Source organism: Ptychodera flava, chromosome 9 (assembly GCF_041260155.1).
Source record: "Ptychodera flava strain L36383 chromosome 9, AS_Pfla_20210202, whole genome shotgun sequence".
NCBI classification, from domain to species: Eukaryota; Metazoa; Hemichordata; class Enteropneusta; family Ptychoderidae; genus Ptychodera; species Ptychodera flava.
In genome coordinates, this window is record NC_091936.1 from 12,628,519 (window position 1) to 12,700,607 (window position 72,089).

Genomic DNA, 72,089 nt, shown 5'->3' on the forward strand with positions numbered 1-72,089 from the left:
TGACCGTAGTTTTGTGAGCCAACAGACGGTAATTGAATTCCAGATTCGTCCATAAACTTTACAGTGTATGGATTACATTGATTACAGCGAGCGGAGGGGTAAGTCCAGTTAAGGACTTGGTTAATGGCTGTATGCTGCTCGTTCCTGTTCCCAGAGTGTCACCTAAACTCTGGTGTTGCTGCTCTAGCCTTGCCAGACTGTCTTAACAGAAAGACAGTTCGTTCCAGTACTCCGTTGCTGTCTAGTTCCAGTGGGCATACTTGGCATTCCAGACATTCATTCCTGCTGAGTGGAGCTACGTACGATCCTGAGTAAAGTAAGCAGAGAGTTTAGACAGAGAATTTAGCAGTAAAGCTGTTGCTTTAGTTCCAGTAAGCTGTTGCTGTAGTTCCTGTTGAATGCTGTATTTAATCATTAAAGAATATAAGCCGAATGGTAGAGAGCTGTAATACACGACTCCCAGTGTTTTATTGGCCTGGGTTGGGCGTTAACCCCAGCAGAACTTCCATTAAGTCAGAACCCTTACAGGGCCTCTAAGGGGAACACCATTTGATTTCTGGGGGGGGGGGGTATGGAGGATTTTGAGAAAAAAAAATTGTCGCCAGGTGAGATAGAAGAAAAAAAATTGATCCTGCCATGACCTGAGAAAAAAAATTGTCATAACAGACAGAAGTGAAAAAAAAATTGTCACAATGCACCAGAAATTAGCAAAATTTGGAAACCCTATTCTCATGTATTCTTTGCCGGCGCGCCGCCATAGGCGGCGCAAATGTTTTTACCACAAGCAATTCTTATGTTTTTTCCCAGCACTTATGATATAAGCATGCACTACATAGGTCTACTTACACCTCAGTGCACTCAATGTTTTCCTTCCCTTTTCTGACCCAAGAAATCATATTTCAGGATTTCTGTTGCAATATCTCAATGGCATAGGCACTATCTAAAGGGGACTTTTTGACTTCTGTAAATTGTGAAAATTTTAAAACACAAGACAGGAGTCAATAAACTAGTGTTAAAATCAATATATTATTCTCTCAATATAAATATATTAGGAAGATGTACAAGTTGACAATGAAAAATTGAGGAACAACAAATGTAATGAAATACAAGGGAGAGGGTCACTAAAAAAATTGAAAACTTCAGGGGACGTTACTCAAAATGTGGAGAGGAAGAAGGGGGACGGGGCTACACAATTTTTTTGGCGAAATAAATTGAAACACATCTCAGATTGCACCATTGCACACATCCATTTCTCAAAATTTTCAATGCGAGAGGGGGGCACCCCCTCTGGTGCTCTCCCCCTTGGGTCTTCTAACAGTGTTACTGGTAAAAGACAAATTTAAAATACCAACTGGATTGCACTACACTGCACCGTGGCGCACATCAATTTCTCAGAATTTTCACAGGATCTAGGACAAAACTGAACTGTTGTGAATTCATCCTTTATTATCACAGAAACATGTTTTAATTTACCTCAGTTCAATGACCATTTTGACAGTTAAACATATCATATTCATGCTTTTCATTAGAAGCTGGCAGCTGGAGAAATGACACAAGAAGGTCACAGATTTTCCGTTCCTGCTGTACATTTATTTATCTTCAGTCTCTGGCAAACAGAACTGTTTTTCACAAATTGTATTGTCATTGTTTGGTTGTTGAATATTGTGACACAAACACTGATCATGCATAAAATGTAAAAAAATATTGCAGTGTTCAATGTCATTTTCAAACAGTTTTACCAAATGCAAAATAACCTGAAATTCCTCTCAGATTGCACCATTAAACACATCAATTACCCAAAAATTTCCAATACGAGAGGGGTAAACCCCCTCTCGTGCTCTCCCCTTGGGGTGTTCTAACAGTTTCACTTAGTAAAAAAAATTAAAAAACACCTCTCAGATCACACCAGACTGCACCATTGCACACATCAATATCTTAAACTTTCCATGCAAGATAGGGGAAAGCCCCTGTGACACTTTCCCCCTAAGCCTCTCACGTGTTCTCCCCCTGTACTTTCAAATTCTGCCCGGTCAGATATCCTAGTGAAAACCCTGTCATAATACCCATCCAAATTAAACAATATACTGTATGGTTAGATACGCGTGAGCTTTTATATCTTTATTTTATTGTGACTTGCAATTTCATTTTGATGGGTTCACCTTTTTGAACCATCATGAGATAACTGATGATAGTCTAGCAGAGTACATCAGGATTTCAAGGTTTCAAAGGTCTTTACTGTTGCTGTATTTTGTAAATTTTACAAATACATGTATTTGTATTTAACTTTTCTGAGTGGGGGATCAGTCAAAATTTCAGAGTTAGAGAGGGGAGTTACTCAAATTCATCATGGTTGACCGGGGGGGTGTCACTTGAAATTTCTGAGTTTCAGGCCCTAAATAATGACGGCTCCCTTATATACAACGCATCACAAACTTGATGACAAAGAAAAAAAATTTGCATTGCTACTCCATTTGGAAAAAAAAAATTGATGCAGCTCTGATAGTAGCAAAAAAAAATTGCTGTCACTGTGACAGGAAAAAAAAAATTGCTCCCATACCCATTTCCTCCATACCCCCCAAAAATCAAATGGTTCTCCCCTAAGCAGTGTAGTATTACTCAGGCCGGCTACCACTTTCCTGTTAAGATATACTCACTGTGTAAAGCCCTGTACGAACCCGACTCACGAAACAAAGGCCAGAAAGAGAAAAAGTGTCGCACATCTTTGTCATCGTCACTAGCCTTCGACGCCGCGAGGTACGTAGAGTCCGAGTTAGGAGTGGGCTCCCCGGTGTGGCACGATGTAGTGTGTGGCCTGTAGATCGTCGCGTCAGTGTGTGTATCTCAGAGAGAGTAGCAGTGTGTGTGTGTTGTGTTTGTTGTGCGTGTGTGTGTGTGTGTGCGCGAGTGGATATACGCATGCGTACTTCGTTCCCCCTCATGTAAACTTTTCAGAGCAGTGTGTGTGTGTATGCGAGTAGATATACGCATGCGTATTTCGTTCCCCCCTCATGTAAACTTTTCCGAGTAGCAGTGTGTGTGTGTGTGTGTGTGTGTGTGTGTGTGTGTGTGTGTGTGTGTGTGTGCGAGTGGATATACGCATGCGGACTTCGTTCCCCTCATGTAAACTTTTCGATCCTGTATGTGTGTATATGTATGTATGTATGTATGTATGTATGTATGTATGTATGTATGTATGTGTATGAGTGTGTGGTGTGTGTGTATGTGCGTGCGTGCGTGCATGAGTGCATATGGGCTTGTGTATGTATGTATGTATGTATGTATGTATGTATGTATGTATGTATGTATGTATGTATGTTGTATGTAAGTATGTGTGTATGTATGTATGTGCGTGCGTGAGTGAGTGCATGTATGTATGTATGTATGTATGTATGTATGTATGTATGTATGTATGTATGTATGTATGTATGTATGTATGTATGTATGTATGTATGTATGTATGTATGTATGTATGCAGTATGTATGTATGTATGTATGTATGTATGCACGTACGTATGCACGTATGTATGTGCGTGCGTGAGTGCATGTATGTATGTATGTATGTATGTATGTATGTATGTATGTATGTATGTTTGTATGTATGTATGTATGTATTGTATGTATGTATGTATTGTAGTATGTATGTATGTATGTATGTATTAGTATGTATGTATGTATGTATGTATGCACATACGTATGTATGCACGTACATATGCATGTACGTATGTATGTGTCTGTCTTCATATGTCTTGTGTGAATTGGTTCACATATATGTATGTTTTTTCACTCATATATGTATTTACTTATGTCGTATTGATTTATTTATACTTATGCTATAGTAGTTTATTTTTATTGATAAATGCATGCAAATACACCCTTTTCGTATGAATATGTTCTTCTAATGTGTAAAATAATTATTTTACATTTGGCACCTGGTACTAGTTCACTAAAGAGTTTTACGGCTATGAATGAGACGTCGATGAAATAATCTGAGAGGTGTATGACAAAATTCGCTAGCAAATTCTTTGGTCGATTGGGGTGTGCTTAGGGGTCGTATAGAGATCTGGAAACTATTACCCAAACACAGCAGCATGATCAAGATCAGCACTTTGTTCATGCTCAGAGTCCAAGAGATTCTGTGCTATTTTCATCAATCTACTAGCACGTCTAAGTTTATCAGCTGAACTGCTTCACCCGCCTGGCGTCACCATGCTGTACAGTCTTGTATCTGTTGTATCCCACGTGGTCAGAGTTTGACCTTCAGGTTTACTAGTCTCCCTAGCATATTACGAGAAATTTGATGGAAATTTCAGTGACGTCATATGACGTAGGCATGATGCGTTGTGACGTAGCCACAACGCTTGCAAGCCGAGCTGTAAAAACTCTTTAGTGAACTACGGCGTCTATATAGAAATCTAAGTTGGTAGTGGCGAAATGGTTTTGCGGTAGCTCTGCATGGCAGGGCTGTGTGTTACTGGCGTTATACGGCCTCCCACCACAGCCCTGCAGACTGCTATAGGCAAAAACGCTGGTGGCTCCTCAAAAATACGGCGCGCAGTTTCTCCGCCTGAAAACAGCCGATTTTGAGTCCAAAACTTGCATTGATCTTCGTTTTCGAGCACACCCATCTCGCCTAGGTACACGATGTGCTCAGCCGCGCTTGTTAACTTACGCAAAGCCTACTTCTCTCTCTCTATGCGAGGGGAAGCGTTCGTATCCACCGCCATTTTTAAACTCATTCAACCATGAGCACTCGGGCGAAAAAATTAGTGGTATTGAAAAGTGGATGAGTGGTATCGAAAAGTGAATGAGTGGTATTGGAAAGTGAATGAATGGTATCGAAAAGTGAATGGGTAGCTTCGAAAACTGGTTGAGTAGTGTCAAAATCTGAATGAGTGGTATCGAAAAGTGAATGAATGGTATCGAAAAGTGAATGAGTGGTATCGAAAGTGGGATGCTAATTTTGGCTAGAAGTACACTCCATAGATTATCACTGTCAGATTCTCTCCACTGAAGTTCTCTAATAGTCTGTGGGACGACCCGGGCTATGGTTTCAAAAAGTTCTCTGAACTCTTAAGTTTAATCCCAGTCAGCCAAAATGTCGAGTTCCCACCATAAAGAATTAGAAAATCGATATTTTTACTAAGTTTGTCCGGTTTCGTGAATTTAAGCGGAAAAGTTAAAAATATGTAATATATGCTAATAAGTGTCAAAGGTCATCATCGATGTTAAAGCTTGTGAGCAACAAGCGTTTTCATTGGCGGATTTGTCAATAAGCCAATCACGTAGTCCGATACATACAAATCCAAATGGCTACCTCCACAAGCAGGGAGTGTGTGTGTTACGTCAGTGACATACAAGACAAGCCGATCAAGGCTTTTACTGGACTGCTCTTGGGCAACATTAATGGAATGCGCGGACTTACATCTATCCACACTAAGAAAGATGTTACCGTGGTACTTTGCGTATGGTAGAGTTAACTATTCACGCTATCTTCCAGTTTATCTACAAGAAATGTCAGCCTTGCCTCAAACACACCCAAATGTATATGAGAAATTTTGTGAAGGTGAGTTTGCTGTGCAGCGATCTGATGACCATCCATTCTCAATGACGCCATGTGATCAAATTATTGAGCAAACATTCAATCGTGAGTCAAAGACAAAGGGTGGCCTGGTTGGTTTCACACGAAACAAGGGTGCACTCCACCGATGGATTCTCAGTCATCCAGCACGTTCAGCTATTGCAGCAGGTTGCTTCACCCAAGCTGGTAAGACAGACAAGCAGTCAGATCACAAAGACCTGACACAGTCTAGAATGAAGAGAGATGAGTCTGATGTACAAGAGGTGATATCAACATTGCTGTCGATGGGGTCACCATTTACTGGTGATAGTGATGACCTGCTTGTTCATCTTACAGCTGGTACATTGGCTGGTGAAGAAATCACAACAGATCTCACCACTGCATATTTCAAAGGTGAAGAGGCTTACCAACAATTTAATAAGGAGCGTTTAATACATGGATCAAAGGATTTGTTTGAAAAAATGTCAGTCCTGAGGGGTAAGACATTCGCTGATCTTGCCAAGAAAGCAAAGTCCAAAGTTACCATGAGTTCGCTATTTCTGAAAGAAAACCGTAATCTTCTTGGGAGGATGCTGGTCATTGCACAGGTGCGACACCTTGATCTTCGTGAGGTCATGACCTATCCCATTGGCCATGTACCAGCAATGTTAGCCAACTTTGATGAAACAATGACGAAGACAAACAAGGCTGTCCTGACTCATCATCTTCAATCCACCTTTCCAGATGCAGTTGTGGACCATAATCTCGAAGAAAAATGTGCTGTTCTAGTCGATGCCATGGCCTTAATACAGATGCAAAGTAAAGTGCAAGCTACTTTTGGAGAATTCGCAGCCAGCATATTTTACCAGTTGAGAGCAATCGCGTCAAAGTATGGCGCCACAAGAATAGACTTCGTCATTGATCAATACACAGAACCATCCATAAAGAATGCAGAAAGAAAACGTCGAGCCACCACTGGTACCTTCAATGAGATTCGTATCACACGTCCATCCCTGAACATGCCAAGGCAATTAAAAAAGTTCCTTGCCTCTGGTAAGAATAAGGAATCTCTGCTACTCTTTCTGTTTGAATCATGGAAAGAATATGAATCAGCTCGAGTGCCTTCAGGGTATCAGCATGTATGTTACCAAGGGTGAGCTTTGCTACAGATTGTGTTCAGCAAATGGTGTCATGGATGTAACTGAAATACCAGAATTGCAGTGTGACCATGAAGAGGCTGACACAAGACTACTACTTCATGCTGAACATGCATCACACTCTGGGGAGGTAGACAACATTGTCATTCACAGTCCTGACACAGATGTCTTCATGTTAGCTGTGAGTTGTGCTCATCAATTACAGAGCCAGCTGATATTACATCAAACCAGCAAAAATGGTCAGATAATACACATCAACAAGGTACTAGAGGCATTGGGAGATGAACTGCAGAAGCTGTGGTTGGTCTTCATGTGTTCTCAGGTTGTGACAGTGTAAGTGCTTTCAAAGGCAAGGGCAAGAAGAAGATGGCAAATATGTTGCTGGCTAATGATAACTATACAAGTACATTCCAACAACTTGGGGCAGCATGGATACTTTCTGATGAACTGTTCACACAAATAGAATCATTTGTGTGTGATGTGTATGGCCAAATTAGGTGCAGTGATGTAAATGAAGCAAGATACAATTGCTTTCGTCTTGGTTCACAAAATGATGGTGCCCTCCCTCCTAACAGAGATAGTCTGAAATTGCATACACAGCGTGCAAACTACCAAACAGCAATCTACAGGCGATGTTTGCAAGCCAAAATGGATGCACCAAGCCCACATGGACATGGATGGATAGTGCAAGACTCAGATGTATCAATCCAGTGGATGACACTTCCCACTGCACCAGATTCTGTTATCAACTTTGTGAGCTGTAAATGCAAGAAGTCCGGATGCTCGTCAAGATGTTCTTGTAGAGAAGTGGACCTGCTATGCACAGAGTTATGTCAATGTGTTTCATGTTCAAACTCACAGAACGATGAGGAAAATGGACAAGGAGATGACAGCGCTTCAGACATTGACAGTGACAGTGAATGAACTGACAGATTGCGTTTGAAAGATGAAACCACATTCAATATTAATTTTACCGTCTTTGATGATCTTCAATTAATGTAAACTAGTAAAATTCTACGGTCATTATCTGGCAAGTGAAGAGGAAATAAATCTTCATAAGAGAAAGCAATGAAAATTTCATATATTTTGCACAGTAAAAAACTTATTGTTAATTTTGTATACCGGGTATGGGCAAATCCTTCAATAAGCATCACCATAGAATGCATTGGCATGATCATGTAAATTTTTCTAATTGTGCAAGAAAAATCAATTTTTGGTCAAAAATACATGTTCATACATACTGTTCTGAAAAGAAAATTACCTACTGACAACTTTGAATAGACCATTCAAATATATCTTTCAATTACATAGTACACAATGCATTGGCACATGTATCTTAATTTTGGGGTAAAAACCTAGAAATAAATAGTTTTTAGTACAAAATGATAAACTGTGTCATCAAGATTATATTGCCAGTAAGTAAAGTAGATATTGCAGTAAAAAATATTGGTGATTGAGTTAAAGAAAATGCACCTGTGCTGATATCTACACTTTGGGGAAAAAATTCAAAATTTCAAGTTTTTGGTAAAAAATTAGTTTTTTTGTCAATATTTCACATTTCAAAGAATTATTTGTTGATATCTAGAAAACAAATATGCAGAAAAAAATTCATTACATATCAAAGATCACACACTCGAATGGATTTCCCTCCTTTCAGGAAAAACATGGAAAAAGCATACTTTTTGGTCAAAAATCTCACTTGTAACCGCATATTTTTGGGAATTTTTTTTTTCGTATACACACACTGTTAACAAATATTTGAAGCTCATACCAAGTATTTCAAAGACCATAAACAACTCAATGCTATTTCTAGAGCCTTTTTCAAGGTTTGGCCCACAGACTATAACGTGAAAGTCAGCGAGTCTGTCTACCACAGTACGCTCGTTCCGATGCAAAGGTCGACGATAAGTGAACAAATTTGTGAATGTAACTGGTGGACTGTCAAGCGATGCGTATGCATAAATTTTCATCTTCGAGGGTAAGTTCAACGGGCGCACGGGCCAATTGACGAACTTGAATAGTCACCGCCATGGCTGCTGTGACGCCGTGATGTCGAAATCAATGTGGTCCACTGAGACTCTAAAAGATACTTCTTAACGAAGAGAAACAGATTGATTGAGCTTGACAACCGTTTACAGTTACGGTAACAAGCTGAGACTCTAATTTAAGAAAAAACAGATAAGCCGTGGCAGTGTTTGTTATGTAAATAAACCACCCTCATTACTCGTACATCTCAACAGTTTGTGTGTGTTTCTCCCGATTTTCTCGCCATTTATGATCTTCGGAAGGGTATTTGATGTAAAATACAAAACATCTAGTCTCCTGCTTGATGCAAGTTCGCGAACATGAATAAAAATCGCCCTGAAAGTCATATCAACGATCCATTTTGTAGTATAGGGGTGTTTACAGAAATTTTGATTGTCTCTCTTCCGATTTTGGCCTGACAAACGTAACTTTAAAAGAAATTAGGTTGGACTAGGGTGCACAGATGGGTCTGATTTTTTACCAGGTCACAGGAGCAATACATACCTGTAAAACGGTGTCTCAGATTTTCGATAAAATCGATAGAACAAGAGAAATTCTGGCTAAAGTGAACGAAAACTGGTAATTTATTCAAAAACCTAGAGTTGTTACTTTCACACCTTATTGTGCTGAAACAAAAGGGAATAGAAAAAATCTGGCACACCGTTTTTTTTCCCAGACTACTCAATTGTTGATTTCTGTTCAAAGATTTCAAGTCGCCATAGTCCTTTAACACCTAATTTGTTATAGGTAAAAAAACTCAGAAAAGCACATTTTTGAGAGAAATGGTCACAGACACAGTGATTTCGGAAATAAACATATATTTCATAATGTTGAGATATAGGGTTAACAGAAAATATATAATGTATAGGGTCCGAAAGTGAAATTTAGTGAGAAAAAGTGAGTTTAAAATAAATATCCTCTAACGTGTGTCTCTACTTTAAGACAGGGTTCGGAGAGGTGAAAATAGACATTGCCCATGCCACCAATTTGTTCTTGGCCATCCCTGAAATACTTTCTTTTAGTCCAGCCAACAATAACACGATTTCTAGGGGCTGATGGTTTCAAAATAAAGGAAAATGAGTGCAACTTCACAATTACTGATGGAAATTATAAAAAGTCACAGAGGTCTAAATCTGTACGAAATTACCACCTGCTGCTAGTAATAATGTTTGTTCCAGTTTATAGTAGGCTAAAAGCACGTCATGGCATATGGACATTGAAAGATACTATAAAATTGGTGAGCCCAAGGCATGCCAAAAATTACAAATATTATAAAATTGGGTGCCAAGAGGCTTTGCCAAATATTTTAAGCAGAGAATGAGACTTAAAGTAACTGTATGTGCACAATTCTATTTATATTTTCTTCCATTCTTGACAGAATTTTTTTTTCAAAGGCACCGTCTTGAACATTTTGCCCCAAATCTTTCAAGCCGTCCCCAAGATATCAAATGGTCTACCCCTAAAAAAGATACCACACACATACACGCACACAGAACTTTTCAGAGGGAGAACCATGTGATTTGTGGAAGGGTAGGAGGAAATTATGTGAACAATTTTTTCCCAATCATTTGACTTTGTGTTTCCAAAGTCTGAGTCAGCCTGGTTTCGTAAGGTAAAATTCAAGTGCTGGAGCTTTCAGGTTTAAAATATGCAACATTAATAAATTTTTGCTCTTCGAGTGATTAAAACATTGTCTTTCTCCAATTCCCATCTCCAAATCAATTGTGTCTACCTAACAGTGCGAATGACAACTCTGCCCTTAGAAAGCTGTCAACATGAATTAAATGTAAATGCTGATCAAGCAATAGCTTTGCAACAACAACATCTACTTTTCAAAAATTTACAAATTTGGGAGAAGCCCCCTTTTTCCATTTAACACCTGTACTGGAAATTCCAATTTGGAATTTCCAATTTGGAATCATTCCAATTTGGAATCATTCAAATTTGGAACATTCCACTCCAATTTGGAACCATTCCAAAATGGAATGGAACGAATCCATTCTATGTCATATGCCCTTTCTTATTGCATCAGGTATGTGTTTAATTATAGTTGCCGGGTGGTTAGAGTGTTTATGGACATACATTGTTTGGTCGTTTGGTTTACAGTACGGTCGAAGAATTGAGACCCTTTGAGGTTGCTATGTTAAATATGGTGAAACATATTAAATTCCGGAAAGTGTATGACACTTTTCCAAGGAAAGCTCAAATCAGACATCAGTGAAATCAAGAAATCGGGAAAGATTTTCGTCCCTGCTGACCAAGACACGTAATTTCTACAAGGTTAGTGGTGATTGTTATCAGAAGCTGTTACGGGAAAACATTACAAAATCATACAAGTTAGCGAACGACAGCGTCCTCAACGAAATTAATAGGGAGGCGAAGGATATAGCAAATTAACTCAATAGTGCAGAAAGGATGGACACACTTGCTAAGGGGAGAACCATTAGATTTCTTGGGGGTATGGAGGAAGTGGCTATGGGAGCAATTTTTTTTCCTGTCAGAGTGACAGCAATGTTTCTTCTACTGTCAGACCTGCATCAATTTTTTTTTCAAATGAAGTAGCAGTGCAAATTTTTTTTGGTCATCAAGTTTTGAATGCGTGTATATAAGGGAGCCATCATTACTTACGGCCTAAAACTCCGAAATTTCGAGTGACCCCTTTCGCCAACCATGATGAATTTGAGTATCCTCTCTCCCTAACTCTGAAATTTTGACTGATTCCCCTCCACTTAGAAAAGTTAAATACCAATACATGTAATTGTAAAATTTACAAAATACAGCAACAGTAAAGACCTTTCAAATCCTGATGTATCCTGCTAGACTATCATCAGTTATCTCATGATGTTCAAAAAAGGTGAACCCATCGAAACGAATTCTGAGTCACAATAAAATAAAGATATAAAAGCTCACACAATATGTAACCATATAGTAAATTGTTTAATTTGGATTGGTATTACGACAGGGTTTTCACTAGGATATCTGATCGCGCAGAATTTGAAAGTACAGGGGGAGAACACGCGAGAGGCTTAGGGGGAAAGTGTCACAGGGGCTTTCCCCTTTCTTGCATGGAAATTTTTAAGATATTGATGTGTGCAATGGTGCAGTCTAGTGCAATCTGAGAGGTGTTTTAAAATTTTACTAAATGAAACTGTTAGAATACCCCAAGGTGGAGAGCACGAGAGGGGGATTCCCCCTCTGGTATTAGAAATTTTGAGAAATTGATGTGTTTAATGGTACAATCTTAGAGGAGTTTCAGTTTATTTTGCACTCGGAAAAACTGTTTGAAAATGACATGAACACTGATATTTTGACATTTTTTGCATGATCACTGTTCGAGTCACAATATTCAACAACCAAACAATGACAATACAATTGTGAAAAACAGTTCTGTTCGCCAGAGACTGAATATACAGGAACGGAAAATCTGTGACCTTCTATTGTCATTTCTCCAGCGGCCAGCGTCTAATGAAAGGCCTGAATATGGTATGTGTTTAACTGTCAAAATGGTCATTGAACTGAAGTAAATTAAACATGTTTCTGTGATAATAAAGGATGAATTCACAACAGCTCAATTTGTCCTAGATCCTGTGAAAAGTTTGAGAAATTGATGTGTGCCACGGTGCAGTGTAGTGCAATCCGAGGGGTATTTTTAATTTGTCTGTTACCAGGAAAACTGTTAGAAGACAAAAGGGGGAGAGCACACGAGAGGGGGTGCCCCCGTTCACATTGTAAATGCTGAGAAATGGATGTGTGAAATGGTGCAATCTGAGATGTGTTTCAATTTATTTTGCACAAAAAAATTGAGTACCCCACCCCCTCTTCCTCTCCACATTTTGAGTAACGCCCCCTGAAGTTTTCAAATTTTTCTAGTGATCCCTCCCCCCTCACATTCCTCCGAATAGATGCGAGACACCGGTGAATTGATAGTGCTTTGACCCTGGTCATGTGATCTCAGTCCCGTTAAACCCTTTTGTTGATTGAGTGATTCGTCCTAATGGTATTTCAGAACTAAAAGTGGGGTTACTTCATCAGTCAATCTCTTGTTTTGTATCCCCTCCGCTTTGTTGTAGATTATTAAGTCATCTAGTAGAGTGCAAAAAATATCCATCAATATGTTTCGTGTCCTACTCGTTTTGATAAAATACTTGATACTTGTTATGGTACAGTTCCTGACGCATACAAGTCTTTTGCGCTACCTCCTCTTCGATCTTCAGATCACAATGTTGTAATGCTTGCCCCTATCTATAAACCAGTCATTAGGCGGATTCGTAGAGTAACAAAACTGTGAAGAACTGGTCAGTAGACAGTATTTCTAGCTTACAGGCGTGTTTCGAATGTACTGACTGGGAGATGTTTTATCATTCTTGTATCGATTTTAATCAACTTGCCGATGTCATTTCTTCCTATATTTCATTTTGTGCGGATTCTGTTATTCCTACGAAAAATTTTCCCCAATAACAAGCCATGGGTGACCAAAAAATTAAAGTCTATTCTCAACCAGAAGAAGAGAATCTTTTTTCAGGGTACATCAGGCGAGAAGAAGTTGATAAAAAAAGCAGTCAAAAGAGCGATTTGGCAGGCAAAGTTAGATTATAAAATAAAATTCAATCAAAGTTTCTTTCTGGTAACTTTCGATCTACTTGGCAAGGTATCAAGCATATGGCAGCAGTAAATAAGGTTCTCCCTCAGAATCAAAAGTTACACAATTAACTTAGACTCAGCGGCGCTGCCAAAGGTCCTGAACACATTCTTCACTCGTTTTGAAACAGAGGATTTTTCATCTCAAATCTCAAATCTAAAACAGTCATTATCTCCTGAGTTAGGGATGTCTATTGAGACAGAGAAAGTAGCTAAAACTTTAAAATCATTAAATGTGAACAAAAGTCCAGTTCCTGATTGTATTTGTGGTCGCACCCTGAAGTTCTGTGCTGATCAGCTTAGTGTAGTGTTACAGCACCTTTCCAAGTTTCTCTTCATACAGTTAGTATTCCTGCCATATGGAAAAATTCCATAGCAGTACCAGTCCCAAAGAAAGCTAGCCTTAAAGAAACCAATGATTTTCGACCTGTTGCTCTTACATCCCTGGTAATGAAAACATTTGAAAAAATAATTAAGCCCATTATTCTGAAAATGGTTGGCAACAAACTAGACCCCCACAATTTGCATATCGACCGGGAAAAGGTGTTGAAGATGCTAAGCTTTTCATTCTCAATACACTGTACAAACACTTAGAAAACGGGTGCTCATGCAAGAATCCTTTTCGCAGATTTCTCCAGTGCTTTCAACACAATCCAACCCCACCACATCCTTGCAGAAAAACTCTTAAAATTTAATTTTAGCAATCAACTTGTTCTTTGGGTTATGACTTTCTTACAAATAGATCACAACGAGTGTTTGTCAATGGCTTTTGTCAAGTACATTCAAACAAATACAGTTCTCCTCAGGGTTGCGTTCTGTCTCCTCTGTTGTACATCCTTTATACTGACGATAGTAGAAGTACACTTGAAGGTAGCCATCTTTTTAAGTTTACCGACGATAGTGCTCTGCTTTCACTTCTATGAAGATCAGAATGTCATCATGGTCCTGCCCTTGGCGAGTTTGTTGAGTGGTGTAATAATTTTTATCTGCACATAAATGTTAAGAAAGCTAAGGATATGGTAATCGATTTTAGGAGGCAAGAACGCAACCCTCCTGCGTCCTTTGTTCACGATCAAGAAGTCGAGATTGTTTCGAAGAATACATACCTTGGTTCAATATTTGAAAACAAATTGAAATGGGATCATAACAACGATGCTATCTTGAAGAAGGGGCAGAAAATATTGTACTTTTTAAGGAAACTGCGTTCATTCATGGTTGATAGACAACTTTATCTCTGTTTTATAAATCTTACATTGAAAGCGTTATTTCATTTTCATTCATTTGTTGGTATCAAAATCTGTCTGTTAAAAACAAAACTTCACTTGATATAATTGTTTCACTTAGCTCAAAACTAATTGGTATACCCCAGAGAAGTCTTTCTACGTTTCATAATCAGCAAGTATCATCAGGAAAGCCCGTTCAATTCTTTTGTCTAATGATCATATTTTATCAGCAGAGCTCGACACACTTCCCTCTGGTCGGCGGCTTAGATACCCGGCTTGCAGGTCAACCGGCGCAAGTTGTCATTCATTCCAACCGCTGTGCGGCTTTTAAATGATTCCTAAACTGTTTTTCAGTCCCACAGACCCCATCCGGGGGACTTATAGCTTTGGTAATGTCCGTGCGTGCGTGCGTGCGTCAGTGCGACCGTCTGTCCGTTCACGCAGATATCTCAGAGATGCCTGGAGCGATTTCATTCAAACTTGGTACAAGGATTACTTCATATGTCATACAGATGCACGTCGATTTGTTTTGTGATACTATCCAATATGGCTGCCAGGCGGCCATTTTATTACGATTTTTTCATGTATAGAGCCATAACTCAGGCATATTTCAAATTATTTTATTCAAAGTTGGTATAAAGACATTGACCAATGTCATAGATATGCACGTCAATTTTGTTTGTGATACGATCCAATATGGCCGCCGTGCGGCCATTTTGTTACGATTTTTTCACGTACAGAGCCATAACTCAGGCACGTCTCAAGCGATTTTATTCAAACTTGGTGAAAAGACATTGACCTATGTCATATATATATGCACGTCGATTTGTTTTTTGATATGATCCAATATGGCTGCCGTGTGGTCATTTTATTACAATTTTTTATGTACAGAGCCATAACTCAGGCATGTCTCAACCGATTTTATTCAAAGTTGGTACAAGGACATTGACCTATGTCATACATATGCATGTCAATTTGTTTTGTGATACGATCCAATATGGCCGCTAGGCAGCCATTTTATTATGATTTTGTCATGTACAGAGCCATAACTCAGACATGTTTCGACTGATTTTATTCAAAATTGGTACAAGGACATTGACCAATGTCATAGATATGCCTGTCAATTTGTTATGTGATATGATCCAATAGGGCTGACGTGCGGCCATTTTGTTACGATGTTTTCATGTACAGAGCCATAATACTCAGGCATATCTCAACCGATTTTATTCAAAGTTTTGGAGGGCATTAACTATGTCATACATATGTACGTCAATTTGTTTTTATGATATGATCCAATATGGCTGCATGGTAGCCATTTTGTTACAATTTGTTCACATCCTTAGCCAAAACTTGGGCACGTCTCAAACTAATTTTATTCACCAATTTTATTCAAACTTAGTACAAGGACATTGACTGCACATTGATTTGTTTTGTGATACAATCCAATGTGGCCGCTGTGTGGCCATTTTTTCCCCAATTTTTTCATGTCTGGAACCATAACTCAGACATGTATCTTAGCGAATTTATTCAAAGTTGGTACAAGGACATAGACTTATATTTATACATATGTATGTCGGTTGGTTTCACGAGATGGTCAAATATGGCCACATGGTGGCAATTTTGTTATGGTTGTTTCATGTCGAGAGCCATAACTCTGGCAAGTCTCAACTGATCTTATTCAAAGTTGGTACATGTACATTGACTTACGTCATACATATACATGTTGATTTTTTAAACAGTAAGATCAAATATCGCTGCATGGCGGTGATTTTGTTACAATTTTCTAATGTACAGAGCCATAACTCAGACATATTTCCACCAGTATCATTCAAAGTTGGTACAAGGACATTGACCTATTTCATACATATGCTCGTCAATTTGTTTCACGTCATGTAGCAGTAACATGTCAATTATTGAAGTTTCATAAGTAGGCTGATATGTCAAGAAATACTGCACCAAATTTCATGAAACTTTGTACAGATGTTGAGCTCACATTCCTTTAACATTGAAAAAGACATTTATCAGTGTCATTTTAATTAATTTGTAATTGCATATGTAATGAACTTTCCTAATTAGAGTGATATAGCCACAAATTAATACAACGTCAAATTTGATGAAACTTGATACAGATGTTGATCTCATAGTGTTGTAAATACTGCATCAAACTTTATGAAATATGGTACCAGTGATAATCTGTTAAGTATTAGGATTGTATGCAAAAAATGTTTTGCAACATCCTGTTGATTAATTCCTAGTGATTCATTTTATGAACTTTAGGATGGTGGCCTACATTTGTTTTATGTTTTCATCACCATGGAACTCATTCTTGGCCATTGAGTGCCATCTGTATCAAAGTATTTTTATCACAGACCTAATTAATGAAGAGGACTCTATCCTCTCTGAGGACTTGAAATCAAAGTACCCATTAACAAGTGAGGACAGTGTCATCAACGATGACTTGTTATCTCTACTTTAAGAAAATTGACGATGTGGAGCTACCAAGTAGGGCTATACCCTCCTAATTTGCATAATTAACAAGGGTACCCAATTTGCATAAATGCGATATAATATTTGAAATTTATTATCTTCTCTAACGATACGTTTAAACTATCAAGTGATATATCATATGAAAGGTCTTTACATGTAGAATACAAAATGGATATTCAAAGAGATATTGAAATTGATTTCACTGAAATATTTTCATGTTTATATGGAAAACAAAATTTCCCCTTTTTAATAACAATATTTAAAAAACTTAACAACATACAGCCACAAGACACAGCCACATCATACATCATCTGAAAGCTTATTATCTCTACTTCAAGAAAATTGACAATTTGAAGCTAACAAATCGGGCCATAACCCCTAATTTGCATAATCAACACACATACCCAATTTTCATAAATGCGATACAGTATTATAAATTTATAGTTAAAGGGATAGTAGCTGTTCAGCATTTTTTCCGCCCGACCACATGATAAAAACCAAGCTAGATTATATCTATCCCTTCCTAATTGTCGATTGACAAGAAAATAAGTCGAAACTAACACCCGATTGTGAATAACGAACGGTAATAACTGGCCTGCGCTTGTGTTTACAAAATGTTAGGCGATCACGTGGTATGGAGCACAAGGAGTGATGATATCACTAGCCACGCGAGAGCGGGATTTTAAACGTGATCACTGTAACAATGGAGACGGAGAGCGTCGTAATTAATGCATATTTATATCCAACTTACGCACATGTGTTTTGATTGTGATGTACGTCCACTGTTCGTTTGAATCTGGAGTGCTATTTGTTCAAACTCTTTTTTTCTGTTGCTTGAGTATGAGAATGCTTTTTACGTTTCAAGTGGTGATGCATTAGGTCAGAGTAAAAAGAGTAAGCGACGGCATCGGCAGTCGGTGCATCGCCGACTGTCACCGCGTCAAAAAACCCGAAACGTCGAGCATTTTTCCACCAACTATTCATTACCAAAGTTTAAAACTAGTGCATTCATAATTCGGTCAGTTTGCTTTGTCATTTATCGGCGAACAAGTCAACTAGTTCAATGTAAAGGTGACGATGCGATGCTATACTTCAAGTTAACGGGATTGGGAACGGCTTCACTTACACTCGAGCCAGCGGACACCAGTTGTGTAGGTACGTTAGACGTTAACCTACATGATCCGCAGGAATCACTGCTGAAATCACGTATGCATTCAAAACGTAAAAACAAGACCCTGCCGCCAACACGTCTGATTCTTTGGATTTACTTACTGGTTTACTAGATTTGGTCCAAGTGCGTTATTTGCAAACTTGTGATTTGGGTGATGCGATGATTGTGTTCTGTTTTCATGTGAAACGTGGGAGTGGTATTATGTGGACGCGTTCAGTGGGGGACTGTAGGTGTGAGAAGGTGATGGTCAGTTGAGGAATGGACTTTTAAAAAATACCGTCAATGACGCTGTACCTTCTCTAATGTGTGGCCAGGTCAGGTAATTGGTTGTTGGCATGGAGTTGTTGGCAAATAGTTGATGATGTAGGGGCATGAGGTGGATATGGACCAAAAGAACCCAAAAGATTTAAATACATCAATCAAAAAAATTCTGAGCTACAGTATAAACTGCCTAAAGATAGTTCAATGTGGAAAAAAGTTAAATAATTCAGAAATAAGAATTAACAGTCCAAAATAGTAATGACGCACTTCCCTACTGACCTGAGTGCATGTGAAATACACAACCTGGCATCTGTAAATTAAATGTATACCAGTGATCATTTCAAGTCACTTTTAACTGTTTTTAATGGATTTTCCAAAGAGTCCTACATGGAAATGATGAAAAACGCTTATCTGGTCTTGTGTTTGTATAACCTCATGGCTGATAATTGTCATAGTATTGAAAAAAAATTGAAAGTGAAGAAATTACTGTTTTTAATAGGCATATTTTCCTTGAAATACATGACCGTGTAAAGAATATATGCTAAAAGTGTTTAAGAGTAAATTTCTTTTCAAAAAATAATTTAATTTGTGACCAAAGGATTTTTATTCTTTGAGTTTACAAATTCAAACATTGCAATTTGTTCAATCATCTTGTGCAGTGCAAAATTTATAAAATGACTGAAAAACAAAAAAAAATTGGCAGAATTACAGTCTTTGTGATGTAAAATTATGGGTTGACATCACGATAACTGTTAATCTGTTTGAAGTACTAATATACTATAATTTAAAAAAGAAAAGTTCATGCAGAAACGGTAAAATATATTGTCAGCAATGTAGTGTTAATTTTGACTTTACATCAAAACATGCCTTTGCTGGATACCAAATATATAGGGCGAAATATCAGCCATGTTCAGCAAAATCCACACAACAGCATTGATCCTTTTCTAATTTGATTTGATTTGCTTATGTTATCCTTGTATGACAGTCAGTACAATATGGAACTTGAACACAACACAGTGAATAAGTATGCTGTAAATGAAATGGTGTGGCTGCATCCACATGCAGCAATAGGAGTGCCTTTGTCTCTCACCCCTCATTTCCAACCTGTCCCATCCCTGAAAAAATAGTTTGGTCTTATATTTATAATGTTAATGATTTCTGTATTTGTTAAAATGTGCGCATCTCAAAAACTTTTGATCATAAACATTTTCATTGTTTTTTATAGCTGACCAATCAGTTAACCTGTTTATTTTGAATATTTGCGCATTTTTCCTCAGTAATTGACATTTTCTGAATACCTTCTTATTCAGTTTGTCATTTTCTAAAAGTTTAAATGCTCCATTGTGTGGTCAAGCTTTCCACAAGCATCAAATGTGGTACTTCATATAGGAGGGTCTGCCTCTAGAGGGCGGGCATCATGAACACTCCTGTGTTGGTTGGTTAATTCCTCCACGTAAACTTCTGATTGTACTGTAAACATTGAACATGGCCGACGTCTGATTTTCCTGTCTAAAACTTTCACTCATTTTCATTCATATGACTCTGAAACTCCAGGAAACGATTGGGAAGAAAGGGTTATCTTGAAATATTGAGGTACTCGCCGATATTTTGCAAAATTAAATGAGAAAAAATGCAAGGAAAATGCCGACAGGCTTACACAATGACAGTTTTCAGACTCGGAGGGATATGATCATCTCTGCAGATTATGCAACAGGCCCAGATCACGTGAGGCCATGAGGGGATATCCACGCAACTCAGTACCAAACACTGGCGCTCACAGAGTGAGCAAACACAAAGTGAGTACCCCTAACGTCAGCTCAGTAGTCTGTATTAGATTGTAGTCAACTACGAAACCTTGGAGAAAGGCTTAACACTGTGGCTATGCCGCTAAGTCCCTTTTGATTTTTGTCATAGCTCAAAATCGTTCTCCCACACCTCAACCTGAGCCATGAACACCCCCACCAGTTTATGATATGACCCATCACAATGCATGACGTCAACGGATCTTGACAGACGGAAGTCTTGACAGACGGAAGTTCTTGACAGCAGCATACTGGTTTTCAACTCTAGTACCTTCTCTGTCTATAAATAGACACGAGAAGGTAAAAACTATCGCCAGTAGCCTACGAAGAATTCACCGATGAGAATATTGCTTATTGTGATAAATATGTGATTTTTTTTCTGAACAACACCCACACAAAATCCGGTCTTTGACTTCCAGTCCTTGCATACTAGTCAATGTTTTTGATCCATGCTTCTAGTTATTTCTCCCGCGGCGTGTCGATATTCTGTTCTGGTAAATCCTTGCTGTCCATCGTCGCACAATTTTACAATTTTCCAAAGATGAACGACAGGTTGGCCGCCGGCCGCGCCAGTCCACAGGACAGCAATGTCCGAACAATGTCTGAGAAATGGGTTGATCTTGAAATTTTGAGGTCAAAATTGGAATTGCTTTGGCGGTGAACTTCGCTATTTCTCGCCACGATCTTTTGAGTTTGGCGGGTTGATGTATCCACTTGACAAGTTGAGCGACAGCTGGGAGTATCTTGCGGTAAGACGCGCTCGCAGCTGGGTCTTTGTTTTGACGTGACGTTTTGAACCTATCAGTGATTTCAGCAGTATTATTGAGCAAAGAGTTTGGTGGTACTTGTAGTTGAGTCATTACAATTGCTAACTCTGGTTACGTTTCCTAAATATCAAACCAAAAAGCTTAACATGCCACGTTGTTTCTTCTACACTGACCACAACAAGTACAGTGAGCAGTGACAGTTCGCCAGCTCGGACGCGGGGCCCGGGTCACACCATCAATGATCGTTCAGTGTAGCCTACAGCCGTCGACGTCCGCGATGTGTATTTTATCTGCTTATTTTCCTGAAAGAGTGTTTGCATTTTGGCTAATCACTCTGAAAGGCGCTTTAGCGATTTCCGTCGTCAGTATTGCCTATTTCAGTCTATTTTTAAATGCATGTTTATTGTTTGTTTGTTTTTATGGGGGGCATTCTTATAAAAAAATACTTCCGTCGCGAGCATCACCACTGAATATGACAACATTCAACACAAGTGTACATGCATGGTTACAGAAATAAGATTATTTCGCAAATGAGAAAAAGACAACATAATTGCAAACTATAAGTCATGCGAAGAATTTATCTACATAAGTGACCAAATTTTACCCAGTTACCCGCAACTCAATTTGGTCTCTCAGTGATTTTCGTAATGTTCAAGGGTCATGACTGTGAAGGCTAACATAAACATTTTACATCGCATAGCCACAAGTGGTGGACATGTGAATATGCATCCTTGTTTAGACATGATAAGGATCGGATATTGCCAAACTGTCAGTTATATTTCTAGCTGTCAATATGAAAGACAGATACATGTTCGGTCAACCCACAGTACTAGTCACTTGCGCTGTGCGCTGTAGTGTGGACGCCATGTTGAACCAGAGTTGAACTGTGGGGTACTTCTCTTGCACATGCGTACAAAGTCGATTACGTTGCATTCCGTGTATCAACATCGTTGAATTTCTGTCCGTTAAGAAATTCACTTCGTCAATATTCTTTATCACGAGGCATTGATACACGTTAGGTACTGAGGTCAATTGGTAGGTGATTCTTCATGATGCACTATGCTTATTCATGTGAATACTTCGCGACATGCAACAAAATTAGTGAAAATATTCTCAAAAGTTACAGCTACTATCCCTTTAACTATTCTAAACATACGTTTAAACTATCGAGTGATATATCAAATGAAAGGTAGTTGCATCTCGAACACAAAATGAATATTCAAAGAGTAATTGAAATTGATTTCACTGAAATATTTTCATATTTATATGGAAAAAATATTTTCCCCTTTAGAATAACAATATTTTAAATTTTTAACACATACAGACTTATCATACAGCCAAATCATACGTCATTTGAAAGCTTATTATATCTACTTGAAGAAAATTGACAATGTTGAGCTATCAAGGAAGGCCGTACCCCTTTATGTGCATAATTTACACTGGTAAGCAATTTGCAGAAATGAGATGTAAAATTAGAAAATTCATTGTTAACTATTCTAAACATACTTTTACACTATGGTATTCGGTAATGTATTTGCATGTAAAACACAAAATTGATATCAAAAGTGATATTTAAAGTGATTTTACTGAAATATTTTCATATTTCTGTTGAAATAAATATTTCCTCTTTTGAATAATGGTATTTTTTAAAAAATAACTAAAGTATCAATGCAACCACAAGCATTATGATGTGAAAAAAGTGCGTAGCATATGGAGAACAGACAGCAGAAATTCTTTCTGAGAATTATCACTTTTTTGTAGTATGTATGTTTTAAAACATATGAACACCTCTTCTTGTTTACAATATTATCCAACACCGATGTCTTGCTTTTATAGTTCAGAGGCTGATTCTTCGAATATTCCTTTTGTTTGGAGTATAATATAGCCATTCACAGATAAGGAAACTTTTTAATGTTACGAAAATGTTTTGGTTCCCGTTTACTTTTTACGATTCCAAGGTTTTGAAAGTAATTTAATGAAAATTTAATAGCATTTAAATGTCATCCGATTGTCCAACGTTAGTAATAATTAAAACAAGATTTATAATCGTTTTGTCGCATTTCATTGCTTTTAACAAGAAAATATCTTGTATTTTGTATTGTCTTGTTGTTGCATGATTGTTCTAATGTATCGTAATGTTTCGCGTTTAACAAGGCCCTTGAATGTTGCCGTTTGGTTTCATGAACCGCAATGTATCTGTTGGTTTTGTGTGTGTTTTGCAGTCGAGAATGTTCTCTTTGTTGCACCGATGACCTTTATAGATAATGAGGTCTAACGATATGATTTCTTGAGAAGAGCTTTCGAAAATTTGAAAGTATGATGCATTTGTTTATGTTTGATATGAATTCATTAAGCTCGTGTTGAGTTCCAATGAGAATCATAGAATCTCATCAGAGCGATATTTGTTCAGTGTGTTGCTGAATTATTCTCATTTTGTCTTGTGAAATGTAATGTCGGGAATTTCTGGTAAAACTGGAGATCCCGTACTGCACCCAAATACCTGACAGTAAAGTTACTGTTGACTTGAAAGTGTTGTTTTTCAAGATCATTTTCAGCATAGCTATCATGTATTTTGTTGTTGGTTGTTTGATTATGCAATCATTTGATGATCTTTCCTGATTTAATGCTCTGTCGACTGATTCCAATGCTTCATTGTGCGTATAATGTCTAGTGTTACCAATGTCGCATTGGCCGGAACTTTTATTGTCTCAATTTTCCGTGTAAAATCTGTCGTATCTTTGATGAATGTTGTTTATTCTTCACGATTTGTTTGATAGTAAATGAATTCTAATCTGTGAAAGGTTGGACTGCATCATCCACTTATAATTGGGCGGCCCTAGAACTTTCCTGGTGGGCGTCATTTTGTTCACTTGTAGTTTTAGCATGACATCTAATTCAAGAAAGGAGGTGGGAAGTTGTATGCAAATGAGAACAAGTGTCGCGAATACATCAACGCCAAATTCCAATGCTTAGTTTTCAAATCGAAGATCATTTACACCTACTTTTCGTCGATTTTGTTTAAAAGTTGACGACAACATTTGTGCTTCTATTTTTACATCCTTGATTTGTGTAAACCACATGTAAACTCCAGTGCGTGTGTATCCAAATTCTGAGTTGCTTCTGTACACATATCCATACAATACTGGGTTAATTTCCGCTTACGCACAATAGCAAAGATGCAGTGTCACAGAAAATGGCGCAAATTAACATTTATTTTCGGACTGCTAGAAGGGAAGTAAAATCATGCATTTTTTTTTTTTCATGTTTCAATCTTATTAATATCGATATGTAACTTTGAAACGTCCTTTACTCTTAGATTACACGATACAGACTTTCGGTTTGGAGATATATGCCGAGTGCCATTTCGGTCATGTAGAAACTCCTTTCGGACTCAGCATTTTCTAGGACCGAGCTTTATTCCGATAGACAATACCGAATGTTGGACCCCTGGGCCCTGCTGCAAGGTTTCCTGTACATGTGTTCGATTTCCTTCAAGTACACCAAAAGGTGCTAAACAGTTGGAATAAATTTGTGTGACAGCGATAAGGCCATTTAAAGAAAATTCTTTGTTTGCCGTCCGTGGATTTTTGAATAATGTACCATACAGCAAACGCAGGCAAGAAACACAATTGTATTAATATAAGTTCGAATTATATTTGGTTTCCTTTGGAAAATAATATTTTTTTGTCAATAACATTGTGTTTGTTTCTTTAAGTTGCTCTGAAAACCTACCAGAACGCGGACGGGGAACAAAGAATTTTATTTACAGCGCCCGAAGGAAATTTTCCACTGAAACTGTCCCTTGTTTGAATAGGCAGAGTAGATACTAATCCGAAGTCTGTGATTCTGGACGACGATCTTGAGATGAGGTCACGGGCTCAATTCTATCATGGATATGAAAACATACATGATTCTATTTGCGGAGTTTTCGTTTTTGGAAAACGTATAGGTTCTAGAAAGTTTTAATGACCATGCAATTCTTTCTTGTGCCTTAACAGAATGCACCACGCAGGAGAACTTGAATTCGAGTTAGGTGCGGAATTGTGTCTCTCGCCGTGTTCCTCTTCTTAACTCTGTCTATTGTCAATGGGAGCTAAATAAGCTAAACACAATAAAACACAGCTAAACACAGCTAAATTACGATATTTAGCCCGATCTAAAAGCGTTCTAAACTTTCTAATTTAGCCGGAGTTTAGCTCGGCTGTGAGGGGTAAAACTTTTTTCCAGCGATATATCCGATAATTGCGATATTTTAGCTCGATCTAAATAGCGTTTTGAACTTTCTAATATAGCTGGAGTTTAGATCGACTCTGAGGAGCAAAAAGTAATTACAGCAATGTATCCGAATAATTACACCGCTAATTTTCCACTTGTTCTGTGATGTGAAATATTGGTAACGAGTGTTTCAAACTTGAAAATGGATTGGTTCGAAGGTTCGAAGACGACATATTGTATGACCAAGAAAATTATATAAAATACTAGGAGGACAAACAAAAATTCTTGACTTAAATTTGAAAATGGGACCAATTTCTGAAGACAGCCCAGAACACAGGTAATTCTCTGTTCCGATTTGTTCATAGATGTGATATATTGGTAATGTGCGTTTCAGAGAATGATACAGTACAAAGACGACATGTTGTAGAACCCAGAAAATTATATAAAATATAGGAGGGCGACTAAATTAACTTGTACGCTGCTCGATAGTTGAAATTGACATCAATAATACAAAAGGGCCATTCAACACACAGCTATTTATAACAAGATTGGAACTAATTTGGGATAATTTGATGGTTAAGTAATGACTAATGTCGGATTAATTTGCAAATTTAAGATCATCTGCTTTTCTTTTTACTTGTTTTAAGAGTAACTTCTAATATTTCAACACTCAACTATAGGGCACAAAACACGTTTTAGAAAATTTGCAAAATATGAAGACCCAATTACCCCGAATTAGTTCCGATTGGTTGTATGTATTCTTGTTGTTCAGCTATATGGAGATTAGACAGAAAAAGGTTCCAGTTTGCGTATCCTTAATAAACAAAAAATCAATTGCAAAACAAAGTCCGATATTTATCGCCATAACGTGAGCATTATTCGTATTTAGTACACAATATTTGAATATTAAAAACGAGTCAAGATGTGTACGATTTAATTGAAAATATTCAATAAGAATATTTTGAATACACGTTTGGAGTTCATGATTCTATTCTACATGCAAATACCTATCATTTGATATCTCACTTGATAGATGAAAAGTAAGTTTAGAGTACTGAACAATGGATTTTTTGTAATTTTGTATCGTATTCATGCAAATTAGTACCCGTGTGCATTATGCAAATTTAAATAATTACAGTCCTATTTGTCAGCTGCATATCGTCCTTTTTTTCATGAGGCAGAGACAACAGGGTTTCAAATAACGTTTGATGTGGTTGTGTGATGCGATTCTATGTGTTTAAATTATTAAAATATCGTTATTCAAAAGGGGAAAGTATATTGTTCTACATTAGTACGAAAACATTTAGTAAAATCATTTTAATATCTCTTGGGATATCAATTTGTATTCTCCATGCAAATACCTTTCATTTGATATATCACTCGATAGTTTAAAAGTATGTTTAGAGTAGTTAACAATGATTTCCTAATTTTATATCACATTTATGCAAATTGGGTACCCATGTGAATTATGCAAATTAGGGGGTTATTGCCCTACTTGGCAGCTTCACATCGTTAATTTTCTTGAAGTAGAGATAATAAGCTTTCAAATGATGGATGATGTGGCTGTATGTAAGGTGGGTACATTAAGTGTGAAAAATAGGTGACCTGCCGCTCGCCTACAGCTCCTGCTGTTTGTAGGAATATGTTTGATAACATTGCACAAGCTGTATTAACTGACTGTATCGTGGCATCAAAATGTGTTTGGTTAAAATTATTAATGAATGATGCAATGTGTTGATTATGTAATGCTTTATAAAAGTAATACCTGGAGTCACTGTCTCATACAAAAGTGAAATCATTGCTATGTCTATCTGATTAATTTCAATATAATTAGTATCTACATTATTTAAGTAGGCGTTAGTTGTAGCTGAAATTCAGTCTGGCAATAATCTGATATAGAAATGTTAAGTGGGTGAACCTTAAAAAATAAACTTTTGTCAAATAAGTTAGTACTGACGATACTATAGTCCACAGTACTGCTGCCATGCCTTTGGTGACAGGTAAATTTTCCGATACTGTCTCCAATACATCTACTATTAGGAATTACCATATCAGTGACCATGCACAGAGCTAAAAGTTGTCATCGTAATAATTTTTCATTGAAATATCCCGTGAAGTTCGTTTTTTGAATGCAATGTCAGCATTTGATAAATGGTAGTCGTCTTGCTCATAAATTGCAACCTCCTGTATACTCTTAGGACGTGCATTGAAATCTCCAGTGAGAATAATTGCCCCCTTTTACCTCGCGTGCGCATGCGCGCAGCGAGGTTATGTCGCAGCGATGTCTGTCTGTGTGTCTGTCTGTTGGTCCATTTTCTCAAAAACGGCTGAACGTATTTCAGTCAAATTTGGTGACATCTTCAGAATTCAAATGGCTAGAACTGAAAAGGTTTTGGTGGGCGTGGCTTGGATATTAATGAAGTTATGAAAGTTTTAATTTTTCTGTTCGCGGCCGCGTATGACAAGTGAAAACAATCGACTGTTTGAGGGCGCTGTGAAATGTGCTTGTCCAGGTTGGCTACAGCTGGATAGCTCTGGTTTCAACCACGGTCCCTCCGTGTTTCAACCTCGTATTGAACATTAAAAATATGATATTTATTACTCATTCAACTCACTATTCAAGATAAAATATCGTTTAGCAAATTAGCTTCATCCTTGGTAATTGATGTTTCCCTCGCTGCTCGATCGCCAGAAATGAGTACATACGTTCTTAGCCCTGCGTACGATGCTGTGTGTTCGCTACAGCTATTAATAGCCCCGCTCACCACAGCCCTGCAAAGACCCGTACGTAGAGTTGGTGACTTCAAATCCATTTTTGGACTTGACGTAAAAAGCCAAATTACTGCCGAAATTCAGCGTTCTTGGGCCCAAGTCGTATCCCTGCCTACCTCAGCTACTCGATCGCTTCCAAAAATGCCAGTCTTTTATTCTTTTTTCGTAAATAACCGTCGATGTCGGCAACTCTCTCGCTAGCCCTGCGTACGTACGCAGTGTACGCTGTGCATTCCCTGTGTGCATTCCTAACACACAGCGTACACTGCGTACGTAATACGTTCTCTCTACCTAGCCTCATGGCATGGAAGTGCTGATGAATAATAACTTTGGGTCAAAGGTATTGAAGTGTCCAATCAGGTTCGTGCACAGAGTCCAAGGCCATGACCTACTTCATGTACTGCTGCACTGTTTTGATTTTGCTTCGCCAAGAAACGTATTCGTCATTGTCCATAGAAGTATGTTTGCTCTCCTTTGAGGTTGTTTGTGAAACAAATTCCGGGATAGGCCTTGGAATGCATACGATCGGCATCGCGGCAGTGCATGTAGCTAGCCGTACGAGTATGGCGAGAGTGTCCGGCTTTGGCTACGCCGCCTCCCACCTCCGGTAGGCGGCGTAGCCCCCGGCGTAGCCAAAGCCGGACACTGTCGCCATACTCGTAGGGCTATGCATGTAGCGTACCATGCTTGTGTAACTGCCGAGCTCAACGTGCATTCACGGTTGATACTCGTGTACAATCATGATGTGTTCAATTCTGATGAAGATTCATAAGTCTTAGTTTTGCAGTCTTTTTCCGTACGATAATCCTGACAATACGTGTTACTGTTAGACGAGGTGGCCATTTTATGATAAGTTTCAATACTGCACAGCTACATAGCGTCACTATCGTGTGATCGAGGTACAGCGTTGTTGAACGGGATACAGAAACTCTGCAGAGGGAGAAACGATCGTTGACATGAACAGTCAATGTACTTCAGCACGTAGTCCGCAGATAGCGGATCGAGAAAATAACAGTCTGTGTCTTTTAAGTTGCTTTTCAAGATTGTATTAGCTACAGAACCAACAATGACAAATTTTTCATGAGATTTCCATGTTGGCATTGATGTTAAATCAGGAGCAGTAGGCTAGCTCCTGCCATGCTCCTGCGTACAATAGGTCTGCGTTTCCCGGCGGTACGGTGGTAGGCCGACGGCTTGTACCACACTGTCCACAGGACAGCACGTGGTAGAGGCCGTGGTGCACAACCTGTACGCAGAGCTTCGAATACACTAGACAGAGTTCGTGTTTCCGTAAATTAGGCATTGAACTTGACAATATAGGCAATAACCAGAATCATCGACCATCGCCTGACAAGTGCACCATAGTCAGCTGTACATGAGTTGCGTGGCGTGGTGAGCAGGTTCCCATGGGTATTTATTTTTTGAAACGCGTACTTCAAAGGTCACGAACTCATTTTGCTGCTACACGGCGCGGCACAGATGATTGTATCGTTTTTGGGCGCATTGAGATACTGTGAAGTAGGTCAACTCGTTCTACATGGCAATTATATGTGAAATATGCAGAATTTATACGCAAACGCGACCTCTGCCAGTTAAGAGCCTGCTCAGCCATTTGCACTTGCATCGACAGATATTGTTGGATCATAATTTTTCAAATGGTTTCTTTTCTTTTTTTCATTGCGTAATACAGTGGGGATAATGTCAAATTTAGATAGATTGGATTAATTTCGGGAATAAAAACAATGTAATGTCATAAAAGCCAATACCCCAAGAAGTACTTTACAAAATGTGCACGCGAGGCAATTCAGTTCATATCTGGTTGAAAATTTGGCAATATCTTGTTCTAACAGCTGAAACTGGTTGGATTCTTTCCAGCTAAAACTACTTGACCTTTGTGGACTAAAATATAGGGTACAAATAAAGATATCATCATCTAAGTTAAAAAAGTTACTATCTAAACGAACCCAAATAAAATGTTCAGAACTACTTTCCATCTGCGTAATACCAGCACTAAAAATATCTCTCAAATAAAATGCAACTCCTCCAGAGGATGAGCATGCCTTTCTATGTTGTTTGGTTCTAGACGAATGAAAATTACTATATTTTGAAATATTAATATTGAGTCAACTCTTGTTTTTGTCTCTAGCAGACTTAAAAAATCAAACCTTCTTAACTACTAAAATTCATGGAGCTGTACCACAGGGGTCGTGGCTGGGTCCCTTATTATTTATCATAATGATAAGCGATTTGAAACCACAAGCCCTGACTTACAAATTTATGGATGATACTAGTATGTCAGAGTCATTTCTTTATCAAAGCTCCATGCAGGAGGCTGTAAATTATACAGCTTAATGGTCTAAGGAAAACAATATGAAACTGAACCCTGATAAAACAAAAGATTTGTTAATCTGCTTTAAGAAGAACAAACCAGACATTCCCCAAATTTTAATAAATGGTACAATCATAGAAAGAGTAAGGGTCCAAAAACTTCTTGGGGTTATGATAAATATACACTTTCATGGTCTGACCACATTGATTACATCTACAGCAAAGCGTCCAAACGCTTGTACTTTCTCACCCTTCTTAAAAGATCTGGGTGAGCACCAAACACCTGTTAACATACTATACCTCAATTATACGTCCTGTAGTTGAATATGCATGTCCATTATGGCACAATGGTCTTACAATAGACCAGTCAAATGTTCTTGAATCAATACAAAAGAGGGCATTTAGAATTATATTTCCACAGAAGTCTTATCAAGAATCTGTTCAAACTAGTGTCAACACTCTTCAGCACAGAAGGACATGTTATGTAAATCTTTCTTTCAGAAAATTTGTACTGATGGTGATAGATTGAACTACTTGATGAACCCTGGTACTACCAGAAGGACTCGCCACTCAAAACAAAATGCTACTTTTAGATGCCGCACACAAAGATTTCAAAATAGTTTTATTCCATATGCTCTCAGTAACTATCAGAAATAATTTTTTTGGTCAGCTCGTAGTTTTGGTGTTACCACTTTCTTCCTCATCACACATATTTGCAAAGTGTTGCAATTTTTAATTAACCATGAGTAAATGACCAACAAGTGATTTTTTTGCTTATGGTTCGCTAGTTTTACAATTTTTAATGCTCACATTTTTTAACTTTCTTACTCCAGTTTTATAGTGTAGTTTTTTGTGATTTTATGATTTATTTTATATCATTGTAACAATTCAACATGTCTGTACTTGTTATGGTATTTTGGTTGCAAAGTCTAATAAATAATAATAATAATTAAGAAACTACTTAAAAACTGCTATCTCTAACTTTATGTTCTAAATTTCCATAAATATTTCTTGTAGTAAATTTCAGTATAGTTCTCGCTATTGAGGAACACACCATGTCAAAAGTTCAAAAGTAGTGACAGTGAAGTTAAGTATTGTGACATAAAGATACCTGATTCAAGGTCCTCACATATCTAAAGGATTGATATCAAAGATGTATTCAATTGTTGATAAATTTCAATATGTTCGTCAAAACTTCATCACGAGGTGCTTTCCTTTATCATTATTGCTGTTGTGATTGTTGTTTTCATTGTACTTGTAATTCCAGGAGCCATTAGTGTTATACTGTCCATTCTTTGGAATGTGCTCTTCTCCAAACCTTGGATTTGGATGATTGTTACCTACATTATGTCATTAAATCACTGCTGGCGTGATTGAAGGCATCATTGCCTAATCTTGTTAAAATGCTTGATATAAACACTTTACTTTTTGGATAGGTTGCTCTAGTTGTGTCGATTAGATCTTTATACTTCTTTTGGCACATGTCATGTGGTGTCCCGTTTGCAATGTTATTTGATCCAATGTGCAGCACAATGTTTTGTGGGTCTTTTAGTTTGGTAGCCTTGAAGAAATCATTGGCTTCATCTATTCCTTTTCCATGAAGTGTTTTCACAAACGTCTTTCTGATTGTTGAAAATTTCCGTGGGTCAATGTATTTAATGGTCGAATCACCTATAATTACCGTGTTGAAGCTACCTTTCCGGAATAAGCCATAAAGTTTAAATGGATTGGCCCAATTGATGTGTACTGTGTTGTGATTGTACTTCCTCTGTTCATAGCTGAGGATGGTGTGGATATGCCTTTCATTACACTCTGCTCTGTGGACAATGATGATGAACTATCTGAGTGTTCATTGAAGCCAGTAGGGTTCACAGAATCATCTAAGATTTCATAGTAATTACTGACTGGAATATAAGCAGTAACTCTATCATCTATGCCATCTGATGGAGTTCGGATCTCAAGCTCCATATTTTGCGAGTGACTTTTCTCTTCACCCAATTCAATTTTATTGTTTGAGTTGAGACATCAACATTGTCTACAGCCATTTTAGTAAACGGCTATTTGACACGCACTGCATGACCACAAACGATGGTTTGCTGCAAGGCAAATTTTGCGATGTTTTCAACGAAGCGCTCCGGGTACGGCGTAAAGCACGTACATGTTATCATATAGAATTTCTACAATCCTTTGTGCCTTCTCTTGTCCATTGCTATTGTCTCTCGCACATACGGGTTCGGTTTCTTGCCAATGCCGAAGTGTCGAAGGCTTTCGCCAGACATCGGCCCTCGATTCAGCCGAGTCCACTGTTCCTGCAACAATGAAACTCGTACAGTATCAGTATGGGGAGAACCCTTTGATTTTTGGGGAGGGGTATGGAGGAAATGGGTATGGGAGCAAATTTTTTCCCTGTCACAGTGACAGCAATTTTTTTTCTACTGTCATACTTGCATCAATTTTTTTTTCCAAATGGAGTAGCAGTGCAATTTTTTTTATTTGTCATCAAGTTTGTAATGCGTTGTATATAAGGAGCCGTCATTATATACGTCATTATATGACGGGTGGCGGCTAGCTGGCAGGGTACGCTTACCCATTCCGGACACCTGGTACCACCATTACTTTGTGGTTCAAGATGACCCCATTGCCTTTGTCATTTTCAATATTTTCCTTGGACCTGGTAACTTTCTTAGTTACCTTGAATGATAACGATTATTGGACCTGATTTGATGTCTATATCTATATACGGCCTGAAACTCAGAAATTTCGAGTGACACATCCCCGTCAATCATGATGAATTTGAGTAACTCCCCTCTCTAACTCTGAAATTTTGACTGATCCCCCACTCAGAAAAGTTAAATACAAATACATGTATTTGTAAGATTTACAAAATACAGCAACAGTAAAGACCTTGAAATCCTGATGTACTCTGCTAGACTATCATCAGTTATCTCATGATGGTTCAAAAAAGGTGAACACATCAAAATGAAATTGAAAGTCACAATAAAATAAAGATATAAAAGCTCACGCAGTATCTAACCACATAGTATATTGTTTAATTTGGATGGGTATTATGACAGGGTTTTCACTAGGATATCTGACCGGGCAGAATTTGAAAGTACAGGGGGAGAACACGCGAGAGGCATAGGGGAAAGTGTCACAGGGGCTTTCCCCTATCTTGCATGGAAATTTGTAAGATGTTGATGTGTACGTGTGCAATGTTGCAGTCTGGTGCAATCTGAGAGGTGTTTTAATTTTTTTACTAAGTGAAACTGTTAGAACACCCCAAGGGGGAGAGCACGAGAGGGGGTTTCTCCGTCTCGTATTGGAAATTTTGGGAAATTGATGTGTTTAATGGTGCAATCTGAGAGGAGTTTCTGGTTATTTTGCACTCGGTAAAACTGTTTGAAAATGACATTGAACACTGCAATATTTTTTACATTTTTTGCATGATCAGTGTTTGTGTCACAATATTCAACAACCAAACAATGACAATACAATTTGTGACAAACAGTTCTGTTTGTCAGAGACTGGGAAGATAAATAAATACACAGGAACAGGAAATCAGTGACCTTCTTGTGTCATTTCTCCAGCTGCCAGCTTCTAATGAAAAGCCTGAAATATGGTATGTTTAATTTCAAAATGGTCATTGAACTGAGGTAAATGAAAACATGTTTCTGTGATAATAAAGGATGAATTCACAACAGTTCAGTTTTGTCCTAGATCCTGTGAAAATTTTGAGAAATTGATGTGCGCCACGGTGCAGTGTAGTGCAATCCGATAGGTATTTCAAATTTGTCTTTTACCAGTAAAACTGTTAGAAGACCCAAGTGAGGGAGAGCACGAGAGGGGGTGCCCTCCTCTCGCATTGGAAATTTGAAATGGATGTGTGCAATGGTGCAATCTGAGATGTGTTTCAATTTATTTCGCGCAAAAAATTGAGTAACCCCGCCCCCGTCTTCCTCTCCACATTTTGAGTTACGCCCCCCTGAAATTTAGTGACCCCCTCCCTTGTATTTCATTATATTTGTTGTTCCTCAATTTTTCATTGTCAACTTGTACATCTTTCTAATATATTTGTATTGAGGGTATAATATATTGGCTTTAACACTAGTTTATTGACTCCTGTCTTGTGTTTTAAAATTTTCACAATTTACAGAAGTCAAAAAGTCCCCTTTAGGCAGTCTATGCCATTAAGATATTGCAACAGAAATCCTGAAATGGGGGGGGGGGGTATTATTCCTTGGGTCAGAAAAGGGAAGGAAAACATTGAGTGTACTGAGGTGTAAAGTAGACCTATGTAGTGCATGCTTATATCATAAGTGCTGGAAAAAAACATAAGAATTGCTTGTGGTAAAAACATTAATATTTGGTGCCGCCTATTTGCGCCGCCTATGGCGGCGCGCCGGCAAAGAATAGATGAGAATAGGGTTTCCGAATTTTGCTAATTTCTGGTGCATTGTGACAATTTTTTTTTCACTTCTGTCTGTTATGGCAATTTTTTTTCTCAGGTCATGACAGGATCAATTTTTTTTCTTCTATCTCACCTGGCGACAATTTTTTTTATCAAAGTCCTCCATACCCCCCAGAAATCAAATGGTGTTCCCCTATACATGTAAGGACAACAAACGAAAGTTTTGCGTTGAGTGGAATTCCCGGAAACACGGAAAATGGAAAATGGAAAATGGAAGATGTGACAGATTAGACACTAAAAACTTACACTACGAAAAACAATCAAAATTAAAGTAGCAAACTAACCTACAATAAAATATATGAATAAAACATATGGGAGAGGGCCCCTTCAGTCAAGCAGCTGAGGAAGGGTCGTGGTGACCTGTTTTTTAATCCATCCTGAGAGGCCGAAATGTGGGAAAGGCTTTTGCAACAAACCATTCATTTCAAGTTCATGCAGTTGATGAAATTTTCACATCTCATTGGTCGACTTCTTCAAGTGCATTATTCATTAAACTAATAAGAGAAAGTTTGGCACTATATCTTTCTCGGAAACCCGATGCTTATAAATTGAACACCAGTTTATTCAAATAGCCAACCAATCGTAATTTATCCAGCAAGCGGATGAATAGAATCTAGGCTAGAAATACGGCAGCTTCCCATCCTGTTTCTCAGCTGTCTATGATTGTCACTGTACCCAGTACGGGTGTTTGTAAATGTAGTATCTAGCCATAACGAGTAGTAACGACCAGTAACGACCAGTAACGAGCAATAACGACCCAGAACAAGACAGAACGAGCCAATAACGACCCATAACGACCCAAAAAAATATGACCTTTCCAGATATTGACCTACAAGCGCACTTCCCGCCAATCCTGGAATCACGCCCTCTATGGCATGTTTGGACATGGTGCAGCCCGTTACCAGTAACGAGCTACACCACAGAAATAATAACCAGTATCGAGCGGAAACGAGCAGTAACGAGCAATAACGAGCTAGAACTAAATAGAACGAGCCATAAACTAGCAATAACTTGCCAAAAAATATGAACTTTTCCTCTTATGATTTACTCATGGTAAGGGACAGCAAAGAAATTATAGGTCGAGAGGGCTAGTGTTTGTCAACACGCCGAGGGAAAAATAGTGACTAGTAAACCTTCAAATGTGCGTCACTGAAAAATAGTGACGTGCACCAATTTACATGATCACAAAACATGCCATGAATCTTTCAAAGAAAACGTTCAGCCTTTAAAAATAATCATCTTATGTAAACATTTTCATTCAAACAATAAGAGATCACATGCCACGATTGTATATAAGGGAACCGTCATTATTTACGGCCTGAGGGGTCAGAGGAATGTGGGGGTCACTCTACATATGGAAACTTCAAGGGGGTTACTCAAAATGTAGAGAGAAAGAAGGGGGGTACTCAACTTATTGTGGGAAATAAATTGCAAAAGCTTTCAGACTGCACCATTGCACACATCAGTTTCAAAAAAAATTCCATGCAAGATAGGGGACAGCCCCTCTGACATTTTCGCTAAGCATATCACGTATTCCCCCCCCCCTGTGCCTTCAAATTCTGCTAAGTCAGATATCTTAGTGAAAACCCTGTCATGATACACATCAATACTATGTGCAGGGGCGGGGGATCAATCAACATTTTTGAGTTAGAGAGGGGTTCACTCAAATTCATTTTGGTTGGTTTGTGTGTGGGGGGTCACTCGAAATTTTGGAGTTTCTGACGAAATTCCTACATAAACCCCAGGCCGTAAATAATGACGGCTTTCTTATAGAGATCACAAGTACATTTATACGGTTGACAAACATTTACAAATGCCGAGATATAGTCAGTATTTTTATCGAAAAAAAAGAGTTATATCAGTAATGAAACATATATACATAAAGAGGCATCGCTTGTTTAGCAGGGGAATTTATCGATAGTTTGCCCAACAGACTCCCGTGTATTGTGATTTTATTTTTAAAATGGCGACCCCCCATTATAATTTCTCTCCAGTCCCTTACCAAGATCAGCGGCAAGAGTCAGAGTTCAGAAAATTTGTAAAATGAACGCAAAATGTATACCACGCACCCTTTTACATCAACAATAAATAAATAAATGTAAATTTTTCTTGTCACTCGAAATTGTTTATTCGGTTTCAATTTCGTACTGCTGCAGAGGTTCAGCCATCAGAAATTGTACGAACCACGTCGTAGAGGCTGGGATTTCAAGGACAGGCGGGAACTGTGGTTGTAGTTCTAATAATTCTAATAATAACTGATAATTTGCCAGAATTATTTGGGAATCTGGAATCTTCAGCTGGGATATCCAACTAAAACAGTATTTGAATTAAGGCGTTACAACAAATATTTTAAGTTAGGCGCCCTCTACGCCAGCATTGCCTTCTCATTTGTTTTTACACGTTACCAGCGGCTGTCAATACTTCAAATTTACCCTTCTCCCACGAAAGGCACACAGCAGTCTTCCTCAGAAGATTCACTGGTGCTGACTGAATATCAAAATGGCATTTTGTAAAATGTAATTTTTATTTAAATTACTCTAAATGATATTAGTCCAGGGCAATCTTGACTGAGCCAGTGTCATTAATGAGGGCAAAACAATACAAAAGGAATAAGCATCCAAAATGATCACCTTGTCACCAGATCATTTTCTCCATGTGTGCCCTTCTCATGAGAAAGTCTTACCTTTAAGGGGTAGATTTCGGGGGTGGGGGCTGGAGAATTTTTCAGAAAAGGGTTGCTGGCCATTTATAGGGGATGAAATTGTCTGCCAGTGACCAGGAAAAAGAAATTGCTTGAAGGAAGGTTGTAAGACAATAAATTTGTTACCTTTTGCCTGGAGATAATAGAACATGTCTTCTGTAGTCTGGTATTTAATTATGGTCAAGGTTCATGGCGTAAATATACAAGTTAGCATACGTATACAAGCAGAGATCTGAGATTGCCTGGATGTGTACTTAAATTCTGTTTATTTGCAAGTTGTTTACAACATTATTGCTTTCTTGAACTCTAAAAAGCTAAATACTTCAAGAAACTTCAGTTTAATAATTTTCTATAACGTTTTAAGAAATAGCAAATGTCTTGAAATGCTTGGAATCTTCAAACAAAAGTTCAAACTCTAGAAATTTGTTTGACATTTGAAAATGATCAACAGACCTAATTTTGTGATGTATAAGTTTTAGTATCTGAATCTGATTATCTGTAGGAACCAGCAAAGTGAACTACATCAGCTGTTTCTAAGATTTATGACTAACATTTGAAAAAAACTTGATGAAAATTGCAGATACATAGGGGTAACATTTGTCATGATTTGTATATCATACACAAATATCATGAATGGTAAATACATTGTGCATATTTGACGTTTTATTCAACAAAATAAAGTTAAACTGAACTCTGACCTTACAGAAAAAATAAAAGGCCTTACACTACTTTCTAATGTTTATCTTTAATATGTCCAACAAAGTTGTACACTCGCTTCCCAAACTAAATATGCTTTTAGCACATTAGTTACAATGATATAGTGTTTCTCAACAGAATTAGGTGCAATGATAACTATCATCATCAAAACCGGCCTGAAATCTTAACACGCACTCTTCTTAAACCTTGAGGCAGATTATAGCTGTTGCTATTGGCTACAACTTTGCTCAGTCATCATACTATATAATGTAGTGACAATCTCAGTTTCAAATTTTTCATAAAACCAGTATAAACAGCATGCAATCCAACTGGACAAGAAGATTCCAAGAACTGGGAACAATTTAAAATTTTACAAAAGTGGCCTAGTGGCCGATATAGATACACTGTGTTATGTAGAGAATAACTATCTTTGACATGTGTTGATGAAGAAGGTGGAAGTCTTTGATACGTCATTTCAGTGGTTAGAGAAAATATGGCAAAAATTGCCCCAAAATTACAAAATTGTACATATCATCATAATTTGAATATATAACATTTTGCTAATCCCTATGAACACTGTATACCAAATATAAGAGCTGTCAGACAAGCGGTTTTTGGTGAAAAAAAAATGTGACCAAAAATGACAAAAGTTGCCTTTAAAATACAAATATGCAAATTTTACTGTGATTTGAGAAAACTTGAGTGAGGTCACTCCAAGTGAACTGCATATCAAATTTCAAAGCAATCAGACTTGCTGTTTCAGAGGAGAAGGCGATTGTTGATAGACAACGTACAGACGATGATGGAAAATCTGCCTATTTGATAAGATTGTTCACATTGCTGACAGCGGAGCTAAAACAAGAATACAAATACAATGCAAATTCCACCATGACTTGACCAACTTCAGTTTCTCAAATCATGAATGGTGACAGATGACTTGCAGGCAACTGGCAACTACTGATAATCCACCTATCTGATGAACTGCGTGCCCTTGACAGCTGAGCTGAAAAGATACAGCTAACAGAACTTCAACAGGAGTTCATGTTCGCTCACAGTAGGTTAAGGTCAAACTCCTGTTTCAAAATTTGTTTGTGAGAAGTATCAAGTTTTCCTTTTACGTCATCACTGATCAATATGAAACTATTTTTGAAGTATGGATGTCTTGGCTGGACACATTGTAATTGTAGATGATAAAACACATCACGTGTCTGGTATCTCGTTGGAACCCATATGTTAGCTTTATCAGGATACAAATATCTCTCTTTGTGTTTCAAAATCAAATCAAATGGTTTGATTTTCACTCTAGTTGCAAAATGAAGATTGCAAGTTGGGCAAAGTGCTTTTTTGTCTGCCACCTCATCAACAAACACCACAATAAATGGGTTATTATTGTGATAATATTCGGTAAATGGATGTGACATATTAACTGGCAAAGGATCCACTACATGTTCAATGTCAGGCTTACTTTTTGCTTGTCTGCTTCTTTGGCCTGGTTTTTTTCCTGCCCCTTTTGGAAGGCTTCCCCTATATAATGCACTAAGTACAGGGTTTCTTTTGTTTTTCTCAGCCCACTCAACATATTGCCTGAGTACATTCATATCCTCAGCTGCTGCAACAGTATGTTCACAAATGTGCATACTTTTGAAATACTGACATTCACACTCCATTTTTCCACCTTTTGAATATATTACATGGACAAAGGGACTACCTTTGTCACTTGAAGATTCACCCTGGGCATTTCTGATGACAATTCTGCTGTCATCAGTTTTAGCACCTGGTGGTTTAGTTACCCCATTATTCTGAATTATTTTTTCAGCATTTTTCCAAATTTTATTGATGGTGTTTGCTGATAGGGGAAGATTTACTTGACTTGAGGAAATTGATAACTTAACACCAGAGGGTTCAACATGACTTGGGACCTCAGTTAACATTGGTTCAACAACTAGTGGAGCACTAAGAAATTTCTTTAGGTGTTTCTTTCTTTGGTCTGCCATCATTCCATGCCAAACATTTGGTTCTACTTCAAATGATCGATATTCTTCACTCAGCCTATACTGACCACACTTATAAATTGCTTTAGTGGCTTCTTCATATTGCATTTTGACTAAATCAAACTGCTGCTCATTGACTGTGGCCCAGTCATGTTTATCCCAATTACCTTGCAATTTACTGAGTTTATTCATGGATTCAACTCTGTTTTGAGTATATGGCTGTGCCGGTATCCCCAGTCCAGCCTTTTCCCTAACAGGCTGTATCATTTTTGTCATTATTTTTTCAGCTTTTGATTTTATAAAGTAACTGTAGAATAGTGGGGGTACATTTTTTGTTGCATTTTTCTCCATTTCATTCCATTTTTCTCCTAGGATGAGAAGAGTTTCTTGAAACTCGCATTCATTTTCAGCATCTACAAGTCCTTTGTAATAAGTATCCCCAACCTGTTTCCCAAAAATATCATGTTCAATTTCACGAGCAACAGAAAGTGGGAACTTCAGGTCACTTAACTTTCTTTTTATGTTGTCTTTCATATGATTATGGCACAAAAGATGACCAATATTCCCACCAATTCCCTTCTTGAAACCATTATATGTGGCGGGGTCATCATCTGTACCAAAAAATTGAATGTTTTTCAGCAAGGGATTATTCCCAACCATTTCACTGGCCAGAAATTGGAAGGCCTCCTCATCTTTTGAAAAATGCACTAAGTCTGGTCCTTTGAAAGTTGGATGCTTTCCAGTTCTGCAACTAATGAGACTTAGGTTTTCAAATACAGTATTTGTCACATAAAAATCACCCAAGTTATAGGTCATGTCAATACTCAATATTGAACATTTTCTTGGATTGGTACAAAAGCGCTCAATATCAGTGAGTTGTTGCTGTGTAAAATTCACGCCCATTGGGTTTTCACCAAGCTTTATGTTTCTAACATATGGATCACCTTGAACCCTTTGTTCCTGTTGCTGCCTGATTACAGCACTTAACCAATCTGAGCTACGCTCAGCTAACTTTCTGGAACGATTTATATTGTAAATTTGTGTTCTATTACGGGGCTCTGCAGAAGCACTTTCAGAGTGCAAAACCCCACCACTTGCTGTAAACTGATGTTTGTAAACAGTAGCAGGGTTACTGGTTTCCAGTTTTGTTTTCATGTCTTCCATTTTGCTGCTTTGGGTGGCAATGTAGGGTCTATCAGTTTTTGAATTTCCATGTGGCCTTAGTTGCCAACATCCAGTTTCACCATCTAACCAAAAGTAGTGGCATAAATATATTCTTTCCAATGAATTAGTCATAATTTGCTTCAAAGTTATGATATTTCTGCGATAAAAAGTATTGTTCTTAGCTTCTGCATAAGCCCTGGTGACTTTATACACACTATCCAAAGAAACTGGCTCCCTAACATATTTACTCCCCTTTCTGACATTTATATATGCATTTAAGGGCCTACCACTATCTGAAAACTTAACTAAAGCCTCCCTAGCATTGTACATCCCCGAATCAGATTTATCAATGTAATAATGCTTAGATGGATTACCCTTGCAGTTCCATGCTCCACAATTACTACTGGTTGTTACATCACTCAATGGTACATATTTATTGTCAAATCTATACAAACAGCCTTGTGGAATTCCATCGCGAAAAGGTGGGCCCTGTGGCCGCTTGAGGATGGGTGATGTACATTCTGTGTTGAGGACCAGTTTTGCAAGTTCAGGCACAGAAAGAGATTTGTGGGTTTCTGAACTTTCCCTCCAGTCTGCATTCCCATCAGCTAATTCTGTACTTCTGGAAAAGAGAGCACATTGCCAGACAGTTAGACATGTGACTTTTGAGATTTTAATGCAATAAAATAATCGCAATCATACCAATCCATAATCCAATAACACTAGGTCAAAATTTGTAAGACAATAGTTGTAAACATAGACACAAAACAGCACAGAACAGACAGTAAATAGACGGTACACAAACAAAGTCAAATTCATGAAAGAAAGATATATGGACCTCTGGCCAAAAGACCAAGAAGTGATGTCAGGTGTTTCGAAAATAGTAAGGGCATCCTGCCCCACATGTGGCACCCGCCATATATCAATCTGTAAGTCAGATAGGTAGTGGTCACTAAGGCCCCATGTCACCGATGCCAATGCCATCAGTGATCATTGTCGAAGAGAGATATCGTATTTATCAACCAGCTTGCGATACCTGCCAAAAAAGCGTTTGAATGTAGAGACAAGTCTTGCTCTGGTGTAACCTTGATTTAACAGTTTGAAAGAGAGATGGCCATGTCTCTCTACAAAATCACCATATGAACTGCATGCTCTTGCATATCGAATAAGCTGGGAAATGTATACCCCATAAGCAGGTGAGAGTGGATATTACTGATGAGGTTTGGAAAATTAATTATACTAAAGTTGAAATCATCTCTCTTGTCATATAGCCTAGTAGAAAGGTGACCATTAGAGTCAAATTCAAGTAAAATGTCCAGATATGAAGCAGAAGAGGCCGTTTCTGTAGTTTCTTTAATCTCCAATTCTGGAGGATAAATCATAGCGAGATATTTACTGAATTCAGAGTTATTCAATTGTATACCAAATTAATTAGCCACTTGTCATTGCTCTCTTTGATTAGGCATCATTTTGTTTGAAATAACTGGAAAATAAAAGTAGGTCATGAGAATGAGAATTCAAGTTCAAATCTTGTAATGTCAACAGAGTAAAATGGAATCCTAAAAGGCAGCACATTTACTTCATCAAGGTAAGACACACAATGTGTATCTATGTATATTACCTATGATGACTGACATGGTCCCTTACACTTGACTGGTTCAACTCTGTAGCCAAATTCTTGCTTTGTGTAATTTTTTGCCTCTTTGGCTGAACTACTTTCTTCACTGGAGAAATGTCAGAAACTTCTGATATTTCAGAACTACTTATTAGATTTATTACTTCACTTATACTATCAGCTTGTTCTGTCTTCTGTAACTGCAGAAACATTAAATGCAGTAGATGCATTAAGAAAATACTGACATGTATATATAACCTTGCTTAGCATAAACGTACATGTGTGGGAAATATGGAACCATAGTTGCGGTTTACAGGGTTGATACAACATAAGATATAATTATGGACTATGTCTTCTTGTCAAACATCAGAACTCACACACAACAATTCTAACTAGCAAATAAAAGTTAGATAACACTCTAATTTGTTAGAAAATGACCTTTTCTGATCATCTGACTCAAACATGACTGGGATATAGTTTAAGAATGGAGTAGAGTTCTAGTCACTTGAATCTTAGTCTGCAATACAGGTGCAGCCCACCAAGATGGTCGAATGGGGAAACAGAGCAAGTGGGTGCGCAGGTGAGTTACATATCCAGTCTGCAGGGAAGATTTGCAGCTCCTTGAGTGGGGAGTAACAGGCCTCACTTACGGTGAATTGATCACAAGAAAAACAAAAATGACCTGCTCTGTAATGCTATTGCTAGACATTGACCGATTGTAAGAAGCTGGGGTGAGGGAGATATAAAGTAAACTCACTATGTTTGTTTTGTCATAACTCCACAAAGTTTAGCAAATTCAAAGACATTTCCATTGGAAAAAAATAATTCACACCTGAATTCATATTGTGGTTGCCCTTATGACCCTACTGTTTGATTATTTGACTTGGGCATGTAAATGATTTGATAATAGGTGATTGCAAAAGGCTGCATTGAGTAAAGATTTACTCAAACTTTTCAAAAAGTTCATTGTTAAAACTCAAAACATTTACTTACACAAATATTAAGTGGGGAGCTTTTGTGCTGTGGAGTGGGGATCAGACTAGTGGGTAAGAGGGGATAATTTTTATATCATAGTCGGAGGGCAGTTCAAATAACTTGAAAACAACTTGTTAGATGCATTACTTACAACAGTGCAAGACTGATCATCATCACTTGAAATACTAATGATCTCCATGTCTTCCATGATGACTGATGAGTATTACAGATACAGAGCAGTTCTTGCCACAGTCGACCTATAACATGAGATCAGATTTGAGCTTCTATTACAACTGTCAGACTGAGTGCTGATTTTAATATTCAAAATGTTTTAGCCACACAAATAAAAAATTTCAGTGCAGAAGAAAGCATTTAGTAGCACATTGGCAGTGTACATACGATTGGCCCTAGTGTAACTAGTATGTCATAGTTGTGATCAGGCAGGCTCAATAGCATCTTGAGTATAGGTATTTTCTTGAGGAAAAAAAGGCTTTAGCCAAACATAACTCTTGCAAAACAATGTATGTTTATTTAAATTATTCACTGTTTGAGAGTATTCATTGTTTTAATGATTATGATAACATATTTGAGCACAGATATATTTTCATTTCATATTTTGATATCATCAAGAAATGTCTGGTGATGATCACTTCTACATCATTAAACTGGTGGAAACTGCAAAAGTATTAAAATCATTCAGAATCACATAATTTCTTCCATAAGTTATAGCAGTTTGATAATAGACCGAATGAACAATGTTAATGAATTGTTGCTTTGTTGTTTACATGCAAAATTGCAATTCACAAACGTGATGATTTGACAATGGATATGCTTACTGCAATTACTGTTGACAATTATCCTTTGTGATGACTCTCAATAAAGTTTAATTTAAAACTGACTGTCAAGCTGAATGTTATTTAAATTGGAAGGCACAAAATGTACCTTTCACCTATTTGACCACCCTAGGTGGTTTCTTTTGAACCATAATTGTGTACTTAAGGGGTCTTCATGCATTACATCATGTGATGAGATGACCTAGACTTGACCTTTCAGAAAACCTCAGTTTTTCTCCTTTTCCTTCGTACTATGACTCCATTTGTGAAAGTTTCCTTTAAAACTATGGTTTTTACTATCAAATTGAGTAGTTGCAGGCCAAATTTTGATTCAAGCAAACAAGGTAATCGAACAGCAACATCGTTTGTCTTTTACGAACCAGCGAATTTGTAACTTTGTAGAAAGCAGAGTAAACTGTTTCAACATCTCACAACTTTTTATTGTTAGCTGTAGGGCAGCTGTTCCGTTGAGGAGGAACCAGGGCAGCACTGCGGTCTAAAAATTCATTAGCCACTATGTTCGCCAAACTGGATTTTTGTAGCCATTTTTAACTTTCTGTAGCATTTGGCTAATTGGCGATCGGGTAGCGGGAGCCCTGCGTCGAAGTATTTCTATCCAGTTCTAGGCTAAAATTTTTAATGGAATGAAAGATTGGAACCAACACAAAGCCCACGGACGCAAAGTCATATAATTAACAACCCATAACGTCACATAACAACGAACACTTTCTGATCAATTTCCCCTTCAAATTAACACCTTCAATCAAAACAACAACGTTGCAGAAAATTGACGTTAAAAAGCAGAATGCTTACCAGGATCAGGGGCAGTGAAAGGAGTTACGGACACGTGGTTTCTTGAATGACAAGGAGCACCACGCATGCGCGAGACTTGCATTTATTGTCGGTAATTTATTTTCGTAATCTTATATTTTCAGTCATTTTCGCAGTAACAATATCATTCCAATAATTTTTTTTTGCTAACCAAAAAGTATTAACCCAATTTCAATTTCGTGTGAGAATCCTGGCAGGCAAATACCGACCATGTCGTAGAGGCCGGGAGGTGATTTCATTTTTTTTTATTTTCACATAATTGGCCCGTTATTGCTAGTTTATGGCTCGTTCTATTTAGTTCTAGCTCGTTATTGCTCGTTACTGCTCGTTTCCGCTCGATACTGGTTATTATTTCTGTGGTGTAGCTCGTTACTGGTAACGGGCTGCACCATGTCCAAACATGCCATAGAGGGCGTGATTCCAGGATTGGCGGGAAGTGCGCTTGTAGGTCAATATCTGGAAAGGTCATATTTTTTTGGGTCGTTATGGGTCGTTATTGGCTCGTTCTGTCTTGTTCTGGGTCGTTATTGCTCGTTACTGGTCGTTACTACTCGTTATGGCTAGATACTACATTTACAAACACCCCTGTAAGTTCACCGATTATTTTCAATGCACGCACTGCCAAAGGAAAGTTATACACGGGCTGTGTACCTCTATCGTGACCTCTTTCTTGGTTCCTTCAGGCGTTTGACAGGCGTTTCCTCGGTTTTAATGTAGGAGACGTTTGTAACGCCGATGAACATTTGAAATGTGTCGAATTTAGCAGTTTTATATTGGCATTTTCCAAAGAACGTAGATTTTACAACCCGATACAGCAGAAAATTGTATTGTTGTGTTTTCAGTTCAACCGCCAAGGTATTCGGCTATGCAGACATCGACTCAGCCGAGTCCAATATTACTGCAGCAATGAAAATCATACCGTGTCAGTATACAATGTCATGTTAAAAAAAGAAACGAAAGTGCGATCAGTGACCTGCCACCACAGGCCAGTGATATCATCACATGTTAAGCTATTATTTCGGACTAATGACGTCACCTTGACGATCGAACCTCCCATCTCAGTCCACAGGCGTTTGGCACATTGCTGGGATAATAATCGTATTTAATATGTAGAATGTCTATATACGACTTGATTATTCAATAAAAGAATCACCGTACGTGATATTAGTGTATGCCTATAGGCCTACATGTTGACTGGCATTGTACCTATGGCTGCCTGGCTCGGGCCCGGCGAACGCACTGCATAATCATCAATGTGTAGAATGTCTACATGACTTCATTATTTATTAAAGAATAACGGTACGTGATATTACTGTACATGTCAGCTAGCTTAACCGAGCGGCTGTAGAGCTCTGCAGGGCTTGGGCCCGGCTTTGGCCCGTTGTCCACTGCTGCACAGACAGGAAGTGAAGGTGAGAAAGTAATTCACAGCCCGATTTCATAAATCAGCGAAATTCACGAACTCTGAGCGTTTCCGGTGATAAAAACTGGTCAACGGTCAGATGGTTGCATAAACAATCGATCGACTGGCCTCTTTTGCCTAAAATCATACCTTACCCTATGCTACTGGCGAGAAATTGTCCTGAAATCGGCTGGGCACACCAACCCAGCGCCGGCCATTTTGAATGAGCTGCATTAAATGTACGCGTCCAATGAGAGAAGAGCAATGACGTCATCTGCCAAGGGTTGTATGCACAGGCGCATACATTTAATGCAGCTCATTCAAAATGGCCGGCGCTGGGTTGGTGTGCCCAGCCGATTTCAGGACAATTTCTCGCCAGTAGCATAGGGTAAGGTATGATTTTAGGCAAAAGAGGCCAGTCGATCGATTGTTTATGCAACCATCTGACCGTTGACCAGTTTTTATCACCGGAAACGCTCAGAGTTCGTGAATTTCGCTGATTTATGAAATCGGGCTGTGAATTACTTTCTCACCTTCACTTCCTGTCTGTGCGGCAGTGGACAATGGGCAAAAGCCGGGCCCAAGCCCTGCAGAGCTCTACAGCCGCTCGGTTAAGCTAGCTGACATGTAAAGTAATATCACGCACCGTTATTCTTTAATAAATAATGAAGTCATGTAGACATTCTACACATTGATGATTATGCAGTGCGTTCGTCGGGCCCGAGCAAGGCAGCCATAGGTACAATGCCAGTCAACATGTAGGCCTATATAGGCCTACACTAATATCACGTACGGTGATTCTTTTATTGAATAATCAAGTCGTATATAGACATTCTACATATTAAATACGATTATTATCCCAGCAGTGTGCCAAACGCCTGTGTCTCAGACTAGTCGGTCTATAAATAACAATGACGTTTTCCACAGAGGCTACAGTGAACCCCTCTTGCCACAACAGGCTTGTGGTATTTTAGGGATGGACCATTAGATCTTGGGAGGGGGTGGTCAAAACAGAAAAAAAAAATTTCAGAGCAGAAAGTTAGGAAAAAAAAATCTTCAAACTAGTTTGCAAAATAAAAAATAAATAAATAAGAAGACAAAGGCGTAAAAAAAACTTCTGCAAAAGTCTTTAAAATTTTGAATTTTTTTTAGATTTTACCGACAGTAAGCAACTTTCTGTATTTTTAATACATCCTCCCGGCACATTGTTTAATTTTAATTTATACATTTAGAGTGACTGTATCCCTCATACTGGAAGTTGTGATTATCTTATCTTTTCAGGACTTTTGTATTCTGATCACTTGAAAATTATGAAATTATAGAGCCTGTTTTCTACTTGTTTCCTGCGTACAAACCAAGCAGGTACTTTAGGTAAAACATTGAAACTATGGTATGGTTGTCAAGACAGAAAGTTGTATTTGCCTTTTAAGATCAAGGTAAAACAGATGCAGGCCACATCAGTTTCATTTTTTTCACAGCATTTTATTACAATGATGAATGCAAGAATGGGTGAACAAGTAGAAACACGTCAATAATGATAAAACAACATATCAAGTCATTATGTATTATTTTGCTTTTAAAAAGGCATTTTCAATTCTTTTTTCTCAAAAAACAGCCTCAAATAACAACAGCAACACATGTTTTAACATTCAACAATACACTACGTAGAATGCCATCTATCCAACAATTCCCAACACAAAAACACATAAAAGGTTGAACTTTGAAAGTTTCTCGATAGCAAATACTGAATAAATCTGCATGGTTAATCGTTTTTGTGTAGCAAATTTCAAAGAAATTGGACAAGCCCTTTCAGAGAATACAGATTTTTTGACCATGAATGGCATAAATTGCCCAAAAAAGACAAATATTGAAATTTCACACATCTATACACATGCAATCAATTTGGACATGCTGCTACAGAGAAATAGATGTTTTGATCAAAAAAGGGCAACAATTGCTCTAAAAACACAAATATGCAATTTCACTATATTATTTAGCTTATTTTAGCTTCTCAGCTTGTCAAAATCAATTGTAAATCATGAGATATGCATGATGTTTGGTGGGGTGAATGTAGGCATTTCACCACGCAGTAGAAAGGGAAGCCAGGAAACCAAAATAGTCAATTTTCTAAACTATACGAAGCTACTAAGGAGCAAGAAGACCATGTTTCAGAGGAAGATGTGTAATCCGAAAAAAATGCTCCAAAGTGCCACCAAATAACACCATTTTTATCTCTATTTTTCAAAAGCTCCAACAGCAGGAGGGGGACACCCCCCTCCTGACCTCCCCCGCAAAAATACTCCCCAAGTGCCACCAAATAACACCATTTTAATCTCTATTTTTAAAAGCTCCAACAGCAGCAGGGGGACACCCCTCTCCTGACCTCTTCCCAGTGACCGCTTGCGTGGCCGCTTGTGGTGCTTGGCACCACATGTTTGCCCTCTTTATCTTCAGACAGCGACGAACGAAAAAAAATTATAAATCTGAAAATTTACTCTGAAAAAAAAAAATTTGCACAGCTTATCTCAATTGGAAAAAAAAAATTTCAGAAATTTACAATAGTAAAAAAAAATTTTCACAATTTCATTGTGACCACCCCCCTCCCAAGGTCTAATGGTCCATCCCTTATTAGAATTGAATTGATGTTGCAATATAAAACAACAGAAAATCTGCAAGACAAACTGAAAGGTAAAAGTCACTCTTTAGATGTAAAACTAAACTACGTCAACTCATTCTAAAGTACAACGAAAAAGAGCATTTAAACAACCCTATTGATTCTGTTCTGCAATGATGATTATTTCAGGACGTTTTTGGATTTCAAATTCAATTCAGGCTTACCAAAACTGAATCGCTTAGTTTTTTCTAAGTTTAATTTAGCATTAATTTTGACGGCATGGCAATTTTACAGCCATTTTAGTAAACGGCTGTTTGACACGCACTGCATGACCACAAAACACAGTTACGAGTGGAGTGATACGTACCGGCCGCCGCGTACTATGCATATAAGAAGGGAAGTTGGGAAACGGAATGGCCGTTTTACGCACCCCTCGCCGAGTTTGGGGGCCGATTTCCCTCACAATAAGCCTCACTATATACTAAACCAGCATCGATGGCCTCCAATACATCTTAGAATTCATACCTACAAGCCTCTTTGTGTCAAAAACGACCTTCTGTCCGTTTTTGGGTGCGATTTCCGTGTTTTTGACGTGATCGAAACACTTTCATTCTACAGCTGTGGGCAGGGTCAGACCAGCCGCGCTGTGATTGGCTAATTTTTTTCCGATCGACCCCATGATGACCTCTCTTGTTTTGATCGCTCGTTTGAGGCATAAATACGGCCCGGTGGTTTCAATCGGGTTCGAACTCATGTAGGAAATGAAGGCTACTTCACATCTGCTCTACTAAAGTTGTTTTATATTACGATATGGTGAATAACAGGATCATTGTAGTTATTTTGTTTGGAATAAATGGCGAGACACTGGCGAATCGATATTGCTATGACCCTGTATAAATAAAGCAATTCCACACGTACACATCGTCCGCGTCCATAGATTGGTGGTTTGCGTTTAATGTATAGTAATGTGTAATTTTGTTTCACTGTCTTGTATATAGAGCCGATTTCAGGATTTTAATTCCAAGCGCGCCGTCCTCCCTGTCACAACGCTTGTCCCACTGCGAAACACACACATCCTGTGTAGAAAAAAAACACCAACAAAACACTGCAGACTCACTAGAATGCTTGTACAAAACAGACAGCCGAGAGACACCGAACGAAGTTGATACATCAACACAGATGAGCGGCAACTTAACCACACAGTTGGAAGTCTCAAGTAAAAAACAGTTGGTGAAATGTACCTTCACGTCTCAGAACTCGACATCAGTACATTCGCAGTGAGCACCGTACATGATTCAGTGTCTTCACCACACATCATAACGGGCACATTACAGAGAGTCAAATCCGCCTTTAACTCTATGTTTAAAATTTCGCCAAATTTTCTCCCTGCACAGTTTAATATTGATGAAAGCGTTGCAGATTCAATTTCCTTATATGTGGACCTTTCAATTATGACATTTTGTCATCTGAAAATAGCTATGCGATAATTAATTATTCATATACACAATAGGTGAAAAACACAGTCAACAGCCAAACGATCGTTAACTTGTCATTTCATAAAAATAAGAGGGAAACTCAAAAAAATAAAACGAAAGTTTCATCAGCTGTGTTATCTCAAACACTTTAAGAATTAAAGCGAAATGAAAAAATTAGATTAATGTTTTTTGGTTTTTTTTTTCAGATATATTTTTCATTTTACAACGCGGCAAATAGGCTTGATTTCCCATAGAAAACAATGACGTATAATACACCGAACAGACTGCACACTTCTCGCCGGTGCAAATTCCTCAATTTTGAACGAATAATGATGAAATTGAATGAATAATGATGAATTTCTCCATGAAAATGTTTTATTTGCATTTTTTTATTCCGATCACTGAAATATACGGACTGTTGCCGTCCATAATTTGGCGATCTTACGGCGTGTACATATGCAGAACAAGGGTCTTAAATTGACGCATTTTAACCAGTATGAGTCTCATAAGTTGTACAGCCCAAATATCTGTCATTTTGTTGTAATATAGACCAAATTTGGGCGAATATCAACGATAAAATTCCAGTAAATTTGAAAAATAAAACAGAACGGAGGCGAACGGGCCGCGCAAAGTGTCCACTGTCATCGAGCGGTGAACGTTATCGATCGATATTGTTTATTGGAAATTGATACTATGTTGTGTTGCTCACTCGCATGACCTTCCCAGCCAAAAATGGCGCAAAACTTGGCCAATGTGCGCCAAAATGTGCTGAAACATAAACACATCACAAAAACTGTAAAGAGTGTCGACGATTCAATTTTAGTTCAAGAAACCAACGGATACGTTGGTACTATGGTATTTAAGTCAATATATACGGGTTATTGTGGACATATTCATGACGTGACCTGAACGCATGAGCCGTACGCCAGCAGATTTCGATCGATATTCTATCGAAAATAAATTGATACAATGTGTTCGCTGTCGTCACAAGCAACCGGCCAAAAAGTGCTCTGAGGTAAAAATATGCTTCGCAGAATATGAGACACTCGGGCATAGTTTCGCCCCGCAGTGGTTGTAGCTTTTGAGTAACGGTGTAACAGTCTTCTCGAATATGCCTATCAGCAATCCCTTTCTATAGCCTAATTTTAATGTCTCCGCTAGGTGACAAGATACTAACGTTGTGAGTTCGAACCCATTGAAACTAGTCTGGTTCCCTGACCCATTTCCCCGGTAGAGGGCGTGGGGAATATAGGGTCAGGTACCGGCTAATGTAAACATGGACGCTATTGGGTTAAAATAAAACAAGCTGTGATTGGATGAAAGTAACACTTGTAACTTTTTCTCATCTTTCTTGGGTTTCGCACTTTCAGGCTCACTTGACACCAACTTCTTGTTTGTACCACAAAGCCGTGGAGGTAGAAAGAAAGACTTTCTACCTCCATGATTTAGCCACTGTGATTTAGCACACCTCTTAATACTTTTAGAACGTAGACATGATGCCTGGCATTTTTCACAAAATTCGGACACCATTCTATCCATCGAAATCAATCGTCGTTCACAGTTCCAACAAAGTTTGCTTTCAATTAGCTGTGATATCGCAGCAGTACTTGTGGCGTGTATCGAACGTGCTCGGGTCATTGGGGTCACGCCACAGTCGGCGATGACCTCAATGACCCTAGCGCGTTCAATACACGCAACAAGTACTGCTGCGATATCACAGCCAGCCTTCAATCACCTCTATTTCCCCTACTTCTGGATTAATCCTTTCAGTTTATGTTTCCCGTCTCGTGTGCCGATGTTTTGGTTCGGATACCAGTGTTCGAACATAATTCTGATCCAGCCGAATTTTGACGTGGTAGCAGCCATATTTGTTGTAGCATGTTCTGTCAGGTGACTAAGGGACTGGACATAAATTACAGGGGGGGGTGGGCCGGTGTTTTCAAAAACCGCTGCGTAAAAAATAGTGACCCTTCAAAAGTTCATGCACAAAAATTAGTGACCCTCCCCCTTATCCGTGCATGAAAATAAGTGACCCTCCCCTGTTACTCAATACCCCCCAAAAAACCCGCAATGTGTTAAAGACCCCTTCTGACTTGCTATACTTTTTAAGTCGCCCTCCCGAAAGGAAGGCAAAATGTGGCCGATATAACGCGTTGTCCAAAAAATATCAAATCATATGTGTTTTATTCATGTAAATGTACTTTGCTTGAAGTGGCAGGTAAAAAGTGCATGCCTGTACAAAAAATGTAATTTTAGATTTTATCGATAATGTTGATTCACTATACATGTAGTCGACTATAAGAAAACTACGAACGTGTATTTTCCAGTATAAAACTAGCTATATCTGTTCATATACAGATGTTTAATAACTGATATAGATATACTTGATTAGCATGGGTTGTTTACAAGTGCACATGTGAACAAGATATTTGATTTGGAATTTCTGTCAAAATGTTGATCCACTATACATGGGAGTCTATGACAAAACTATACATCGGAGTCTATGACAAAACTGTCAAAAAATTTTCAGAATTAAAAATTTGCACCATTTGTGCATATATGGACCCTGAATAATTGACATAATTGTGCTTGATTAGAAGAGGGTGGTAAAATGTGCATCTGTGTACAATAACTTTGTTTTTGGAATTTCGCATAAAATGTTGATCCACTATACATAGGAGTCTATGACAAAACTGTAAAAAAAAATTTCAGAATTAAAAATATGCACTATTTGTGTATATATGACCCTGAATAATTGACATAATTGTGCTTGATTAGAAGAGGGTGGTAACACGTGCATCTGTGTACAATAACTTTGTTTTTTGAATTTCGCTCAGTGAAATGTGGATCCATTATACATTGTAGTCTATGAAGAAACTATGAATAATTTTTTTAAAATACAAAACTTGGCAAATCTGTGTATTTATGTATGCTTGATTATTGATATTTATGTTCTTGATTAGACTAGAGTGGTTACAAGTCCATGTGTGTGCAAGAAATTTGATTTTGGAATTTCACCGAAATGTTGATTCACTATACATGGCAGTCTATGGTGAAACCCTATGAATAATTTTTTTCCAATACAAAAATAGGTAAATCTGTGCATTTATGTACACTCAATTATTGGTACTAATGTTCATGATTAGACTAGAGTGGTTTCAAGTCAATGGTTGTGCAAGAAATTTGATTTTGGCATATCACTTAAATGTCGATTTACTATACATGGCAGTCTATGATGAAACTATGAATAATTTTTTTCCAATACAAAAATAGGAAAATCTGTGCATTTATGTACACTTGATTATTGGTATTAATGTTCATGATTAGACTAGAGTAGTTTCAAGTCAATGGGTGTGCAAGAAATTTGATTTTGGAATTTCACTGAAATGTCCATTCACTATACATGGCACTCTATGATGAAACTATGAATAATTTTTTTCCAATACAAAAATAGGAAAATCTGTGCATTTATGTACACTTGATTATTGGTATTAATGTTCATGATTAGACTAGAGTAGTTTCAAGTCAATGGGTGTGCAAGAAATTTAATTTTGGAATTTCACTGAAATGTCCATTCACTATACATGGCACTCTATGATGAAACTATGAATAATTTTTTTCCAATACAAAACTTGGTAAACCTGTGCATTTATGTACACTTGATTATTGATATTAATGTTCATGATTAGACTAGAGTAGTTTCAAGTCAATGGGTGTGCAAGAAATTTGATTTTGGAATTTCACTGAAATGTCCATTCACTATACATGGCACTCTATGATGAAACTATGAATAATTTTTTTCCAATACAAAACTTGGTAAACCTGTGCATTTATGTACACTTGATTATTGATATTAATGTTCATGATTAGACTAGAGTAGTTTCAAGTCAATGGGTGTGCAAGAAATTCGATTTTGGAATTTCACTGAAATGTCCATTCACTATACATGGCAGTCTATGATGAAACTATGAATAATTTTTTTCCAATACAAAACTTGGTAAACCTGTGCATTTATGTACACCTAATTATTAGTATTAATATTCATGATTAGACTAGAGTGGTTTCAAGTCAATGGTTGTGCAAGAAATTTGATTTTGGCATATCACTTAAATGTCGATTTACTATACATGGCAGTCTATGATGAAACTATGAATAATTTTTTTCCAATAAAAAAATAGGAAAATCTGTGCATTTATGTACACTTGATTATTGGTATTAATGTTCATGATTAGACTAGAGTAGTTTCAAGTCAATGGGTGTGCAAGAAATTTGATTTTGGAATTTCACTGAAATGTCCATTCACTATACATGGCACTCTATGATGAAACTATGAATAATTTTTTTCCAATACAAAACTTGGTAAACCTGTGCATTTATGTACACCTAATTATTAGTATTAATATTCATGATTAGACTAGAGTGGTTTCAAGTCAATGGTTGTGCAAGAAATTTGATTTTGGAATTTCACCAAAATGTTGATTCACTATACATGGCACTCTATGATGAAACTACAAATAACTCATAGGTTATCTGATCCTAAATTGTTATTCAAAAGTTGTTCGACCTGAAGCTTCCAGTTGTTATTGATGACACTATGCACTATTCTGAACAGTTTGTATTCTGTCAATGTCCTCAAAAAATTAAAAAATGTACATACAGCGACATGAACGTTTGACACCGACCTATACCCAATGTATTGTCAATAGGAGAATGATGTCAAATAAGTAATCTCCCAAATTGTTATTGAAAGAGTCATTATAGGGGACAGTTATGCACAATAGTGTTGAATAAGTAGAAATCATGACAACTTAAATCAATGTGGCTGCTTGGATCATCAATACATTGTTTATTATACCTGAAATTTGCGCCCGAAGGGCGCGCCGAAAATGGAATGGCAGAAATGAAAGTGCCAGGAGGTATTTTTTCTTTTTTCAGTATTCCATAACGTGCACATGCAATTTCAGCTTTGATGCATGAAAAAAGGTGACCCTCCCCCATAGGCTTGCACAAAATTTTATGACCCTTCAAAAATGCTTGCGCGAAAAATGGCGACCCACCCCCAAAAAACACCGGCCCACCCCCCCCTGTAATTTGTGTCCAGTCCCTAACCTCCGCCATCTTGAACAAAATTCTGTTCAAGATGGCTACCCGGTACCTGACCCTATATTTCCCCACGCCCTCTACCGGGGAAATGGGTCAGGGAACCAGACTAGATTGAAACCACCGGGCCGTGAGCGATCTAAACAAGAGAGTCATCATGGGGTCGATCGGAAAAAAATTAGCCAATCACAGCGCGGCTGGTCTGACCCCGGCCCACAGCTGTAGAATGAAAGTGTTCGATCACGTCAAAAACACGGAAATCGCACCCAAAAACGGACAGAAGGTCGTTTTTGACGCAAAGAGGCTTGTAGGTATGAATTCTAAGATGTATTGGAGGCCATCGATGCTGGTTTAGTATATAGTTGAGGCTTATTGTGAGGGAAATCGGCCTCCAAACTCGGCGAGGGGTGCGTAAAACGGCCATTCCGTTTCCCAACTTCCCTTCTTATATGCATAGTACGCGGCGGCCGGTACGTATCACTCAGCGAGTCTTTAAAACCCGGACCGAGACGAGTCGAGACGAGACCAAAATGACCCCTCAGGCCAGGCGTTGTAAATACATTATATACAACACTATACAGAAAGCTTGCAGTTTGTTGAGAGTGTCAAAGATCGATGAACAAAGCAAGAGATAGCCCAATCAACGATTGGAACAACTGAAAAAAGATTTGTTGAGGTTTTTCAGTTCAAGGCGAGCTCAAAACATGCGAACACCGACGTCGGCATTTTGGTCTAAGCGATAAGCGCCAGATTCAGATTCTACTCAGATATCTACCGTGAATTCAAATAGGTAACCTTGTATTAGAAACATACATACAGGAGATTCAAGTAATCACTTTTTAGAAATAAGATTCACCATTTCTAAACACATTATAGGAAAGTAAACTGAGAACTCATATGTTTACTTTTATTACAGTGGCTCTGCACCATTTTTCTACATTGCCGATAGTACATTCATGTTATGTGTGTGGAATCGGAGGCAGCCTCAGATTAAGATTCAGATTCGGAGAGCTCTGCAATTCCACTGACTTGTAAGCTACTACGTGTAAACAGAATGTACGAAAATGAACAAGCATGAGTCGATGGTAGGAGTGGGATATCACTTCTTTGACTAACTAAGACAGAAGTGGAACAACATCTTTTGCAGTATACGACAATGAAATGACAGTCTAAATAACAGTGTAAAATTTAGTGATGTCATCTTATGAATAATATATGAGTAAAGAAAACGTCATCTCATGAATAATTTATAGCAACGCAAACCCTGCAAGAAAGCCAAGTCTGTGATTCCGGGTGAAACTCCGCTGTATAGTGTTCACTCCACTCACCCGCGTTCACCCTACTCATCGCGTCCACTCACTGCGCGCATTTCACATGAAAGCAAAATACAAATCATTGCGTTCACTCCACTCAAACATTCACAAATCACAGACATGAACCAAGTCTAACAAAGTCCAGGAGGGACTTATAGTTTGGGCTCCGTCCGTCCGTCGTCATTTCTCATAAGTGCCTGGACCAAATTCGTTCAAACTTGGCAAAAGGATAAAAGTACCCAATGTACATAAGCACGTCACTTTATTTCGCGATACGATCCAAGATGGTCACCAGGAAACACATTACATACTTTTCATAAATTTGACCCTACCTCAGACATGACTCAACCAATTTAATACAGGGCTAAGGTGACATGACATACACACAACATGAATTTTGTTACGTAATTTTCATATTCTGACCCCTAATTCAGCCATGCCTCATTAAACTTGATTCAAACTTGACACTGGGCTAACATATATTGGCATATATGTGCACATAAATTTTCCTTGCAATATATTTCAAAATGGCCGCCCAGAAGCAATGTTATTATGTAATTTTCATATTTTGAGCCAAAACTCAGACAAGCCTCAGCCAAGCTGGTTCAAACTTGGCACAGAGCTAATGATCATGACATACTTATTCACATTAATTTTTGTTTTGATAGATACAGTAACATGACCGTTAGGTTGAAAGTCCTCAATTTTTTGTCAAAAATAATGATATCAAAGTTCCAACGATTTACTAAACATTGAACAGGCGGGGACTGTGTCATGAATTGATAACTTGTTAATATTATTATTATTATTATTATTATTATTATTATTATTATTATATTATTATTATTTTTATTAGTATTAAGTCATTCCTCTTCCACTGTTTAATAAATGTAAGGGGTGACATTCCATGTTACACTTCATACATGGTGCCAAATACTGTCATTAAATCATATTAGTGAAAATTTGCACTATTTTTTTCGCCCATTTTTTGTTATTTTTCCGTTATAATTTACTTTTGTGCATGATAAAGCATGCAGAATGACCTCATGTTGAAAGCCAAAAAGCTAGAATAAACTGACAATTAAATAATTTTCAGTATGCAGCATATATTTCTGTAAACATTCAAACATTGCCTGCAAGAATACACCGAGGTTTAGATGGCAGCTGGTAAATCTTCTAATAAGATGTATTGGGGGAAATTTAAAGTGTGGTTTGAAGGTATTTTTCATTGAAAGAGAATATAACAAAAATAGTTGAAGTTATATGCCTTTAAACTGTAAGGGTGTCAATTCCATACTACCATAGCCCATAAGCATTATCATGACATTGATCTCTTGCCAGAGAGCCGTGCTTGTCATTCCAGGGTTTTTTTGCAATCTTTTTACACTATTCCCTCGAAATATACATTTTAATATAAACCATACGCTACCTCTTCCTGCAATATCTGCATATTTGGTTATCTGCCAGAAATGTATGATTTCACTAAGTTAATTTCAAAGAAAGATGTTAATTAAACTTGGGACAGGAATTTTAGAATAAAATATATAGCATGTAAATATAGTGCAAGAATGTCAAATGAATAAATTGTCATCATGGCAGGGAAAAAGCATTTTACCACTGTTGGTTATGTATCTTGGTATTGTGTTGTAAGATTTGCTGATAGCAGTTCAAAATAAGACCCCATGGAGGAGCTGCAGTACATCTTCAGTGGAGTTATATTTTGAATTAACCACAAAGGCTTGAGCATTAACCAAAAAAGGTACATGGTACAATGGAAACAACAAGCTTTCAATACATGAAAATAAACCTGGACCGATAAATAAAAACATCTTTAACTGTTGTTCAACACAAACAAGGCAAGTAAGAAAAAGCATGATACATTGTGTCTCACAATAGTTGTCTTTGGTCTTGTAAAAGTTTTTACAAAAAACGAGTCATCGTTGATGACACAGTCCCCACTTGTTAATGGGTGCTTTGATTATGTCTTAAGAGAGGATAGAGTCCTCTTCATTAGGTCTGTGATAAAAATACTTTGATACTGAGTGGCCAAGAATGAGTTCCATGGTGATGAAAACATAAAACCAATTTAGGCCACTATCCAAAGGTCATTAAATGAGTAAAGTGGGAATTAGTCGACAGGATGTTGCAAAACATTTTTCATACTATCCTTACACTAATAGATTATCACTGGTACCATATTTCATAAAGTTTGATGCAGTATTTACATCACTATGAGATCAACATCTGTATCAAGTTTCATCAATTTGATGTTGTATTTGTGGACATATCACTCTACTTAGGAAAGTCATTACAGGCAATTACAAATTAATTAAAATGACACTGAAAAATGTCTTTTTCACTGTTAAGCAGCTTAACATCTGTACAAAGTTTCATGAAATTTGATGCAGTATTTCTTGACATATCAGCATAATTACGAAACTTCAATAATTGACATGATACTGCTACATGACGTGAAACAAATTGACGAGCATGTATGAAATAGGTCAATGTCCTTGTACCAACTTTGAATGATACTGATGGAAATATGTCTGAGTAACGGCTCAGTACATAAGAATTGTAACAAAATCGCCGCCTCGCAGCAATATTTGATCTTACTGTTTAACAACAACACGTATATGTATGACATAAGTCAATGTCCATGTACACATTTTGAATAAAATCGACATGAAAACAAAACCATAACAAAATTGCCACCATGTGGCCATATCGGACCATAACAAAAACAAATGGATGTACATATGTATACTATAGGTCAATGTCCTTGTACTTACTTTGAATAAATTTGCTTGATGTCATGTCTGAATTATGGTTCAGGACATGGAAAATCGTAAACAATGGACACACGGCGGCCATATTGGATTGTTTCACAAAACAAATCAATGTGCATGTGTATGACATATGAAGTAATCTTTGTACCAAGTTTGAATGAAATTGCTCCAGGCATCGCTGAGATATCTGCATGAACGGACGGAAGGACGGACGGACGGACGGACATGACCAAACCTATAAGGCCCCCTGGACGGTGTCCGTGGGGACTAAAAACATAGCACTGCTAACACGAATCCCTCACTGAATGAAGTTCATGAATATGAGTTGTTTGATACAGAGAATCTTAAATACTGTAAGATTGAAACGTATACTAAACATGGAGTTGTAAAACTTTGCTACACAACCTTAATAAGTGGTGGTATGCACAAGTCATAAATATAGCTGCGCGCCATCAGAATTACCTGGAGACAAAATTTGTAAACTCTTCCCAATTGTAGGTTTCATTAGATCTGATTTTTTTAACCCTTTTACCTCCATGGTTTGGTCCAGATAAAATTGTTTTCTATGGCAAAGTTGGACCTCTACAAAGGAAAGTTGGGTGAAAGGGTTAAACTATACATTTGGTTTGTTTTGACCTTGTGCTTTTCAAATTCATTCTGGCCTGGCAGAAACCAGATATTCTATGAGATGTTGCCATAATCAATGTTTAAGATTCCTCTTAGACTCTTAAAGATTATATATATAATGTATAAGAACACACAAAGATTTGCCAGAATATCTCTTGCAACTTAAACACAGCTGTTTGGAACCTTAGCTAAGGGTGGCTCTATTGTCACAAGACAACAAATGCCAGTTTCTAATGATTAAGGTCATTTGTGTAATACTTATGAAGCTTATTTCTGTAGATGAAATATTCAAAAACATGGAAAAATAGAAGTTCATAGCAGAAATACTCAAAACAAGTATTTTTACAGTTTAAGTTTACAGAATCGTAACACTAGTTTTCATCACTGCAGCTTCTGGGTATTGTCTCAGAATAAATACCCATTTACAAGACAGTATGTTGAAGTACATGTACTTACTCATAGTAGTACACTGTAATTACTCCATACACTGTAATTACTCCATACAATCTGGCTTAATATTGATACCAAACTCTTGGACCATATAGTTATAATGAACAGTTGTCATCCGAACTTTGTCTCTAATTGTTATAATCAAGTCACATTGTGGGTTGAAATTGTCATTTTGCAGCACAACACATTCATATTTTAGATGGTAATGTACGTTGCAATACTTGAGAATAAGTTTTCCATTGCTGTTGAATTGACGCCATTCACGTCGACTGATGACAACATCATTTGGTGGGGATGGTACATGTGGTGGTATGCGAATTGTTCCCTGGCATCCATAGCAACTTCTAACCATTGGTGTTCGTTCTAACCACCTGAGAATGTAGCATTCTCTTCGGATGCTTTGGTCAGTGGATCTCTCTTCATTCACATCACACATAGACTGTCTCCATGTTGTCTTCTCAATCTGAATCTTACTATTAGAACCACTTTTTGTGTACCTTTTCAGTGGTTTCTTTCCTGCATCTTTAGGCATTGAACATGTAACCAGATGTGTCAAGCTGCTTTTAGGTTTAATCTTTTCATTTTTGCTATGTTTTAACCATTTGATATATACTTCCTGTTTTCCAAGACTGACTGAAGTTGCAATTGCATGTTGACAAATGTTGTAGGCCCCATACAGTGGACAAGGGCACCTCACTTTACCTGTTTTCAAAAACAGTTCAACAAAATGTGGACACTTTGGCTTGCTTTTACTGTGGACCAATCTTGCTGTATTATTATTTGGTGCTGGAGGGATAGAGATGAAATCTTTGGTATCCAAAATCTCTTTGGCACTTGCCACCATTTGCTGTATTTGAACATCAGTAGGCCCATTTGGCATGGATGTCGCAATATTACAGAAACTCGAAACATCTGCAGTCCTGCAGTTACCATCTGGTGTTGCCTTCTCAACTCTTTCATTTTCAGTTTCCATTCTTGAGTGATGTAATCTCTTTAGGTGTTGTATCTTCTGTGGTTCTGTCATTTTTGACCACTCTCGAGATGACTTCTGTAGAGTTGCAAGTGATGGTGCCAAACAATAATTTCCCCGGTTAAGTATAGCCATCTCCTTTTGAGTTTCTGCTCCTGAAGAATTTTAGCTATTTCAACAACAAACTCGCCAATGGTTGTAAACTTCTGGAAGTGCTTTCTCATTTTCACAACAGTATTCATGCCCTCATTTTTATTGTTGGTGAACTGTTGATGTTCTTTTAATCCACATTTCTGCCTTACACTTGCAAGCATGGATTTCTTCACTGCCATAGATTTGTTTTTACAAAACCATGTATGAAACTCAGGAATCCTCTTGCTTACCACTGTCTCTCTTTCATCCCAGACTGGCTTTAAAGCCCTAACCATCTCTTCATATGCTGTATCTGATTCACAGTCCACCAGCCCCTTCACATGCAAACTTCCCTGTGTACATCCAAATATATCATACAAGAATTCTTTTGGACTGTCTTGGGTACCCCTTTTTCTGTCAGGTGTCTTAAAACATTGTTCTTCATGTGAAGAGCACATAACAATGATTCTGCAGTAGGAAATTTGAATCCCAAAGCTTTTCGCAACGCTTCTTCAGAATCAGTTCCATATGCCCTTATTTTTGCAATCCGTGGATCTTTATCGACCAAATCCTGGAATAACTGCCTGTATGACCTTTCATCCTTATGATGATGTATTAAGACTGGACCCATCATAGTTGGAGGCTCTGTCTTCCCTTTTGATCTGCAAGTCCAAGTTCTGAAATGTAGTTATTGTTACATTAAAATCTTCGACTGAAAATGTAGGATCGACACCAAATATGGTAAACTTCTCCTGACTACAGCAATTCTGGACCACTTCATTAAGAGTGTAATCATCTACAACGACACACTGTACATCTGGATGGGTGCGGATACTTTGTACAAACGGGCTATAATTTCATCAACTGCTAGGTGCTGTAGATGCTCAATCTCTGTGCTTTTTGACAGCCCTTTCTCAAACATACTGTCATTGTTATGATACCTCCGCTGTGCATACACTTGCTTTGTACTTCTTGGAATGTCACTAACGTTTATTGTTTGGAGACCTCCTTCTTCATCTATTACATTTTGTATCACTGTCTTGGCAGGCTTATTACCAGCAGCCAGTTTTGTCAGGACTGATTTTTTCATCCGAAGATGTGAGTCAGTTTTAATCCCCCTCAAATTCTTGTGAGGAGACATATGTACTGATTTTTCAACTCCATCCTTAAAAAAGTACTGCAAGATGCATTTGTTTGTGTATTCCTCACACATATTTTCTTTCACCTTAATAATAATTCTCTTAAAACCACTCCCATCATCTGCATGGCTCCATGTTGTTCTGTGGATAGTATATGTGTCCTCATCCTTTATTTTTGTTTCTTTCCACTTCCCACATATTTTTCTATAGTGTCGTGCTTTACTTCCTGCCCATATCCATTTACCATTTCCATCTGCCTTTATATCTTCTGGATGTTCAAGTTTATTTAAATCAATCAAAACACTCCAGCATGCTTGTAGCCATATGGTACCTGGTCTATCGCACTTCTTTCCATGTCGTTTATTAAATCTAGTGCTTGTGATGTCAAAATTGCATCCTTGTCTGAAATGTAGGACGTGGTGTAAAATGAGCATCCGTATCAGATTCTGAGCTTTGACTAGACAATGAGTACACTTCATCATCAGAACTCTTTTCTGAAAGCTCCCCCTGTTCATCATTTGTTGTCAGATCAATTACCATACTTGAGTCACTGTGAAAGAAAGACATAAGTACCAAAATTTTTAATACATCATGGAGATAAAACGATTTGACCACGACTAACATCAAGTGAAAGCTAATGATTAGCCATTTCCTCACTGCAAATTGATTTCTCCAAATCAGAATGCACATAGTAGCTCTCAGTTAGTTTTACTTGGTCTACAAGTGAAATATTGATTGTCAGGTTTCATACAGTTGAAAATAAAATGTACATGCATGATGCTGCGTAAGTTCACTAAAAGTAATTTAGGCAGTCTGAGAGTATACTTTAAGGAAAGCAGAGGATTGTTATAATTTTACATTTAAATTGGCATAGGATGGGTGTTAGACAACACAACGGGGAAGTCTTGCACAACAGAGTGAAACTTCTGTTCTCAAGATGGCTCCATTATGCCCACCCCCTACTCATCACTCTCTGCCAACTTACAACTCTTGCTCACAGATTCAACACATAAAGCATACATGCACACATACATTCTGTGTTTCATTGCACAAAAAGTAATAATCACGGGGTTACAATAACAATTAAATACTTACAAATCATCCTGAAACAGTCTACGCCTTCCTTTCCTTCGTCGATGTCGCTTTGCATGATTCTTTTTGGAAGACCTGGAAATAATAAAATATAAGCTACATTCACATTGCAGGTCAAAGAAAGAATATACACACCCAACATTCACAACTGTCACATTTTTACTTTAATGTGTTATTTCAGTGATTCATTCGTGCCTAGGTCTATACTGTGTTTATCACTTGTAGAAAAGCAGTCATATTAAAATAGAAAACAAAAAGTTTGTGTGCATACGTACACACTGTTTTCTTTTCAAAGTTGCTAGTTACTAAATGCTAAAAGCAAAGTGGAAATTTCATTCATTTTGCAACTGTAACATCAAAGATGATTCCTGAACTGTCTAGAATGAAAACCTTTTAGGGTTCCTTCCCCTGTGAGGGCACTGTTGGTGAGGCTTTACTTTACTGCAACCTGTGTGTAACAGCATTTGTTAAGCTATGGGACACATTTGTTGAAAGTGGCAATGTTATAATTTGATAGCAATGACATGCTGAGGTTAAATTCTGAATTTGCTCAATATTTTAAACCTAGATGACTTTACAGGACCTTGGACAAGAGTTCATTGCATAAATGTTCTTTATATCTGCAGCCAGTGTAACCCCGCTACTGGTAAACAATCAGCGCCCTCTGAAATACTTTTGTTTTCAGATATTTTAGAACTCTGTTATTCTACATTGGGTTTTAAAGACTGGTCAAGTTAGATATAAACTTGAACAAGCAGAAAATAAGTTATTGGTGTAAATTTCAAAAACTTACTTGTTCATACTCCTCAAGTCAACTAGTTTTTTGTAGGCAGGGGAGGTTTCTGTAGATGTCAACTTTCTGGGAGAGGACTCTGTCGATGATATAACAATTATCTCTTCATCTTTGGTTGTATCACTCTGTGAAGATGTACATGTTACTCAAATTAAAAAGCTAACAGAGACTTTTTTACATTAGTATTAAAAAAAGATAGAAATTGAAGGTGTACACAGTGCATTCATGAAAACTGCTCATGAATATATAGCTTTTAGATTGACAAAAACAGTGCCATATCCTGTTGTTTAGGAAAATACATGTAGCAATCACACCATTCTACTATATATAAATTTAAAAATGGCCACAAACCTCTTCACAGATATGGTCCATCACAGCACAGTGTACCTCAGATATATTGCCTAATAATATTTTCCTCTTCGCCAAGGCATGTCTGCCTTCTGGTTCCATAACAACATCAAAATTATCATTCTGGGACAAAGCAATAAATTATACCATTATGATCACTACCTTAACTTAGTAAAAAAAGAACAAATCTGTATACATATCACAAAAGTGAAAGGTTCAGTTAAAGAAGAGAATTGGCCTCGTATACCAATTATAACATATACCTGGTTCTTGAGGACATATTAAACAAAGAAGACAAATCACATGGATTGTAGCTTCTTCAACAACAATGGAGATAATTGATAACTAGAATGTAGAATTTTCCCCATTATAATACCCTGTCTGTGCATACAATTCTGTCACACTGTATATGTAAGTCAGGTTAATTCAAAGGGGTTCATATTTCACAATAAACAGGAGCTACTTTGGCAACACTATCTCAATCAACACACATCCTGGTCCTAACTTGAAATTTTCAATATTCAAGAATGCCTCAAGACACCAGATGAACATCAAAGAGAGACTAAATGGACACCGTCGCTAATTGTCAGGACTTAGGAAAATAATGCAGCAGCCAAGAAATGTATTCTTGTTATTTATGTAAAGCAAAAACAGAGGACTTGTTGGACTTTACACTGATGTTTGGAATGCCATTCCACCCCTTCTGGAAAGCCTACAATTAGATATGTGCAAATTTGATGAGATTAATATAGTATAGCAAAGTCCCACTAAATTTGGTTGAGTTATTCCCAAGATATGGCCTAAATACTAACATTAAATCAAATAGGCAAAAGATCAATTAATTTACAAGCCATGCTCACTACTTTTTTTCCATGGTAGTGTTAGAGGACTATCAAAGTATGTGCAAAGTCCCAACACATTTGGTTGAGTAAATCTTGAGACATGGCCTGATTTATACAATTCATTAAATATTCAAATGAGCAATTAATAAACAAGCCTCGTCAACTAAACCTTGTGGGTTCGAATCCGATTGAAAACTATCCGTACTTTACCGTACTAATGCTAGAGGATTATCAAAGTATGTGCAATGTCCTAATAAATTTGCTTGAGTATTTCTTGAGATATGGCCTAATTACAAATATCATCCAATATGCAAATAAGCAATTAATTAATAAGCAACGCCCACCAAAATCTAATCAGATCTAGATGATGGACAGACGGACACACACACGGACATTGTGGCCACATAGGACACCTTTGGCGCTTTGCGCTATGGTGTCCAAAAATGACGTTATCAAGAACAATATTCTGCAGAATGTAGTGCAATACATATATGGTAGACATTACTTTCTACTAATTGCATTATTTTATAAGTTTGTAATGATTATTTGACATGACGTTTGCTCACGAACAAGAGTTGCAATTAAACAGGAAATGGAATCGCTACCTCACTACTTGTGATAATGTGTATTGGATGCTGCAGAACTTGCATTAGACCATATAAAATCAAATTGTCACCCCAAGTACCATCTCTTTCCATGGTTTCCAGGTACTCCTCCCACTCTTTATCGCCATCAAGAAATGTCCTTAAATGTACTCCTTCAGGCTGTAAGAGACCAAAGAATTCTTTATAGGTTATACACACCTGGGTAGTTAGTACTTGAGAGAAAGGGGGTCTATGGAATATAATTGTGAGGTACATGAGAGAATGATTTTAGTGAAGGAGATAACGCTTAAAATCTGTGAAAATATGTCATGTATTGAAGTGGTCAATAGAGGGAATACACACAAAAAACATGTACTTTCTAGTTATATTTTTATAAACATAAAATTTGATAGAGAATATTCATTCTACTAATTGTGTTACTTATACAAAGTATTTTAAGTTAATATACTACAATGTGAAAGTTTTATCAGTAGCTAGATTTGCCCAGGTTAGTGCAAACAAAACTTTGCACTGTACATTTTGATACATTATCATACATAATAACATTAAATGCAACAAAAATCTCTCATACTAAAACCCTTACGTTAAATGGCGAGTGTCTAAGGAAATCAACGGCAAGTTTCCGAAGCTCTTGGTGGCTGTATCTCTGTGTTACTGACTCTATCCTCTGAAGCTGGTCTGACACTGCTTGAAACAAGCAATTTCCATCACCTCTTGGATCATATACAACATGAAGACCAGACTTTGAAAGGTTGACGTTGAACTGTGCTTTGTTGCTCGGGCATTCTGAAGTAAAGTAAGAAGAATGTTGTTCTTCAAAACTCCTATTTCAATCTTTCTAAAAATGCGTTTTGATTGGTAAAATCCACATTTTGCCAAACATCATCCCAATGTCTTGTTTTAATCACTCTCAGTAAAATTAAAACAAAACCAAATATATTAAAATAAAAGGCATCTATGGAAACAAACATCAATGGTTCTCTCCCTTTCCCTGTAATTACTAACATTTCTGCCATTCTTAGATTCTTACTCTAAAACAAACTTTTGATGTTTGACACTACATACTTACTTGGTAACTGATGGAAAAAGAACTCATGGTCCAACAGCTTTAAACTAGTATCACAGACCTGACCACTCCGTTGGCATAAATATGTCTGTAAAAAATTACATAGCAGTTATATAAATACCCCTGACGTCTTGCATATTTCCAAATAACGCATGAGATCAATGAAATATGCTAATTTTCAATAATTAAGTCATAATTTGTCTCAAGTTGGCAGTATGAGCCTTTACTTTAATGTTCTCTGTTCAGCAGGGGGGGGGTTGCTGTAGTTACTGGTAATAAAGCAAACAATTATGCAATCCTATCGCTCATGTCCCGTGCGCACACGGGACCTGCAGTGCAATAAGCCAAACCCGGAATTCAAATCGAACTCGGTACAAACAAAGCCATGTGCGCAAACGCGCACAGACGTACGCAGTGCGGACGCAGATACCCGAGACGAGCAAAATCGATTTTCCTTCGTAGATGGTATGGAACGCGAAAATTTGAAAAAAAAATCACTAAATCTAGCGCTACACATTGTAAAGAAATATCGCCTGTAGTTCATCGAGAATTCAACTTATGTTTATTATAACTAGGCGAATTGAAAGATAAATATTAGATTTACCAAATCGTACATTATTTAGTGTCTTATTAGTTATATCGCTGAAAAATCGCGAAGTCAAAATGTTGTCATGATCATACAGTCATGTGCGTTTTGACAGAAAATACAACTCTTTCACTCCTGAATTTTCCGGTCATGCTCATTACATGTTTCTTCTCCAAGTTTGATTTTGTCACTGTCCCTTTACACAGACATCCAACTTAAACGCTATGCACTCAGTTTTGGCGATATGGCCGTGAGACGGAAATGTTAACTTAAAATAGCACTGACAGGTACAGGCAGTCCTTGCAAATCCCTAAAATAACAGCTAAAGCGCATGCGTGAAGCTTGCCCTCTAGCGACGATACTCATTGTAGCGTTTCTCAAAGAATCGCATCCTGAACTTTTGCGCAGGAGAAAGAATCTCCCCTATAAAAGTGCAGAAAATTAAGCATAAAAAATGAGGCGATTTACTGAAGCCTTGTATCTCTAAAGTGGCCAATATAAATTTACTAAAAAAACATAAATGAACTATTACTGATTGTCACTGATTTTTCTGAAATGCACACTTGCATATTGAGCCAGAAAGGGAAAAAAATTACAAGTATCACAGCGTCAAGGCTATACCTGAGTTCAATTATTTTAACAATTATTGTTCTAAAAGTACAGGTTTAATTAATGATGAGGTTATGCGATTTACCTAAACTAAAATACGTATTTTTTATAAATCTTTTACAATTTGATGCAATAAATACAACAACAATAGGCCCTGTAAACTTTACTAACTCTATAGCCATGATAGGTATACGCCTCTTTTCACAAGGGTCGAGCACAAAAAACTTATACACAGAAGACAGAGTACAGGATAACAACAACATTACAACACAGACAGGTTTCATGTAAAAGTGTCGAAAAAGCTTTGTCGATAAAATTTGTAACAAGCCTGCTTAAAACCTCTAACACTTGTACAACTTATTGCTGAAGGCAAATTGTTGTACTCGAAAAGACTGCTTAAATAATTCGGTTCTAGTAAATGTAACTTATAGAGCTTTATTTACTAATAAATCTTAAAATCTTTATGGATCTTTGTGCTTCGTTGTTATATCCCGGACCGGGATGTATGGAGGAGACTGGCCACAACATACCCTTGTAAACAGACACTACTAGGTTGTACTTATAGCGATGGGATAGCAGATACCATCATAGAAGTGTAAACATTTCAATGGATGAGGTACCAATGTCACAATTCAAAATCAGTCACATTGCCCTCTTAAAAAGACAGTTTAAGTGATCCATATCCTTTTGACTACAACAACCCCAAATACCGAGACCATAATAAAAATATGGTAAAATGAAACTGTTATAAAATTGACGCCTCGCTGAAACTGGTAAAAATGCTTAAATTCTGGCAAGAAGATACAGATTACTCTTTATTTTTTCACAATACTATCAACATGTAATGTTTATGATAAATGACTCTGAATCTTCCACACCGAGCAGCTTTTCGCTTTCTACATTTTCAATATCACTGTCACCATCTTATGATGGAATTTTGTGTTCATTTTCAACCTAAATTCATAAAATTGCAGCAAATCTAGATTGTAATAATGATTAATGTCTTTAATGGCAATAAATCATTGTTGTAATGACATGTCAAAAAGAAATTTAAATGTTTCAGTCTTGTCACGCATAACGTTCACTGGCCGTCAGTCCATGTAGTGTTGATCTGAAAGAATAAGTTCACACCACTTATGCATATTAAAAACCAGCAAATTAATCATTTATTATACATATGTTTTAAACGTATTTGTCAATGATTATCAAGTCCTCAGTCAATTGTTAGGACAATTTAGTGCGTAAATTGTATAAAGAATGACACTCTTTGAAAATTATCACTTCAATGGATAAACATGCATGATATATTAACAGATATCTTGGCTCAGAAGTTAATATTGTTGGAAAAGCAAAGTATCGTGACCATATTTGTTTATTGAAATTTCAATCTGTAACTCATTTCTGCGTCCTCGGGTCACAAACACTGCGGTTTGCAAGGTTAACATGGTGATTTTCTGTCAAGTTGACGTTTTTGGGTTACGGTCATCCCTTATTTCCGCACTTGCTGAAAGGTGTAAATTCTCGGAAATATTCGTTTCCCGACTACTGAATCATGGCATGATTCAATTGTTAACTCTCCGAACGAATCCTTTTTTGCAAGATATATTCAACCATAGTCCCCTTGAGGTACCATGATTCATTCAACAAAAGCTGATTTAGACGTCAAGTTTGTCGTCAAACGGTAGAATTCGCCTCAGGGACAGGTATTAAACCTAAAAGACCTTAATTTTTACAATGTGTTTCTGATCTATCACGTTTGTGGGCACATACATTGAAGATCTTAGAGTAAATGCAATTTTCACAGTCTTATTTTCGTAAAAAAAAACAACCCCCCCCCAAAAAAAAATCATTTCTCCCACAGATTTGATATGGTGGCCATTTTTATATTCAAATATTGTTTCTCTGGTGCATAATTTGCAAGGTACCCCTGATTTTCAATTTTGTTTTTCCAGGACCGATGATTGCCACATGGGAAAACGCGTCAAACCGGTCATTTTCCTGGCAAAACATTTGGTAATAATACTGGCAGCAGCATGTTCATTTTTTAGCAGGATGCCGGCCAAATTGACCGGTTCTTTCATATTTTGGTCGGCTACTTTCCGAAATTCTTGTTTTGATAACAATTTTTGATTTTTTGGTGGTCTGGCAAGCCGGAGATAATATTTCAAAAGTACCGATGTGGCTATATGTAGGCTAATAATTTACGGGGAGAATTTGTTGATATTACTGTAGTACCAGGATCGGCGAACGTGTTGTAATATACTAGGAATCGCTTGCAACGGCAACATGCTTTCCCGATCACAGCCCGAGTTATTTCGATGTTCACATCGGGTACAGCCGAAATTGGACTAACATACATTAGGTTATGCCCACGAGTAGCCGACCATTTCCGAAGGAAGCCGACGTTGAGGTCGCTCAAACACGGAAGAGAAAGTCGACGCTTAAAGGTCTGGTGAAGAG

General features: G+C 37.6%; 1 protein-coding gene and 1 long non-coding RNA gene across 4 annotated transcripts; both read right to left on the reverse strand.

Moving 5' to 3' along the window:
* Positions 1–37,821: 37,821 nt before the first annotated feature.
* Positions 37,822–46,169, reverse strand: LOC139140032 (uncharacterized). Of its 3 annotated transcripts, XM_070709022.1 has the most exons (4): positions 45,660–46,169; positions 44,165–44,270; positions 43,045–43,238; positions 37,822–42,045 (listed from the first exon to the last, which is right to left on the reverse strand). In XM_070709022.1, the coding sequence occupies exons 2-4, from the start codon at positions 44,219–44,221 to the stop codon at positions 39,318–39,320; spliced, it is 2,979 nt and encodes a 992-aa protein (XP_070565123.1). In that variant the 5' UTR covers positions 44,222–44,270; positions 45,660–46,169; the 3' UTR covers positions 37,822–39,317. The 3 variants fall into 3 exon arrangements, with proteins under 3 accessions (XP_070565123.1, XP_070565126.1, XP_070565124.1); XM_070709025.1 differs by lacking the exon at positions 43,045–43,238 and having other exon boundaries at positions 37,822–42,042; XM_070709023.1 differs by lacking the exon at positions 43,045–43,238.
* A 17,519-nt stretch (positions 46,170–63,688) lies between these two features.
* On the reverse strand, positions 63,689–65,693 carry LOC139139591 (uncharacterized). The gene is made up of 3 exons (XR_011553823.1): positions 65,574–65,693; positions 64,784–64,855; positions 63,689–64,238 (listed from the first exon to the last, which is right to left on the reverse strand). It is a non-coding gene; the product is annotated as an uncharacterized lncRNA (long non-coding RNA).
* Positions 65,694–72,089: the final 6,396 nt, after the last annotated feature.

What these genes read in the sequence shown, in the direction of transcription:
- LOC139140032 (XM_070709022.1), bottom strand. Translation starts at nt 44,221, where the DNA reads ATGGAAGACATGGAGATCATTAGTATTTCAAGTGATGATGATCAGTCT. An exon ending in ATGATCAGTCTTGCACTGTT is followed by an intron (nt 43,239 to 44,164) that starts GTAAGTAATGCA and finishes ATGTTTCTGCAG; the next exon opens with TTACAGAAGACAGAACAAGC. An exon ending in GACCATGTCAGTCATCATAG is followed by an intron (nt 42,046 to 43,044) that starts GTAATATACATA and finishes TCTCTTTTCCAG; the next exon opens with AAGTACAGAATTAGCTGATG.